Source organism: Phalacrocorax carbo, chromosome Z (assembly GCF_963921805.1).
Source record: "Phalacrocorax carbo chromosome Z, bPhaCar2.1, whole genome shotgun sequence".
NCBI lineage: Eukaryota > Metazoa > Chordata > Aves > Suliformes > Phalacrocoracidae > Phalacrocorax > Phalacrocorax carbo.
Window position 1 is genome coordinate 76,634,042 of NC_087548.1, and position 72,089 is coordinate 76,706,130.

The following is a 72,089-nucleotide window of genomic DNA, read 5'->3' on the forward strand; positions in this document are numbered from 1 at the left end:
TGTCAATACTCCTGTCAGTACTCCATTGTCTTCTATTTCTTCACCTTGACACACGTAAATTTACAAAAGAAGCATTTGAGAGGCAGTGTGGACTACGAGACGAAGCATGGTCCTGAGGATGAAAATCAGTCTTCTATTGTTGATTTTGTTTATGGTGTCTGTATTTTTTTTTTTACCTTAGAAAATTTATGTTATTTCTTTGGCTAGCTGCCCTCATCTCAAAACTGGGAATAACATCTTGTCTTCTGGTGGAGCTCATTGATTTCAGTGGAATAAGCACTAATGCCAACTTGGCGGAGACACATGTTCTAAGGAACTGAACTTCCTTACAGTTACATTTGGCCAATAAGGGTGTTTTATTATGATTGCCCCATCAATATTTTCAGTCCTTGAAATGTTAATATGCTATTAAAATGCCTTTCTAGAAGAGGGAGTCAAAGGCCCCAAGGGGAAACAAAAGCTGCAGTATGCTCTGCTTTCTCCCACCACCACTCTTGAAGATTATCGTCATGGCAAAATTAATATTTTCTGCCCCTCCTTTCAATGCTTTTTTGGCTCCTACAAAGGGGTGGAGGGCAGTAAAACATGGAGGATATAGGAGGCACAGAGATTTCCATATTAGATACCCATATGCAATATCTAACTACAACACTATCACTACACATAAGCATGCTATTTATAGCAGCTTAGGTTAGTTTCTCAAAATACTACCAGCTTGTCTCTCTCCTGCTCCTTTGTTTCAATAATGCTTCATTTTATGTTATTTTCCTCTCAACAGTTAGACACATGTAAGCTGTTCTGAGAAGCAAAACTGTTCTACTAGATAACTGCAAATGTACATATCAAACTTCCTGAAGCTTCAAAATGCTAGATTCTGTGATGGGCTTTTGTTATAAAGAAGTTCTTCTGAAGTTACCATGGTACAGTTAATCTGTATGAATCAGTTTTTGCCCTTTACTCTTGCTGTTAAAAAAAAATACAACACAAAAAAGGAAAAAAAATAAGGGGGGGAGGGAATAGGGAAGGGAATAGGGAAGGGAAGGGAAGGGAAGGGAAGGGAAGGGAAGGGAAGGGAAGGGAAGGGAAGGGAAGGGAAGGGAAGGGAAGGGAATAGGGAAGGGAAGGGAAGGGAAGGGAATAGGGAAGGGAAGGGAAGGGAAGGGAAGGGAAGGGAAGGGAAGGGAAGGGAAGGGAAGGGAAGGGAAGGGAATAGGGAAGGGAAGGGAAGGGAAGGGAAGGGAAGGGAAGGGAAGGGAAGGGAAGGGAAGGGAAGGGAAGGGAAGGGAAGGGAAGGGAAGGGAAGGGAAGGGAAGGGAAGGGAAGGGAAGGGAAGGGAAGGGAAGGGAAGGGAAGGGAAGGGAAGGGAAGGGAAGGGAAGGGAAGGGAAGGGAAGGGAAGGGAAGGGAAGGGAAGGGAAGGGAAGGGAAGGGAAGGGAAGGGAAGGGAAGGGAAGGGAAGGGAAGGGAAGGGAAGGGAAGGGAAGGGAAGGGAAGGGAAGGGAAGGGAAGGGAAGGGAAGGGAAGGGAAGGGAAGGGAAGGGAAGGGAAGGGAAGGGAAGGGAAGGGAAGGGAAGGGAAGGGAAGGGAATGTCAAAGCCCAGTACAAATCATTAGCATTGTCCAAGAGACCTTATCACAAGTTTCACACCACAATGACTTCTGCTACCTTTTTAGTGAGAAAAAGTTTCTCTGACTTGAATCAGAAGAATGATGTTGAGGTGGGGAGTCATCTGTAGCCAGTGTAGTAAGCTCAGTTCACTGTGTCATCACTTAGTTTGGAGGCAACAGGTGACTTCACCTGGTTAAATGGAGTTCAACATGCAAAGGACTTAAACACTTTGTGTGAGGTTATTGATGACCTCTCCTTCAGAATCAAAGACAGGTTCCTCTCCACAAGTTTCTGAATGGAAAGTCAAAGAGCTGCAGCTACATCTGATGGGGACTGCTGAGCCAACTCAACAGAAAAACAATAGTGTTTTACCCTCTAATCAGAACTGTTCCTTTGGTCAGCAAAAGAAAAAAGAAAGGTAATCTGCTGCCTGTTGTGCTCTCTTGCTTCCCCCTTCCTCTTAAGGAGACTAAATTGGAGCATTGGGCACTGACCACTGCAATGTACCCTTGCAGTGTTGCCTTGTTCAGAGCTCCAGTCACACACATTTTTAGGTAGCCAGTGCCTCCAATAGGTTCCTTCTTTCAGGGTCTGTAAGATGATTTCATAGAATCACAGAATCACAGAATCCCAGGTTGGAAGGGACCTCAGGGATCATCTAGTCCAACCTTTCTAGGAAGAGCAGAGTCTAAACAAGATGGCCCAGCACCCTGTTCTGCGAATCTTGAACGTGTCCAATATGGCCAAGTGAAGCACTTCCCTGGGAAGATTATTCCAATCATTGATTGTTCTCACTGTGAAAAATTTTCCAACAGTGTCCAATCAGAATCTCCCCAAGAGCAACTTGTGTCCATTCCCCCTTGTCCTCTCCATGGGACTCCATGTAAAAAGGGAGTCTCCATCTTCTTTGTAGCTGCCCCTTAAGTACTGGTACATGGTGATGAGATCCCCTCTAAGCCTCCTTTTCTCAAGGCTGAACAAACCCAGTTCTACCAGCCTATCCTCGTATAGCAGCTTCCCAATTCTTTGATTATTCTGGTGGCCCTTCTCTGGACCCCTTCCAGCCTGTCCACATCCTTTTTGTATAGTGGGGACCAGAACTGTACACAGGACTCCAGGTGTGGCTTGACAAGCGCTGAGTAGAGCAGGATAATGACTTCTTTATCTCTGCTGGCGATGCCCTTTCTGATGCAACCCAGCATCCTGTTGGCCTTGGCTGCAGCAGCACACTTTTTGCTCATGTTGACCTTTCTGTCTACGAGCACCCCCAGGTCTCTTTCCACAGAGCTGCTCTCCAGCCAGGTGGATCCCAGTCTGTGCTGCACTCCTGGATTATGTTTTCCCAGGTGCAAGATCTTACACTTGTCCTTGTTGAACTTCATAAGGTTCTTGCTGGCCCACTCTTCCAGCCTATCCAGATCTTCCTGCAAAGCAGCTCTCCTTTCTGGAGTGTCTACTTCCCCACTCAACTTGGTGTCATTAGCAAACTTCATCAGGCTACACTTGATGCCGTTATCCAGATCACTTATAAAGATGTTGAATAACATTGGGCCCAATATCAATCCCTGGGGAACTCCACTTGTGACAGGTTGCCACTTAGAAAAGAAGCTATTTATCACCACCCTTTGGGTGCGGCCTGTCAGCCAGTTCCCCACCCACCGCACAGACCACTTGTGTAGGCCATAACGCATCAATTTCTCCAGCAGGAGGCCGTGGGGGACTGTATCAAAGGCCTTGGAGAAGTCCAGGTAGACAATGTCCAATGCCCACCCCATGTCAACCAGGCAAGTCACTTTGCTGTAGAAGGCCACCAGGTTTGGCAAGCACGATCTGCCTTTAGTGAAGCCATGTTGGCTTTTCCCAATCACATGCTTCATTGGACTTGTGATGGCCCCCAGGAGGATTTGTTCCATAAATTTCCCAGGGATTGAAGTAAGGCTGATGGGCCTATAGTTACCCGGATCCTCCCTCGAGCCCTTCTTGTAGATAGGGGTAACATTTGCCTTCCTCCAGTCCTCTGGGACATCCCCCGTTCACCACGACTTCTCAAAGATTATGGAAAGTGGCCTTGCAATGATGTCAGCCAGCTCTCTCAGCACCCTTGGGTGGATGTCGTCAGGGCCCATTGATCTGTGCGGGTCAAGCTCCTGTAGTAATTCATGTACTAACTCTTCCTTCACTGATGGTAGGTCGGTGTTTGTTTCAATCGGCAATTTTGTTCCGAAAGCCTGGGACCCTACAGTGCTGGTAAAGGCCGAGGTGAAGAAGGTGTTGAGGACTTCTGCCTTTTCAGCATCATTGGTGGTTGATTCTCCTTTTCCGTTTAACAGTGGGCCTATGTTTTCCTTCTTTTCCTCCTTATGGTTGACATGTCTGAAGAAACCTTTCTTGTTATTTTTCACGTCTACAGCCAGTTTCAATTCAAGTTGGGCTTTCTTGTAGCTCTCAGCGGATAATCTTCCACTTCTCCATCTCTGGTATGCTTCCCTTTTGGATTTGAGTAGACCCAGGAGCTCATGGTTAAGCCATGGGGGCCTCTTGCTCCGCTTACTTCCCTTTCCTTTGTAGGGGATAATTTGGCTTTGTGCTTCCAATAGAGAGTTCTTGAAGATAATTTGGCTTTGTGCTTCCAATAGAGAGTTCTTGAAGAATTCCCAGCACTCACTAGCTCCTTTGTCTTCCATGGAAGCTTCCCATCGAATCCTTCCCAAGTGAATTCTGAGTGAACTGAAGTTTGCTATTCTAAAATCAAGAACCCTTGTCTTAGAGCTGACCTTCAGCACACATTTGCCTGACATTAGTGTATCTCAGATGTTTGCTCTTCCCTCACAACTTGAAGGTAAGCGACAGATCCCAGCAAGGTGCCTGTCAGCTCCATTTCAGACATTTGGTGGGACTTTTTTGGGGAGATGTGGGGGAAGAGGGAAGAAAGATGGAGAAGGAGGAAGACTGGTTTCCTGGGCACATAACTTCACTTCCATCCAGACTATCTGGAAACAGTTTCTCTAGAAGTACTTTTTGTTGTAAACCAAATCAAAGATATTTAATATGATGTGTGAACATGCTCTGCGAAATGTTTTGAGGTATACGCAACTTCAGTCAGAGCAGACCAGAAGTTTATTTCTGCAATACTGTCACAAAAGAATAGCAAATAGAGCCAATCTCTTAAATGGCAAAATAAAGCAACCCTCCAGCCAGAAATTATCAAAGTCAGTGCAGAAGCCAGGAGCATCTTTAGCTTCTCTCACTGACCTAAAATTAAATGAAGGTTTCTGGAACACAAGCTGGAGTGCATTTGAATATGTAGCTTTCACAATGTTTGTCTTCCGGTTTCCCCATAAGATTCCTGCTGAAGAAGGGGTTTTCTGGCAGAGATAATGCCAACAGAAAACCTTCTACAGAGAGTAAGCAGACCATGAAGTGCTTCTTAAGATGGAGTTTATTTGAATATATTCAGTTGAGAATCTTCTCCATAAAGCTGAATCTGTGCTAGTTATTCTCCACCTGCTGCCAAGGGGAATGCAACTGACTATCCACAAGGGAAATTTAAGCTTGCAGAGCACAGGGGAGAGGGACAGCATTGCCATCTTCTTTCACACATAAGCAAAACCCATGGGTAAAATGCCAGGGGCTGGACTCTCCACTAGTAGATGCAGTATGTATTGAAGGCAAGATGATCTTTGCTGCTTTAAGCCACATCAACATCACATGCATTCCCTTCTGCAAACATCACCAGTACAAAAAGAACTACGGAGCTGTTTGTGTGATTAGCAGCTCAGACTAAAGAGGATGTCAATGTTTTGGAGAAAACTTAGCAACACCAATTTCCAAGCATTTAGTAGAAACTTATTTTATTAAAACCTTTTTTTAAAAAAAAACAATGGGTGCAAGGAAGAATCAGAATAGACATCAGTCAGCAGTCTTGGGCATCCACTTTATGAGACGCAGGTTCATACACATAATCTAAGTATGCTGTGAAAAGCCTAGCAACTGGGCTAGCAGCCATATCAAAGGCCATACTTCGATTTTCACAAGATGTTAGCAGATTTTTGCTGCAGCCCATTGCTGGGTGAGAATATTTTTTTTCTCCTATTTCCAACAGATTTTTTTTTATGATTAAAAAAATAGTTTGCTCTCTAAGCCTCAGATTATTATGTTTTTATTCTGGCATCTTGTGTCTCTTCCTCTATGGCAAGCCATTTAAGAAGTGAAATTTCTTTCAAGGGGATGACCAGCTAGAGGAGTTCCAGACAGATGACAAGCAAAACAGAGGAAGAGCAAGAATTCCCCAGGTTAGAAAAAGGAGGAATACAACACCACCAAATCACAGAGCAAACACAGTAGTTTCTACGCCAAACTACCTGCTATCCCTCCTTCCCCCCAGAATGTCTGTAGGAGTCCATAGACAGTCCTGAACAGTGATCAAGGCTTCTTTCCACTACTCCCTGGACAAGCAAATCCACCTAACAAAAATACCAATTGAGTTATAATCTTTCCACCAGTGTTTTCCTTTCCATACCCAACACACACTTTGCTGTGGCATGGCAAGCCTGTGTAAGGACCCAGCAGTTTGTCAGTACTTCCCAAGCTGAGACAGAGTTTATATTTGTGAAACTATTGAGTATTAGACAGATACTGGGCCTTGTTTTAGCTAGAGGAATGAATGCTCTGCCGTCCTGCTTCTTTGCTGAAAAGAAAAATCCTGTATTTCGTTTAGTACAGAATGTATATCAGGTTATATATGAGATCCAAGTAGGCTGCTTATATGTGCATTTCTGCCTTTTAACAGCTGACTGCCAGCTCAGTGGGAATACACTGCAGAAGGTGTAAACCATCACCCGCTTGTTATTCTGCTCTAAGGGCAGAAACCCAGCAAGACTTGTGAGATGACAAAACCATTAGAACTGGGATCAAAGAACCGCAAATAATCTAGACATCAGAGTGGCAGAAACCTGCCTCCCACTTCCTAAGAAGAAGAAAAGTGCCAAACCCTTTGTGTTCACAGACCCAGAGAAACAGAGTATCTGCAAAACTACGTCTAGTGCTGTGATATGTATCATTCTATTTCAAAGGCAGAACTTCTCATTTTTAAAGGGCATTTATGTGTACTTGTAATGGAAATTACTGGATCTATAGTTATTTATAATTTGCACTTTGGTGAATTAAGAAAATTCTGATCTCTCTTCATGGCTGAACTTCATCTACTATCTTAGGACTCAAAAACCTGATTTCATACTTTTTTTGCTAAAACAAGTTCCAAGTCCATGTTGAACACAGAGTCAAGTTAGAATTCGACCTATATCAGCTGACTGGCAGACACTGTCCGTGTTTGATCTCTCACAGACTAACACATGTCTAAACTTGAACGAGATTTTTCTTCACCTTTGTGAGATCTGGCATCTGCAATCTGCACGTCCACCCCATCTTTATGAAGAAGTTCAGCAGGAATTTGATTGAAATAAAAATTAAAGTTGTTAAGACACTTTCCATTCATTTTTCATGTTTTTTTTACAAGTGAGAGTTTATACTGAAAGGGGGGGGGGGGGGGGGGGGGGGGGCGGGGAAGATGTCCTTGGAAAATTAAAGAAAAATGTTCCTCTCTATCATGGGAGCACATCAGAACACCAGGTGGGCATAAATGCTCATTCAACCATCTCTCAGGGTCTGGGGATGGATCATTAAAAAGCCATTGATGGCTCATAGAAAATGTGGAAACAATCTTATTTAGAAATAATTCTATATATTCATTACACATGCCTTGCATTTCTTTCCCCTTGTACTTTATTACTAAGGTCATATGAACAAAAACAGTTTTTCAGCAGCTCATCTGTGCTTCTACTTGTTTGCATCCCCAAGTCTTCTATTTAAGTTGGTGTTACTGGCTGTAGTAGAAAATAATGTTGCAGAAAAGAAAGACAGTTTAACTTCTAATGGGAAAAGGAATCATCAGAATGTCAAAAAAATTAAGAGATTCCATAATAAAGAGATGCAGAAAACGTATTTTTCTTATACTGGAAATACATATAACAGTGACATTCAAAACTCAGCCAGAACCTTTGCTGAGAAAAGCATTTAAGCAAATGCTCAACTTCCAAATGATTGCTTATGTCCATCAAACTCAGCAGGGTATGAATAGGTATCTGAAGCTCTTCAGCTAGTTAAATCACTGCTTAACAGGGTAAACCACTGAATCAGGGACTAAGAGAATTCTTCTTAAGCTACGTACATCTGATTTCAGATACTAGTACATTATATAAGTGTTCAGTGGCGGTATTAGTCTAAAATCTGATTACATAATATAAGCCTCAGATTTTTTTATATATATAAATTAATTAGGAGTCCTTTACAAAATAATTTTCTGAATTACAGCATAAATATTACCCAGGTGCCCCAGGTTTGAAATGTGTAACAGGAGGAAGAAAACCTGTTCCCACAAAGATTCACCACTCCTCTATGTTAGCTTCAGTAAGAATCAATAAGAATAAGGAAGATATTCTGGAAAGCAATGTCCAAGAATGTACCAAGTCTCTTGTATCTCCTGGAAAACAAGCATCAGTAATTCTTACCCTTCAATGCTCTTAAAATATTTTTCATCAATGTCTCCTTTCACCTAATCATGGCAACTGAAAGTTTCGTTTTACTACAAGGTAGTCTTTGCAGCTGTATTAGTATCATTTTGTGCAATAGATGGTGTCTTTCTTTTATGATGTAGCATATCTATCTTTTCAAAGATCCAAACATAGAAAATCAAGCCTGACCCTGTATCATATTATTGTGGTCATTATTTCTGCAGAAAAATATTGATTAGTAAAATAGTCTATTCAATATTTCTTCCATAGGACGGATCCCAGCTTGAACCCTAAACCTGGACCTGCTGGAAATTATTCAAAAAGAAAAAGTCTTAAGAGACCTATACCTGAATGTCATAAAGCTTGTCTCCAGCTGTAGGATCTCATTATCATAATCTTTCTAACACAGGCTCACAGAATATTCAGATGAGAAGTGATTCTGAAATTATTGTTTTACTTTACTTATTTAGATGCCATTCCTGTGTAAACATTCAACTAGTTTATTTAGAAACTGCCATCACCACCATCATGATGCTGAAAGACATCTCTCAATGCAAATTCCATAACAGTGAGAAACTAATTCTGTTCCATAAAACCCTATTAGAAAATCAGCCAACTGAACTGTGTTGCTTCTAATAGCTATTTAAAAGACAAATGATCAGTTTTAAATGGGAAATCTAATTTTGGTTTAGATTAAACACTGCATTTCAAAAAGAAAACTTCATCTAAATATAATTGTGTGAAATTACTTTGAAATGGTGCCAAAATCTACCAGTTGAATGCAGCTTATTATGGCTTTGCTTTTCAGCTGGAATAACCATTAAAGCTCAGATTTCATGTTTGGTAGATTCTAAAAGGATTTTTAGTCACTTTCAGATGGGTCATACAATCCTAATCCCTACACACATTATCTACTGTTGTCTATGCTGTTTATTCTATCATGAGAGAACATATATCACCGTATCACAGAATCACAGAATGGTCAAGGTTAGAAGGGACCACTGGATCCCATTTGCTCCAACCTGCCTGCTCAAGAAGGAGCACCCAGAGCCAGTTGCCCAGGTCCATGTCCAGGCAGCTTTTGATTATCTCTTAGGTGGAGACTACACAACCTTCCTCGTATACATGTATATATTTGGGTGTCTGTGTATGTTTATGTATTTATAGACAAATGTGTTGGTGCTCCAGAACTTTTAGCCCCTAGTTTCTCTCACTAACCAGACTTTGACAGTGAAAGATTTCTCAGGGGATACTGCAACCAGAAATGGCTTAGAGGCAATGTATCAGGAAAAGTGTTTCATTGTTGGGAGTATCAGGTACATTTCTCCACAATCATTTCCCATTTTTATAAACTAAGCAAAATTGGTTGCAGTGTTGGTAACGCTCAGAGAGCGCGTTAGCTATCTGAAAGAATGTGGAAGACAGGAGAGTTCATATTGCAGACAAAAGTTTTGCAGGGAGAAGTAAAATGTGTTGTCTAGACACAGTTCTGATCAAAACCTCCCAGAAATTGATCAAAATCCTGAACTATATCTACTAAAGCCAAGAACAAACTATCCCAGAAGAGATAAAAATGTTGAATTACATCTCATTCAGTGTTTCTGTGAAGTATAACAGTGTTCCAAAGCTTTCAAAGCAAGCTTCAGTAGTCCTTCATTCTTAAGTTTTCATTATACCCTTTTGTACAGACTTCCCCCTCTGGAAAGAAAAGGGATCTGGTACCAACTGCTTGACAGGAGTGATACCAGATCACCATCTCATTCAGACAGGATATTTATAGAATCATAGACTTATAGCATGGTTTGGGTTGGAATGGACCTTTAAAGGTCATCTAGTCCAAAACCTGTGCAGTAAGCATGGACATCTTCAACTAGATCAGGTTGCTCTGAGCCCTGTCCAACCTGACCGTGAGTGTTTCCAAAGGTGGAACATCTCCAAGCTTTCTGAGCAACTTGTTCCAGTGTTTCACCACCTTCACTGTAAAAAATTACTTCCTTCTAACTAGTCTAAATCTACCCTCGTTTAGTTTAAAACCATTACCCATTGTCCTACCACAACAGGCCCTGCTAAAAAGTTTGTCTGAATCTTTCTTATAGGCCCCCTTTATGTTCTGAAAGGCCACAACAGGATTTCCCTGAAGCCTTCTCTTCTCCATGCTGAACAACCCCAACTCTCTCAGCTTTTCTTCGTAACAGAGGTGCTCCAGCCCTTGGATCATTTTTGTGGCCCTCCTCTGGACCTGCTCCAACAGGTCCATATCTTTCCTGTGCTGAGGGCTCCAGAGCTGGATGCAGCACTGCAGGTGGGGTCTCACTAGAGTGGAGCAGAGGGGAGAACCACCTCCCTCAACCTGCTGGCCACGCTTCTTTTGATGCAGCCCAGGATATGATTGGCCTTCTGAGCTGCGAGCCCACATTGCTGGCTCATGTCCAACTTTTCGTCCACCAGTACCCCCAAATCCTTCTCCGCAGGGCTGTTCTTAATCCCTTCATCCCCCAGCCTATATTGATTCCAGGGGTTTCCCTGACCCAGGTACAGGACCTTGCACTTGGCCTTCTTGAACCCCACCAGGTTCTCATGGGCCCAATTCCTGAGCTTGTCCAGGTCCCTCTGAATGGCATCCTGTCCCTCAGGTATGTCAGCTGCACCACTGAGCATGTTGTTGTCTGCAAACTTGCTGAGGGTACACTGGATCCCACTGCCTATGTCATTGAGGAAGACATTAGAATGATAGAATCATAAATCATTAAGGTTGGAAAAGACCTCTAGGATCATCAGGTCCAACCATCCACGCAACACTGCCATGTGTCCTAAACAATGCCCTTTTAAATACCTCCAGGGATGGGGACCATGTCACCTCTCTGGGCAGCCTCTTCCAATGCCTGACCACTCTTTCAGTAAAGATATATTTTTTAATATCTAAGCTAAACCTCCCCTGATGCAGCTTGAAGCCATTTCTGCTCGTTCTATCGCTAGTAACTTGGGAGATAAGACCAACACCCACCTCACTACAACCTCCTTTCAGGTAGTTGTAGAGAGCAATAAGGTCTCCCCCTCAGCCTCCTCTTCTCCAAACTAAACAATCCCAGCTCCCTCAGCCGCTCCTCATAAGACCTGTTCTCCTGACCCTTCACCAGCTTCATTGCCCTTCTCTGGACACGCTCCAGCAACTCAGTGTCCTTCTTATAATGAGGTGCCCAAAAGTGAACACAGGATTTGAGGTGTTCTCGGCTTCACCAGTGCCAAGCACAGGGGCACAATCACTGACCCGCTCATGCTGGCCACACTATTCCTGATCCAAGCAAGGGTGCTGCTGGCCTTCTTGGTCACCTGGGCACACTACTGGGTCTCGTTCAGCTGGCTGTTAAGCTGCATCCCCAGGCCCTTCTCTGCCAGGCAGCTTTCCTATTGTTCTTCCCCAAGACTGTATCGTTTGCATGGGGTTGTTGTGACCACTGTGCAGGACCCAGCACTTGGCCTTGTTCAACCTCATAAAAGTGGCCTCAGCCCATTGATCCAGCCCGTTCAGGTCCCTCTGCAGAGTCTTCCTACCCTCGAGCAGATCAACACTCCCACCCAACTTGGTGTTGTCTGCAGATTTACTGAGGGTGCACTCAATCCCCTCATCCAGATCATTGACAAGGTATTAAACATGACTGGCCCCAAAACCGAGCCCTGGATATTAAAGATATTAAATTGTACAGGTCCCAGTACAGACCCTTGAGGGACACCAATTGTTACTGATCTCCATGAGCACATTGAACCTTTGACCACTACCTTTTGGATGTGATAATCCAGACAATCCTTATCCACCAAACAGTCCATAAATCCATATCTCTCCAATTAGAGAGAAGGATGTTGTGAGGGACTATGTCAGAGACCTTACAGAAGTCCAGATAGATGACATCTGTATGTCTTCCCTTGTCCACTGATGTAGTCATCCATCATAGAAGGCCAGTAGTTTGGTCAGGCAAGACTTGCCCTTGGTGAAGCCATCTAAGACATAAGAGTCTGGCCCAGACTCAGGGATTACCCTCAAGGGGACTCTGGCCTCTATATCTCATATTTGTATTGAGAAGAAACACAGGAAGGGATCAGCTAACTGGCATTTTGTTAGCATGCACACAATATCATCAGGTATCTTGCGGGACTAATCCAGCAGACAGTTACTCCTCATGCTCCAAACCACTCAATACTGTCTGTGACTTTGATGTTGTGTTCTTGCATCACATAGCACATAATTTTTTACTTACAATCCTACAAGAACATTAACAAAAAGAGTCTCATTAGTAATTTGTCTTGTTTCCCCTACCCTGGGACGTGGGAGAGAGGACAGAACATAACAAGAATAAAAACAAAACCAAATGATTTCACATCTGAATATTCCTCTCCCTCTCCTCCTGGAATAAGGTTAGTTTCAGTGTGTGATTGACTCTCTAGCTCTAATTGGAATCTGTTGCCAGGCTAAGCTGTCTTCAAGTTTAGTTTGAAAATCTGCCTGGCATTTTCAACTGAAAAATTTACCTTAAATCTAAAGTCTCAGTATGCATCTATCTCCTCTTTAATAAGTTTCTGTATTATACTTCCAGGAAAAAAAAAGCTAAGAAAAAAATTTTTTTTACAGGCAAAGCAGAAGGTATATGCTTACAACTGAACTTGGCACTGAATTATTTCAAACATCTATTGGCTCTAAAAACTGTTTTTATTAAAAATTTATTATTCTGTTTTTATTAAAAAGTTATGCAACAGATGCTTAACTCAAGGGTCCCTGTACTACTATCACATAATATGTGGGGATAGAAATGATTCATCTCTGTTTGTTGAGGTGCATTATTGCACTATGGCAACGCTACAGGGTTCCAGAAGCAGTATATAAACAATTATGCTAAGACCTTTAAAAATCAGTTTTACACTGAAACTGAAGTGATGGCACTAGTTTTCTGTAGAAAGCAAAATATAATTGAGAGAAATATCAGCATATAGTTTAAGATGTATTTAACTATCTACCTGCAGTTACCTATCTTAGCTCACCTTCTTTGACTTGCCACAGAGTCAACTGAAAAGGATATACCTCCTCAGTGGACAATCCCAAGCAGCTAATGAGTATCCTGCCTGGAGTCATCTTCTAGAGAAATAGTTTCTTGTTCATTCCAGAGGTGCTTCTCTCATTTTGACTACTGCTCTCCAGGCAGGTTCCAATGCTTCTTCCCTCCCATGGAGCCTGAAGGTGGGAGTAATCTAGACCCAAAGTACCCATATCCAAGCTAGTCAGATTCAATAGAGATCTGGACAATAAAGTTTGGAAAGGGATTTTTCTGCGTATGCAGACTCTTACTTCAGCATGAAATAAATTGCACCCAATCTTCAACTGATTCTGACAGCTAGCTCTCCCCTGCCTGTAAAGAGAACGTGTGTAACCATCTCAGCCTATCTGCCCTTTTTGTAGGCAATCAGATTAGGCAAATTAATTTCTTCCTATGTCTTTCATTATACACTAAGTGTTATGACTAATATCTGCTAGTCACAATTCATGTTTCAATTTCATCCTCTCTGGTGAAAGATATAGAAAAGGAGGAGAGAAAGGAAGAGACATTTTATCAGCACAAAGTATTATTAAGAAACATAGTATACATCACTTTCCAGATTCATGACAGAGTAAAGCTGACAGCAGTAGTAGTGGAAAAAGAACAGCTGAGGTGTTTGGAAAGTCAGGTTCTTTATGTTAATTCCTGAGTTTGTCAACTACAAAGGCCCTTTCCCTGTGTTTATATTCCTCCATTAAAAAAGACCAGCTCATTACCTCACCTAAATTAATAGCAAACTTCAGAAAGAAGTATGAGTGTTAATATGGATATATGTAGTACCTAAGGGGTAAAAATGCTATATTTCCAGATAAGGGAATAACAAACATGATAATCCTAGAAAGAAACAGGGTATGTAGAACAGTGTTGCATAATAACCAGTGAGCCCAAAGACATGAGTTATAACGTCTCTCTTTATATCTGGAGGAAATGGTCATTCTCAAAGTGACATTTATGCCTTGTCTTAAATGTATTTAGCTAGAGTTTCTGGCTTCATCCTTGCCCCAAGAATATAAATTAGTGTCCCCATGAAACGAAAGCTGTAATGTTGCAATGAGATGGAGACTGACACAACAGCTACAGAGGCCTTTCTAGAGCAGTATAGTTTATACCATCATATAGTTCCTTTCCAGATCTGATCCTTTATATTGAGTGCAGATTTCTGTCCTGATAATTGAAGCACAACTTCTCTCCTGAATCACACCAGTCAAGTTCTGTCAGTGACAGACTTCTGGGTTGACTGCTTAAAATGTAATTTTCATTTTAGCTGCTCTCAGAAACAAATATACTCTGGAGCAGTATCTAATCCATTGAAGTACCTGATCTTTCATTCTAGTAGTGTGCAGAAAAGCTCATTGTATCGTGAAATAAAAAACATCCTAGTAAACTCTAAACTAAAAGAAAGGATGAGCTTGTTATTTAACTGTCACTTTTTATGCTATTGGTTAAATCCAATTTTGTTACACTTTAAGCAATACTAAACTGTTTTATCTCTGTAAATATTCGAGAGTTTCAGCCTCAGTTTTTACCTCTATTGAAATATGTCAGAGTCCAACCAGCCATATTAACAAAGACGACCCAGGCATCAGAGGAGAATTAATAACAGGAAAATAGAAAGACCGATCCTCAGCTGCTGTTAATAAGCATTGCATGGTTAACATTAACAGAACTGAGATAATTCCTGGAAATTGAGTTTAAGAAATACAAAAATGTAATCTGGCCCTATTGGTATCAGCAAAAAATTTACTGTTCTGTTCAGGCTGTAAAAGCAGGGAACACAGAAAGACGTGTAACAGGTTTGGTTTTATTTCAAAAAGAAAATGGATCCTAATGCTGACGAAAAGCCTCCCTGACTCTAACCACAGTTGCCAAGTAGCTACCAGTACAGTGTTGAAATATGTCTTTTAATTTGTTTTGAACCTGCTATGTGTTCATTTTACCTGATATCTCCTATTTTATTATTATAGTAAACAATCATTCCCACCCACCTTCTCTGTGATCCCTTCTCTCATATCCCATCTAAGCTCATCCTCGTCCAGGCTGAAGAGATTAATCTACTGTTTCTTTGAACACATATCACACCTGACATTCTTTACTACTGTTTTTAATAAATTTTCTAGTTTTTCTAAAAGAGAAGACTAGAAGTGGACACAGATTCAATATGTGATTGTACAATAAGAACCAACAACACTTTTCTGTTTTATTCTCATTTTTCCCCCCACTAATTCACTGAGATCTTTCTTTTCACAGGACTGTGCATTTTGCCTCTCTGTTTAAACTCATCCTATTTGCTGCATTAAGGAGGGCTAGTCTTGCACATTTCACCAACCTGGGTCTGAAGTCACCAATACAACGCTAAAACTTTGGCTGAGATTCTGCCTGTGAAGCTGAGGTTATGTCACCATGAAGCAGGGAATAACTTCCCAAATTGTCCATTCAAAGGTGAACAAACTCTGTGGCCACTGTCTGGGATTGTAAAGATGATTATAGTGATTTTTCAAAAATAATATTTCCATCTGAGATATTCAGATAAAGACATGATCCTGTTGCCACTGCGAATACTGAGCTTTGGCATTGATCATCAGTTCCTTCTCCTAATACAGTGAATGATAGTGTTATTTGAAAGACCAGGATATTACAGTAATCAGAAATCTTAGTGTCTGATTACAAACATAAGACAGCTAAAGACAACCAGCTGAACCCTCCAGGAACAATGACCTACTAGCTTAAAAGGAAGCCAACACAAAGAGTTTTAGTTCAGCTCTGTTGAAAAAACTGCCAGACAGATAAGGAAAGAGCCTCAAGCTAGATCATCCAGCTGCTTAAACTGTAGGTCGCTGTAAGTCCACATCTGTGCCAGGGAGGCTTTGTTATTTCATAGTGACTCCCAGATCCAGACTGAGAAAGAAATTTGTTTACATATGTCCTAAACTTCCTTCCAATGCTCTTTGAGAATTAATTTATCATCATTAAAAGACCTTTATGAAGTACTTTTCTGTCTACAGGCCATGGATCCCAAGGATTTAAGCAGCTTATGTGTTTAACTCTTACCTTTCAATGTTTGTCCATTTTGTCACACAAGACTCCTAAGGGACAGCTTGTGCCCCAACTCGCTAATCCTTTGTCTCCATCACCACATTACTCCTCTCCCCTTTCAGCACAGAAATCTTCAATGAGAGGTAAGAAAGGGCTGAAACAAGCTACAAGGAGGGGGAGGAGAGGGAGTCCGACATGAAGGGACACCAGATCAGGACAATTTCTCCAGTGCAGCTTTCTTCTGGGGAAACTGTTATCACTGCTACATTCCTTTCTACCAAGGGGCTGTACCAGCAGACTAGAATCTAGTCCCTGTGAAACTGTTTTTTTTCTGAAGCAGTCACTCTGACAGCCTATTGCTCAGGGTACTACATGTTATTGGTTTGCAGGAAATGCACAGGGATCATGATTGGTACTAACAGAATTTTCACAAGAAAGTCTCAGAAGCTTAATGTGTGCCCTCCTTCTCCCTCCAGTTCGTTGTTCATCTCTCCTGACAACTTATTGCTTCTCTCTAGGGTGTAGTTCTGTCCCAGACTAAATCAACTCAGAGCCATTTCGGTTAAAAGACGATATTAAAATATACAATTCAGTTGACATCAGGTCTGATTCCAAGGCAAAACCACAAACCACATCTCCAAAATCGTCCTGTGTGGAAGATACAGCACAGCAATATAAAAAGGATAGCAATTTCCCCCAGCAAACTAACCTGGAGCTGATTCTGGCAAGAAGTATATTCTCTCAAAAAGGCTTTTTTGTTGTCTGGAGTACTTACTTCTCAATAAGTAAGAAACCTCCTGTAGCTCATCAAGTGATCTGTTAAGTCACGTTTCTTCCAAGCTTTTCCTTACTTTTGAGTAGCACCAACTACTTGCAGCCTCCTAGGGTGAGTAGTGCTCTCACTTCTCCTCCCCCATCTGATCCTTGTTTCAAGAAACAATGAGCCAGAGCTCTGAGGTGGCTCTCCTGGACCTTCCCACATAACCAGATCTTCAAAAAAGATTGCAAGACAGCACTGAGAAGCAGACTCAACTGAAAGGCTGTTGTTTGTTTTAAAGAGAGAAAAGGAAAACCAAATACAGAAAGCAGAATAGAAGGAAACAAGCCTAGACCTAACCTTTCTCTTAGCATTATGTTCTTGCAGCTCAGTTCCCTCTCCCATGTCTCAGTTTACAAAACTGAGTGATTTTGTAAGTTGTAGCCTACCCTGTTCAGTTTCCTCCAGCCTCTAGTCTCAGTCTCTATGTCTGGCTCTACTTAAGTTTCCCACCACCCTCAGGAAATGTGTCCCTTAAGCAGCCTCAAGACTTGCTCAAAAAAAGTGACCTGAGCCCTGTTTAAAGAAACATAACATACATCAAGCGTAACCATGCTGCCCACTCTAGCAATATACCTTCACTGAAATTTATCAGTTTGAATAAAAGAGTCAGACTCCTAGTTGTGCCCAGGTTTAAGTGCAGGCAGATATTTTCACCTTCCAGTATTTCTGGGAAGCAACATGTTTGTCTGCAGTAGCAGTACTGGGTCTCTGCGATAACTAATTCTCAAATAGTGCAAGAACATAATCTTATCTGAAGAACTCTCCCCTCTTTTATTTTTCCTCTGGAGAATGAAAACTAACTGGTTCCACTGTATATTACACAACTGTTTAAGTTGGCACACTGAGTGGGGTGATGTGAGGAAAAGAATGATGGGGAGATGGGGACAGGGGAGGAAAGCTGCAAAACCCCTACTTCTAGAGGCATTGTCTCAGGAAAAAACCTCTAAGTACCTAGCGAAAACATAAATCACCTCTCCAAAATCCTCTTATGTGGAAAACTACATGCTATTGAATTGTAGCAAAATGAAATGAACTGAAGGGAACAAAAGCAGTTTTACTGTCTCAGTGCAGCCACACCAACCCAAGCAATTTTGTCCTTTTTATATTCATATTGTGTATTCCTTAGTGCAACTATACTCAACTGACAGCTAAGTGCTGTCAGCTTGACAGATGAAAATGCAAGGTGAGCTTTGGACAAACTGCCCCTCCATCAAAATTAGTTGCTACATCAGTATTGCATTTCTGCTAATACTGTATTAATTTCTGCAGCTTTGCACAGAAGATACTTCAAGACCAGCAGCATTCTTTTCTGAAATGTTTGTCCTTCCTATCCACAATTTGTAGAGAATACATGCTGCTGGTACTAAGTCTTCTACTATTATATAACTAGAGGTTTCTTTGCCAAGAAATGTAAGCCCCGCAAAGATAATTTGGTAAAAAAAACATAAAAAAATGTTTTTTACAGTGGCACTGATGTAAAAAGGGTATAGGTTGAAACAGCAGCTAATGGAAAAGATCCAGTGCACAAAAAATAATGTGGTATTTACACTTCCTTAGCAAAAAAACTTAAATATTTTATTTCTGTTAAAACAAGAGGGTCTCCCTCACTATCTGGTAGGAGCAGAGGAATATTGTCTCTGCTTTCAGAGAACAAAAAAGGACATAAGGACCTGCACACCTTATTTTAACAGGAAACACACTTATATTGCAGTCTCAAGTCCACCAGTGAATGTAAAGAATGACACTGATAAAGCAAATACATTATTACTTTTCAACATTGAATGTGAAGTGCTAATGAAAGATTAATAGATGTTACAAGCATAGTTAAGAAATTAATAAATATTATGGTTGATTTCCCTACCATCTGCAAAAGGAATTCAAAGCAGTGATGAGTCAGAATTACAAGCAGTCTGCTAGTCTACTGAGCTTTATGAAAACATATAATTTACAAAATTTCATATTAGTTTCTTATTAAAGTACTTTAAGAAGCTTGACTTTAATTCAAAGGGCCTAACCAGAAAGACATTCCAATTGAGGTATTTTAAACTTTAAATCCAATTTATTTGTCTGAGAATTAGACATATGTATCTTTTTGGCAGTTTTGAAAATCTTAGTGTAAGAACTTGGAACCACTAGAAGATAGGTATTTTTTTCTTTTTGATGATAAAAAAGGTCCTTTCAAATCAGATATCAAAACCACCCCTCCACCCCCCAAATCATTTGAGAGTGCTAGACTGCACATAGTTGCACATTAAGAGAGAGCTGTTTAATATGATCAGTGAGTGCATTTCTAATCCCACATATTTCAGGTGTAAAATGATGTTTCTTTGGAGATATAAATTAATGGTTTTGTCCTTTAAAAAAGAAGAATAAAATTGTACAAGAAGTGAATTACTGAACTGAGTTGAAGTTTAAAATACTGTAAGAAATTAATCTTAAGTGACAGAAAATCCTTATCTGGTTGGTGTATTAATATTTTTTTATCAGTCCTTTTAGCAGATATGAGATATTTTGTAATTGTTTCTCAAATTACATCTTTGCATTTGTCCCCACAGCTGAATGTAGCAATGTTTTTCTCTCCATTTAACATTACCTGTAAGAAAAACTGCTTCTACTCTCTGTTTACAAGGTATTTTTCTAGGTCCCTCACATATTGTTCTTTTCTATTACCCATGGTGTATGGAAAATATCTCAGCAAAATTACATTTCCCTTCCCAGAAGATATTGCAAAAGTCTTCTTATTTTTTCATCTTGTTTAATACATACACAAATATCTTTTAAAGACCGTCTTTGAGGGAAGCCAAGAATTTTAAGGCTTGTAAATGGTTTAGGGTACTAAAGGAACTATTATCAAGTTTTATTTAGCCAAGAACCAAAAGTACGCATAATTTGCCAAAACCAGTGTAATGCTGGTATGTTTTTATGGTGTATTTTAATGAGTCTGGATCCTGCACTGGTCATAAACTCCAGTGTTTAATACTGAGAGCCCAAGTCACATGTTCAAAGGAAGCAAACTATTTCTATTCTCATAGATATCTAGTTCCTGCAATTTTATTGCTAACATCCTTAAATGCTCACTCCTGACAATTATGTTTTCCCTTACTCCTCTTTCTTACATGCAATATATGTATTTCCCATCTTCAGATTTATTTGTGAAAGTATTTTCTTACGGCCAAGGTAATGAAACCTAAACAACTTTAAACCATTCAGAATTCCAAAGGTTGGAAATTAGGTATTTTCTTCTTTTTTCTTGTATGTGTATTTAAGAGAGACACTCATTTCTGGAACAGTAAACTGAATTTTGTCATTATACCTCAGCCACACTGATCATAGTTCTGAGTGGGAGTTCAGATAAAACTCACTACACAGGTGTCACTAAACTTGCAATTTACAGCAGCAATGGAGACCTGTGGATGTTTTATCATTACTGAGGACCAGAATTTGAAATCATAGTTTTCCCCTGAGATTTTGGGATTTGCTGACCAGCCCTGCTTGAAGTGAAATTCAGTGAGACAGCAGCTATAGTTCTATGCTGTTGTTTTGTAATAGTCTTTTGAAATGATTATTGTAGAGTATTCAGAAAACCCCTCTAATAATTTTGTGTGTTTCACTCTTTTGGAGTTCAATACAAGGTAACATTGAGATAACTGCAATGTGAAAATGTTTAATTTTTTCCCCAAATCTTCTGATTGCCTTTCCTTGAAAAGATGATGTAGAGTGATTCCTTTGACTTTAGGACAGCTGAAGTCAACTTCTGGTAGATTAGGGCAGGGAAAACATGTTATTTTGTAACTCTGGAGATTAGTGTAAACAATAACTTGGAGCCAGACTTAAACAGCACAGCTACATGGATGTGTTATGTGAGATGGATACATAAATGCACACCTGTAGGTTGAAGGTCTTTCTCTCAAGCCTATCAGGAAATTAAGGACAACTTTATATCGAAAAGACCACTTGGGAGCATGGTGTTCATTTTAATTTATGACACGTCTATCTACTGAAGATTTGTATTTGGTAGACAGGATCTTTTTTCCTGGGAAGGAGAGGATTATAAATATTGTAATGGTCTCTCCCTGACAAGTTGCCTACCTTATTGGTCAAAGCCATGGTGAGATCAATATTATTTCAAATCTTAAGTAGTACTGAGGCGAAGTAAACACTCAACTAATTTTCTAAGCACTGAAGCATATTATCAAGATCAGCTGTCTAACCTCTATCGCAACAGAGTTTCAAAGCCCTGGTGGACAGAGCCCTAAGCAGCTTGATCTAACCTTGAAATTATGCCACCTTCAGGAAGGAGGTTGGATGAGATGATCTCCAGATCTCTTAAACCAATTTTTTTCTGTGATACTATATTTTTACCAGGGAGACATTTCTCAAGTATGAGCAGCTACACATTTAGTCTGGAAATCTAAATGTAGGGAGAAAGGAAGGGGAGGGGGGAAGGGGGGAAGTTTATTGGAATATATTTTTCCTTTATTTATTGTTCTCTGACTAATCTTCTTTCTCAGTCTGTTACGATAGAGCTGATTTAAAAAAAAAAAAAAAAAGAGAGAGAAAATAAAATTACCTGGGCCACTTCATTCAATACTTCTTAGCAAGAAACTAAATGTAATGCAATTAGTCTTTCACCCTAAACTACACAGGAGAGTGCCTGTTTCTTACTCCTGTGCAAAATATTCAGAAAACTGAGGATAAGAGTCTTCCACTCTGCAGCTGCATAGTTACTAGATAAAAAGAGTTAAAATTGACTTTTTTGTTTCTGATGCTGAACTTCCCCAAGGTAGACCTGAGATTATTGGCTATAAATTGCAGTAGCAGGATGATTTCTTCTTGGATGCCCGTAACAGATACAAATCAGGAACAGGCAATAAATGGAAAAATTCTGGGGACAAAAGGAGGTGAATGTGAGAGAAACAACAGTGGAGTGCAAGACTGTATCTCTGCTATACTTACACATAATCTGTGTTTTAAATTAGTGAGCTAGACTAAGGGGTATCTAAGCCAAGGTGTGAAATGTATATATGAGGAGCCTACTCAAGACGTACACGTGGCAAATTCAATAGTGAGATTCTACTTCTCCAAAATAAAGATACTAGGATTTCCACAAGCATAGACGTTCAGAGAGAAGAAGAGAAACCAATTGGGAGACAGGTCATGGTTTTGTAGACAGGTAAGTGAGGAAGGTTTTAGTGACTCATCCATGACCTCTTTACTATGATGTGGTTTTAGTATCAGTGGGTGTTTGAATAGCTACTAGTAGCCAGCTAACAAAATAGAAGCAGGAGAGTGACAGAGAGGGTCTTTTTACTTGGCTTTTTTCTCCTTTTTCTTTTTTAGGGATAATCATAACTACCATGGCTAGAGATCAACAGCTGGTCCAGAAGAGTGGAATTCCATTCAGATAAATTTAAAATATTTTAGTTGTAACAGCCAAGAATATTTCTTCCTCTTATTTCGGGAAATTGCAGATAGTTGTTCCTCCTGAGTTTAAAAATGTCTAGAGTTTGGAGACAATTAGTTCTTCCAAACAGTGTGATGTGTAACTTTTAGTCGCCAAGTCTTTGTCAGTCAGGAAACCTACCTATCCTGAAAGTGTTTTTGTAATGGGTGAATATCCTTGATGTTATGTTAGTCTTAATGTTAATTAAATGGCTGTATTAGAAAAACCTAGGCATTCCTAGTCCCCTTCAGATGAGATTCTCTGATGGCATTAAAGAGGGCTATCTTATTACTCCCCATATTTTAATCTTTCCATTGCAGACACTCACAAAATATATAGTATAGCATTTTACTCTGAGGTAACGTGCACTCTTGATTTTGCCTATAGTCTGTCTGCAGTTTCCTTCCTGAGGTGCATAGCTCTTTTCTACACTACATATAACCCTTAACTTTTTGTTATTTTTTTAAAAAAATCCTCTCTAATAATTTTTCTACACATATATACACAGAATATATAAATAGTTCACCCAAGGTTTGGATTTACTTTTAAACCTGTGGTTAACACCTGCTAGATAAAGGTCGTCTTAAAACAACACAGAAATACTCACAGAAAATAGGATGTAAAAGAAACCCCAACATAGTACTTCAGCACTTAGGTGTTTTCAGTTTGTCAGCATTATTTCTGCATCTTCTCATTTTATGTCTTCAGTATTCCTTACTTTCAAAGTAATGATACACAGTGCTGCGAACATCTCCCAACACGCTTCAGAGGGAAGCAGCCAGAAAAGACTGCTGACATTAATGGCACAACTCCATAACCCATATATGCAAGATACTCTAACTCTTACATAATAGTAATATAAGCCAAGGGGAACAGAAAGCTTGGTAAGTATCTGTAAACAACAGAAATCAGGCCTTTTACAAACAGCAAGAGGCATTTTACAGCTGAATTTCCTGCTCAGAGCACCTGAGGTGCTAGCATTGCAGTCAAGGTGAGATAAGAGTATTGATTGCAGGAAAGGAAAAGCTAAAATGTAGAGCCGCTATCCAAAGATCTGGTACACAGTTTGATTTGCTTGCAAGAAAATCAGGCTTTTATTTTCCTTCTTTTGTTGATGTGGCACTATCAATATTGTAGGCGTCATCACAAGAGGATAGATTTCTAAACAAACAAAAAGAGGGAAAACCTGCAGTACACTGCTGTAGCTCGGGCTGTCAGATAGTATCTTTGTCATTGCAGTCATGTGAACGGAGGCGTAACGCTGTCACCCAAGTCTTGCAGAAACCAATGTCTTCCTTTGGACAGCAGTATGAATAGGCAATTTTTTTCCACAATTTGTTTTTCACTTTCATGGTTTTATAATTTCCCTATGACTTCTTAAAGTAGTACTTCCAGAAGTGTTACTCTGATTTAGCAGAGCTCCCTCTTGCAGTGGGAGCAGACTTCTGAAGAGACACCCAGGACTCTTATTTTCTAGGCTTAGACTGTTCTAGATCCTCTACATCAGAGGACAAAGCTTTTATTTGCCCTCTTTCTATATTACCGTACTCTGCATTATAAATAAATCTGTCAATGCGTCATTGAGGGAAGGCTAATAAAAATGTCACCTGAAATCCAAGGAATTTTAAAATACCTTCTAGGGATGAAGAAGTTAAAAACAAAATAAAGCTTTGGTTCCAAATCTCTAGTTCATATTCTGAGCATTACATTCATAGTATAATGGAACATAGCTAGTAATTTAAAGATTCATCACTGTATTTGGAAGACTGCTGTCTTGGTAAAGCTTGCCTTGCAAATGAAATCCACTAACATTCAATCCTCTACAATACAAAAATCAAAAAAATGTATGATGTGAGTATGCATTGGGTCAGAACACATACACATCCATGCTCATTATCATTCAGCTGTCAGGGGCCAACACTTAGGAAAAGACTAGAAGCAAAAGAACAAACATAGAATAAACTCTTCTCCAGCAAAATCCTGCTGGCTCTGGCAGTTAAGGTATTTCTAAACTGGGCATTGCATCTGAACTGTTGACTCACCAATCCATGACGCAACTGCCTTCTGTGAATTTGTCTTAACCTTTCTGAATTCACTGAGCCTTTTTTCCTCCCCAATATCCTGTAGCAATGACTTCTACTCTTAAATGTTGAGGTGTGTGAAAAGGCAATTATCCATTCTTTTAATGCCATATAGTAGTGCTAGCTCAAGAAAATGCAGCCTGTCCTGACTTTTTCAAAAATAGGTTGAATCCTAAAATGTCCTCACATGGAGTTACTTGGTAGTATACCCAGGTTGATACTTCTTTTCTATGAACTTCTTTTCAGAACATCTCCAGCAATGAAGGAAACTCTTAGTCACATGTTAAACACAAAGCTTCACCAACAGTATTTATACTGAAAACTGTATATTTAATTCATATCAAAATCTACTCTTTCTGTGTATTTTAACTCTAGTCGTTGACTATTTTTCCACAAATTTAGTTTCATATTCATTTTCACTCCCATGAGTTGTACCATGCAAATGTTAATGATATATTCCATTCAAGGCAGCAAGAAGATTCCTTTATATTTTTGCAAAAAAAAAAAAAAAATAATCTACTAAATCTCACAGACTCTATACTTGAGGTCAGAACATTTCATTCAGGAAAAAACTTTTTAAAAGTTATGCAAGTTATCAATATAAGAAATTACAATTTTATTATTGACACTTCATAAGAATAGTTTTGTCTTTGTTAATGAAACCTTTCATGTACATTGGAGTAAATATTTGCAAAAATAATTGTTGAAAATTAACACTATAATGGCTATCATTATGAATTTTTGTTACTACTATGTTTTTGATCTAGGGATTTTTTTATTTTGGGAGGTTATTTCTGTTGTATCATAAGCCTGGCAACAGAAGTTCACAAATACATTGAAAGTTATGAACACCTGGAAGAACAGAAAAGTCTATGCATTAGACCTGCATTTATAACTAGCCAGGAAAACAAACAATGACAAGACACAACAAAGATCTCACCAATTGACTTAAAGATTGAAAAGCAGTATCCCCATCAGTTTATACTAGTCACCCAGGAGTGAAATCTCATAAACCACAGCAAAACTACATAAAGACACTTCTATTAAAAGGTATCACTAACAATCCTATCCCAACCAAAGTAGGCTTTCCATCACTCTAGCATGCACACAGAGATGTACAATAACGGGTGATGGTGTGCAGTATAGCATTGCTTATAGAGTCCACAGTATCCTCAGCCTTATCACTGGTAATACACTGCTCTGCTCCACCAGTAAGACCACCCCTGACTCACACTAAGTGATAAATGCAAGCAGGTTAACTTCAAACTGATTGTCCTTAGGTTTTGTTTGACTTTGAGATGATCTGAATCTATTTCCAACCCAAAAAATTCTGCATTCATGAAAATGTATCTATTTTTGCAGATGTATCAGACAGTCAAAAAAAGACATGTCATTTGCCTCCAAACCTTGATAGTACTGGTACTCATTTGATTGCAACAGCTGTAATTAAAAATAATGGTTGTGAAAGTAAAAAGTATTTGATTTTACCTCCATGAAGTATCATAACAATTTTTCTCATGATCACATGGAAACTCACAAGAGAATCTGCTCCTGAACCCAGATATCTCAAACCCACAAAGAAATTTTTAATCATCTTATATCTCCTAATAAATAAGAAATTACATACTTTTAAGCACTTGGTGTTATTTTACGTCCTATCTACAAGTTGCAGAGTACTGCCTGTCAAAATACAGAGAAACATGGTCTATATTAATGAGAAGAATCACAGCAGTCAGAAGCTAAGAAAGATGTGTAGTCTACTGCTAAGAAGAAATCTTCACAAAATTGGGCTCAAACATTTATAGGTTTACAGGAAGAACCTGAGGTAGTACAACAGCTTATTTCCATGTGAAAGACAAAACTAGAGAAAGGTTAATTCTAATGCTTTGTTGGATGCTGCTGAAAATCTGAAGAAACTTGTCACACAAGACTTCAGATTTGGCATGGTAGCTGGTGAATTAATCTGATGTGCAGCAAAAATTCTTTAGTCTGTCTTGTGACTGCAGTGCTAACAACTTCAGCACTTTTAGATCAGCATCTGAACATTAAGGCCATTCTTATGTTGAGTATCTCAAACAGTTCTAAATTTTAAATGAATCTGAAAACATCTGGTTTCACAGAATCACAGAATGGTAGGGGTTGGAATGGACCTCTGGAGAGCATCTTGTCCTTGAGCACACCTAGAGCAGGGGGCACAGCACTGCGTCCAGGCAGGTTTAGAATGCCTCCCGGGAAGGGGACGCCACAACCTCTCTGTACAGCCTGTTCTACTGCTCTGTCACCCTCACAGGAAAGAAGTTGTTTACCTGGAACTTCCTGTGTTCCAGCCTGGGCCCATTGCCACTTCTGTCACTGGACACCACTGAAAAGAGCCTAGTCCCATCATCCCGACACCCATCCTTTAGATATTTATGGTATTGATGAAATCCCTCCTTAGTCTTCTCTTCTCCAGGCTAAACAATGTGATACGGACAGCATTTCACATAGAAACTGTTTTGTTGAAAAAATATTCATACTATAATTTTATTTCAGGCAGTGATTTTATTCGTGCTATGTGCAATGCAGGGCATGTCAGACAGGGCTCCTGTCTTGCCCATCACTTTTAAGTATTAGAGCTAATTTTTCTATGAACTGAAGAAAGGAGAAAGAAATAATTCTACAGCAAACCAAGAGCATCCTAAAATGGAAGCTGGCAAATGACAATGTGCTGTACCAGTGATAGAGAAAATGCATTCCTTGGGGTCCCTATGTAGCCAGCTGCCACTGATTCTTTAATCTGTTTCTGCTCCTTTCCCTGCTATCTTTTCTTGCCTGTTCTGTCCCACTGGCCTCATCTCTTTGTCGAACATACGTATTTCTGTACTTTGTCCTCACTGGTCTCAAAAGTGAAATGTAAAAATGAAAACTCTGGCTGAAATATAAGATTAGTATTGTGTGGGTCATATTTTCTAACCATGTTATTTCTTAGTTCTTAGTTTTGAGGTTAAATGGTCACCTTGGGCTTTCAACCTTTGCAATGCTCTGGAAGACTGGCTATGCAGTATTTGAAGGCTCCGATAATGGAGTATTTCTGTCATCAGTAAGTGCAAGGGAGGATGAAGAGGGACTTAAAGCCCACTATGATGAGTAAAGTTCAATGTAATCCAATTTCCAAATGAGAAAAATGAGGTTATGTGGTATTGCCAAACATACTGTATCTGTGAAACTGGTAAACTGGATCACAAACAGAAATGATTCCTGCTAATAATTCCCTCATAATAAAGAAGCAGAAAGGAGAAACACCCTTTACATGCTAAACTATTAACTCACTCATCTTGAATTAATCAAATCAAATCAATTTGATTGCTGTTGCTCTACAGCCCTGCAACAGTGTAAGGTAATGTGGCTTTAGAGTGTGTGTAAAGCTAATGCAAACATGGAAAATTGGCCCGTTGGCCCTTAAACAACCCCCGCCCCCCCTTAAACAGAGGAAAAAAAGGAAGAAGGCTGAGAAAGAAAGTAAAGGCCTCCTGAAGATTCCCTAGTTCCTCTATTATTTTATCCCCTCTCTCTGGGTAGGGAAAATACATAAACACACGTATATAAATAACACAAGACAATAACACATCTCCTTCCTATGAAAAACAAAAGGACAAAGAAGCAGAGAAGGGAACAACATATACCACAGAAAATTCAAAAGCAACAGAGCTTAAAAGGTTGGCCAGCCATATATTTATGTGTGTAATGCAGACACAACACACATGTAGCATCACTGATCCCCTAACCATGTCCAGCCAGGGTGGACAGGCTCATGGATTCGTAGCCCCCAGCTGTGGGTCAAACTCTGTGTGGGTGCAGGAGGAAGAAGAGGAGTCACTAGCAAGCTGAGTGTAGGTGGTGAGGATCTGAGAGGAAAAATTGGTGAGAGCTGCAAGTGGGACTTAACTGGAAATGGTGAACTATAGCTTGTCCAGAAGCTTAGCGTGATTCCTAGGAACATAGCTTTGCATGGCAAAACCTGTTCAAAAATATATCTGTGATGCGTGTATGTTCACAGAATCACAAAATCACAGAATGGTAAGGGTTGGAAGGGAACCTCTGAAGGTCATCTTGCCCAACAAGCCGGCTTGAGCAGGTGCACTTAGAGCAGCAGTCACAGGACTGTGTCCAGGTGGATTTTGAATATATCCAAAGAAGGAGAATCCACAATCTCTTCAGGCAGCCTGTTCCACTGCTCTGTCACCCTCACAGGAAAGTTTTTCCTCATATTCAAAAAGAACTGTCTGTGTTCCCATTTGTGCCCATTGCCTCTTGTCCTGTCACTGGGCACCACTACAAGGAGTCTGACCCCAGCCTCTTGGCATGCACCCTTTAGATATTTATAAGCATTGATAAGATCCCCCCTCAGCCTTCTCTTCTCCAGGCTAAACAAACCCAAGTCTCTCAGCCTTTCTTCATAAGGGAGATGCTCCAGTCCCCTGATCATCTTCGTAGCTCTCTGCTGGCTTCTCTCCAGTAGTTCCCTATCTTTCTTGTACTGAAGAGCACAGAACTGGACACAGTACTCCAGGTGTGGTCTCACTAGGGCAGAGCAGAGGGGGAGGATAACTTCTCTCAGTCTGCTGGCCACGCTCCTTTTAATGCAGCCCAGAACATCATTGGCCGCCTTGACCACAAGCGCCCAGTGCTGGCTCATGGTCAGCATGCAGTCCACCAGCACGCCCAGGTCCTTCTCAACAGAGCAGCCTTCCAGCAGGTCAGCCCCCAGCCTGTACTGGTGCCTGGGGTTGTTCCTCCTCTCGTGCAGGACCTTGCACTTGCTCTTGTTGAATTTCATGAGGTTTGCCTCGGCCCAGCTCTCCAGCCTGTCCACGTCTCACTGGATGGCAGCACAGCCTTCTGGTGTTATCAGCCACTCCTCCATGCCTGGCATCATCAGCAAACTTGCTGAGGTTACACTCGATCCCATCATCCAGGTCACTGATGAATATCTTGAACAGGACTGGACCCAGCACAGACCCCTGGGGAACACCACTAGTGACAGACCTCCAGCCAGGCTCTGCCCCATTGATCACGACCCTCTGAGTTCTGTTGTTGAGCCAGTTCTCTGTCCACCTCACTGTCCACTCATCCAACCCACACTTCCTTAGCATGCCTGTGAGGATGCTGTGGGAGACAGTGTCAAATGCCTTACAGAAGTCAAGATAGACAACATCCACTCCTCTCCCTTCTTCGACCCAGCCAGTCATGGCCACCATAGAAGGCTGTCAGGTTGGTGAAGCATGATCTTCCCTTGGTGAATCCATGTTGACTGTTTCTGATAACCTTCTTGTCCTCTACATGCCTGGAGCTGACCTCCAGGATGAACTGCTCCATCACCTCTCCAGGGACAGAGGTGAGGCTGACTGGCCTATAGTTCACAAGGTCCTACTTCTTGCCCTTTTTGATGATTAGATTGACATTTGATGTCCTCCCGTCCTCAGGCACCTCTCCTGTCTTCCACAGCCTTTCAAAGATGATGGAGAGTGGCTCAGCAAGAACATCCACCAGCACCCTCAGCACTTGTGGGTGCATCTCGTTGGGGCACATGGATTTTGTGGGGATCCAGTTTGCCTAGGTGATCTCTGAGCCAGTCCTTCTCAACCGATGCCAAGTCTTCCTTTCTCCTTATTTGTCCTCTCTTCTCTGGGGGCTGGGATGCCTGAGGGCCAGCCTTAGCAGTAAGGACTGAAGCAAAGAAGGCATTCAGTCACTCAGCCTTCTCTGCATCCTGTGTCACCAGGGCCCCTTCCTTCTTCAGTGGTGTGCCCACTGTGTCCCCAGTCTTCCTTGTACTGCTGATACATTTAAAGAAGCTCTTCTTGTTATCTTTGACATGCATTGCCAGATTTAATTCCAAGTGGGCCTTGGCCTCCCTTGTCGTGTCTTTGCATACCCTGACAACATTCCTCTATTCGTCCCAAATAAGTAGTCCCGTTTTCCACATACTGTAAATATCCCTCTTCCATTTGAATTTTTCTGGAAGCTCTTCGCTCATCCATGCAGGTCTCCTGGCTTCTCTGATTAATGATTTCTACACAGGGGTGCATCAATCTTGAGCTCGGAGGAAGTGGTCTTTGAATATTGACCAGCTGTCTTGGACGGCCCTACCTTCTAAAGCCCTAACTCATGGGGTCCCTCCTAGCAGGTCTTTGAAGAGGCCAAAATTGGGTCTCTATAGTCCAAGGTTGTAACCCGACTCGTAGCCCTGCTTCTACCTCACAGTATCCTAAACTCAACCATCTCATGGTCACTGCAGCTAAGGCTATCACCCACCTTCACATCCTCAACCAGACCTTCTTTGTTTGTTAGTATGAGGTCCAACAACACATTTCACCTCGCTGTCTCCTGTCTAATTTTATCCTGGATGCTCTACAGGAACTTCCTGGATTCTGTGGGCCTCACTGTGTTGTTTTTCCAGCAAACATCAGGGAGGTTGAAGTCCCCCATGAGAAACATGGCCTGTGACTGTGAGGCTACTTCCAGATGCCTGTAGGAGACATCTTCGACTTCCTCTTCTTCATCAGATGGCCAGTAGCAAATGCCGACAACATCACCCATTTTTGCCTGCCCCTTGATTTTTACCCACAAGCTCTCAACTTGACCTTCCTCCACTCCAAGGCAGAGCTTGATGCATTGCAGTTGCTCCCTCACATAAAGAACAACTCCCCCACCTCACCTTGCTGGCCTGTCATTCCCAAGAATTACATAGCCATCCATGACAGCATCCCAGTCACGTGAGCTATCCCACCAGTTCTCTATAACTTCAATTAGATTGTGGCTCTGTGACCGCACACAGACCTCTAGTGCCTCCTATTTATTCCCCATGCTGTGTGCTTTGAGGTACAGGCATTGCAGAGAGGTAATGGAGCACACAGGTTTCCCTGGAGGGGTGCACGAGGATCCACTATAGCCATGCAAATCCTTGAGGTGGTGGTCTTCTGTCTGCTATCTCATGAGGCAGCTAAGGCACCTTTGTCACTTCTCTGGTTGGCCTGGCTTATCCCCATTGGATATGACAGCATTAACATTGCCACTTTGGCTCCTGCCCCCCAAATCCTTCAGTTTAAAGCCCCGCTCACCAAGTTTGCCAGCCTGCTGCCAAAGAGTCCCTTGTCCCTTTTAGGCAGGTGGAGTCCATCCCTCCCTAAGGCTATGATTGCTGGGGAAAGTCCCATTGTCGTAAAAACCATGCTTGTTAACCTTCATTGCTACTCTAGTATCCCTCATCTCTCCTGGAAACAGGGTTCTGTTAGAAGATAATGTCTTTCAAAGAAGTCACCTGGCAGACAGGAACTAGCCTTCTTATATATCACTTGTTTGTGTTTAAGTAACTGAATCACTGTGTCTGCATGGAAGTTGATATGCAAGGGGTTTGCCTTTGTATGCCACATTGAACACCAAGCAGTGCAGACTTCTACCCATGTTGACTATTCATTGAATCAATGCATAATTTTGGCAGTTGTGTCTGTCTTAATACAGGTTTATTTTTCCAGAAGAGTTCCCACTGTTATGGGAAAGGATGCCATAGGTGCTCCATTGTAGGTGTCAAATGAGGCTGCTGAATCATGCCCTCAGGATGGTCCTGTTTTAAGAACTTGAATCAAAATCAGGCAGGGTTAGTGCTCTGCCCAAGCCAGGAAGCTGCTCTATGACTTTTACAAAGGTTGCTCTGAGTCTGCCAAAATTAACCCCAAAACAAAAAGAAAGGGAATGGGGCATGGGGCAGTGTGAGTGGAGGAAGGTACCTCTGTGAGGAGGTGTCAGGTTGAGTTTTGTATGTCTGTAGTATTAAGTAGTACAGTGGGTTACATTTGCCCTTATGTGAGCAAAATCTAACTATTTATCTAAATATGTCAGATGATTATACTCATCGCTGCTTTCAGATCCAGTTATGTGAGGGCTTTTGCTAAACTCAGGTATGACATCTTCATAAGTGCTATGGCACTGCAGTACCAAGCGATGTTAAATGCATTATAATACTTAGAAAATTCTGATATCTGCAGCAAACGATACAAGTAATAAAATTATAACTGTGTCACTTATACTTTCACAAGTACATTTTCAAGAAATAAAATTGAATCATAATTGATATTTGGTTTTAACAGACATTTAGTCCATGTTACAGGACATTTATGTCAAAGAATATAGACCCTAATACTCTCCCTGTATCAAAGTACTGGAGGCAAAAAAAAAAAAGAAAAATTCTGATATTGAACAGCTTTAGTCAAAATGACCTTGATTCAGTCTGAATTATTTTAAATCCATCAACCAGTCATGAAATAAATGAATATAGAAATAGGTATAGCCATTTTCCAATCCCGCTACAAAGATAAATGAATGAATGATGAACCTCATGAGAATATTAGATTGTGACTAGTAAAAAATGGTCAAAAGTCTTGAAACATCCATAAAATAGAAGGAAATGTGTCATTAGGAGGAAGGAGAATTGAACATCTACAAAATCTATATAATATTCTTGGTCTGTAGCAGTCTTAATGTCTTAATTAATTTATATATTACCTTGTCACATCATACTTTAGGAATAGGTTCTAAAAATATTGGGCTACAATTTCCTTCTTAAATTATTTTAACACAGGTTATCATTATGAAAGTTACAATTGCCCTGTTCACTTGTTTGGTGTCATGGAATGTGTAATTTAAAAACACAGCCGCATTTTCGCTCATTCTGTTTATACTGAACTTACTGGAATGGTGTCATTGCTACACCACTAAAATAAAAGAAATTACTTGGATAAAGATCCTTGTCTTTCACTTCTTTAGAGGGAATAATATAGTCCCCAATAAGCAAATTAAGTTGATAAGCACTACACAACTATTTGACAAATGTAATTATTATCAAAAGATAACAAATAACCTTTTTTACTGGGTTAGGTAATTGGAGAAAGTAATTATATTTCCAACTTTCCTACTCTTCATTATATTAATGGAAAATAATTTTCAGATTTTTTTTGCATAAGGTTTTCATAAAGGGTGTATCTGTAATTGTACATTTGCCAGAGTTTCAAACCGTAACACAGTTTTCAGGTGGACAGAAGGCTAGGCTTGATTCTCATAACTCTTCTGAGTGATAGTTTGTGGTAGGTTGACTCTGGCTGGACACAGGATGCCCACCAAGCCACTCTATCACCCCTCTCCTAAGCTGGTCAGGGGAGAGAAAATGCAATGAAAGTCTTATGGGACTGCACAGGACGCAGTCCTCCATGAACTTCTCCAGTGTGGGTCCTTCCCATGGGCTGCAGTTCTTCATGAACTGCTCCACCATGGGTCCCTTACATGGGGTGCAGTCGTTCAGGTCCCTTCATGTCCCTTCCATGGGTGCAGACTGCTCCAGCATGGGTCCCCCACGGGGTCACAAGTCCTGCCAGGAGCCTGCTCCAGTGTAGGCTTCCCACAGGGTCACAGCCCCCTTCAGACATCCATGTGCTCTGGTGTAGGGTCCTCTATGGGCTGCAGGTGGATATCTGCTCCACCGTTAACCTCCATGGACTGCAGGGGGACAGCCTGCCCTGCTATGGTCTTCACCAGGGGCTGCAGGGGAATCTCTGCTCTGGAGACTGCAGCACCTCCTCCTCCTCCTTCTGCACTGGCCTTGGTGTCTGCAGGGCTGTTCCTCTCACATATCCTCACTCCCCTCTCTAGCTGAAGTTGCGCAGGTTTTTTTCCCACTTTTTATCTGTGTTATGCCAGAGGTGCCACCACTGTCACTGAGGGGCTCAGCTTGGCTGGTGGTGGGTCCATCTTGGATCCCTGTAGCCTCCCTGCTACCAAAACCTTGCCATGTAAACTCAACACAGTTTTTCCCCCAAGCTATCCATTCATTTATTGCTGGGACCCAGGCACATACTAATTCTTCCCTCTCCCTTTGAAAGCATTCTGTAATATCTGATCCAGCAGAAACTTTCTTGGAGGAATAAATATTATCAAGGACAAATCCCATACAAAGAAGAAAAATTTGTAATATATATCCATACACAAATAAACAATATGTCTACTTAGCTACACAAGTAAGGAAGCTCTTTTTTTTTTTTCATCCTGGAGAAATTTCAATTCTACCACTGACCTGTCCATCAGCATAAATGTCTTATTTTCCTAAGGTAGTCATGCACCTAGTGAGCTCACAATAACAAGGCCAGCTTGCCTCTAAAACCCAATAAGTATTAATTTAAATCAACAAGGAACAACAGTACACACAAAGCTTTGCAAGCTGTTCTGCTGAAAGGAGCATATTAAAAGTTAGAAGCAGAAGTAAACAGAAACGATTAACTAGAGTAAACAACAGCCCTTGAGCCTCCCCATTTAAAGAGGTTTTGTAAAGGAGAGTCCAGAATCACTTGGGATGCTTCCTTACCATTATCTAACTTTCTAATGAGTCAGAGTTATAGGCAATACAGAATAATATAACTATGGTAGGCTATAGTTAGTGAAGGCACTGCAACTGATGAAAAAACTAAAGCATCATGCTGGTAACTCAGTTAAAGACCCAAGCCAAAGCATGCACTGTAACTTTAACTGTGGACGTACTTACATGAGTTAAGATGCTAAAGCTGGATGTGCATTTAGGACACAAGTCGGATATTGCTTCATCATACAACTGAGTGTACCTCAGGGGAAAGGGAGTGGGAATGGATCAGTTTATTCTTGGAGTTCAGGGAAGCAAAACCAATGTTTTCACTTTCCAGCTGTCCCAAAACCTTGGTAGAAGGTTTGGGAAATAGAGTCAAGGAAACCTCTCCCTGTAGCAAAGGATGAACACTACCAAATGTGTGAGGCTTTGAGTATCAGGGAAAATATTTACACAACTAAGGCAGAGGTGTAAGTTAGGAGTCTGGTCTGTCTCATGCCTGCTCTTCCAATTTAGTCAGCAGAATGAGCAGAATGTCAATTTAGGATGTCGTCTTCCAAGACTATTGCAGCCAGATGGGCTTTGTGAGTTTATGTATGAAATGGAAATGAGTCCCAACACCTCATTTCTGTGTTAGTGCCCCTTAGTAGAGCTACAAAAATCTTGACTATTTTCTGTGATGAAAACCATTCTTTTACTTTGTGGACTATGGTTTAAGATTTCCAAAGGGGAGGAATAACTCTATTTGACTGCAGCAAAATGCATTTAAGTGATTGGAGTATGTCACTTAGGAGACTGGTGGGAGAAAAATGAAGTTTTCAAAATCAAGTTTACTGAATATGTATTTCTTTTTGCCAATGTGTGTATTTAACAGCTCTGACAAGAGAAAGTGAGACTGCATATCAAAGAGGAGAAAATGTGTTTTAAACACTAATCCTAGAGAAACAGACATCAGTGAGAAACACTTTTTGCTAACCCATAATAAATCCTCCATATCAGTCCACAGACTAAAGGACAGTATTTTAAGTAATAAAACAAGCAAACAAAAAAAACCCTAGGTCTGTGTTCAGAAAAAGCCTAGAAGTCCTCTAGAACACTGTTACAATTGCTGCCAAAAGACACACAGCCTGTTCAGGGCTGCCCATGATCTGGGGCTGTTGATAAAGGTACTGTCCAAGCGCTGCAATTGGAGGCTGATGCACTTTTGGAGCTGCTGTCGGAGCTTAAATAGGGACATAAATCAGATACTGGCCTTTCCAGCAAAAGACTTCAGAAAAATGTTTCATGTACCCATTTTTTGAAAAGAACCATAATTTCACAAATTTTGCTTCACATCAACAATCATAGTTGCAGTCAGGGTGGCTCTTGAAAGGAAACAAAAAAGTAAAAGGAGTAAGAAGGAGAGAGAGAAGGAAAGAAAGAAGGAGATAAAAACTGTGTTTGAATACTTACTGAACCCTAGGTACTGTTTCTACTCAACAGCTTTTTCCCCCCATGTGCTCCATTGGCTTTTGTAAGCCATGTTCCCATTAGTTTTGTCTTTCCTGAATGTGATTGCTCTGTGTTCATAATAAAAGAAATTTTTAAAAAAATCTAAGCTTTGTCAAGTGTCTTGAGAACAGTGGGTGACACATAGGACTTGTCCTCAAATATGAATGGAAGTTCAGCAGAGCAGGTTTTACTAAATTAGATATGAGAGGTTCAAACAGCTGTCAGGAACTGAATAGTTGAATACTTTTTTACACCTTGAACTAGGTGAAGTACATTTGTTTATCCATATGTGAAATATTGAATTATTTTCCAGCCAGTGTGATCAGAATTTTTGTCTGGACTATACTATAGGCAGTCATGATTATTCTTCATTTTATCTAGTCCTCATCAGGCCTCCCGGTGTGTGATTTATCCATAACAGATTCAGGTTTTCAAACATTTTTTTCTGGTCTCCCAGGGACTTGCAACAAATACAGAAATTGCATCTTGCTGAGGAAATTTCTGACTACACCCCTCTCTCCTAAATGCACAAAGATACAGCTTCCCAGAAGACAATATAAATGGAGTAGCCCTGCAGTATGCCTTTTGAAGAAGCAGTTGACGCTCTCCTCCCTCACCTTCTGAAGCAATACCAACAAAAGCTTTCCACCCTCTAAGGCAGGAGATGACTAGGTTACATTCTGATCTACTCTTTCCATATGGTCATGGTAACCAATATCACTTGTGCAGTAAAAATTAACAATTTCAAAACTTTTGAAGTCCTCATCATAAATGAATCAATGATCCACAACCTAATAGCCTAAACCAAAAAAGTTCTGTGGCCTACAAGTATGGTTTTCAAAGCTTGGTAAGTCAAAAGATATTTTTATTTTTTGGCTGGTGCCATTTGTCTTTCAATGAAGCTAACCCATTCTCTAACATGCTCTGTTACATTACTGCACTGAATGAAGGAGAAGGAACTTTTCAGCTGATGCAAATGCTCCTAATTTCACTGGAGTCAGCTGCTAAACGACTGTAATTACCTGTATTAGCCAGGGCTTTCAGTGTAGCTTCATATTGATGGCAATAATGATTTATAATATCTAACGGAAAATGTTTGAAGTGAAAGGAATTTGAATAATTAAAAAGATGAGCTGACATTGGTTTTCATTAAAAAAAATAGTCCTCCAGAGTACTTCACTTAAAAATTCCCTAAAAGGAACTGTTCACTACTTCATGATTTAAACTCAGATTGTTACAAACCCCTTACTCATCATTAAGTGTGAAAATATCCCTAAGCAGCAAAACAATCAGGCAGAATAAAGAAAAGAAAACAGCATGTAGATCATATTGATTAAGTAAAGATCATCACGTATGAGTTACTGTTAGCACCTGCAGTCCTTTCCTTTCATGAAAGAAAAAGGAAGCTTTTGAACCAGAGGACTGCTAACTAGAAGAAGGAATTTATGGTGGGAGAGAACAAGATGTAAAACTGGGGTACAGCTAATAATGTGATTGTATAAAATTACAAACCTATGAAGAAAGTCCTAGCTTTGTGTCATGAACAACTTCCATATAAGCTCACTTTGACAGTTTAAGCTCATTTAAAAATGCCCACTGTAGTGATACGGCCTTTATGCTAAGCCAGGTGTTCTCCCTTTTTCCTTAGACAAAATGAAATTAAAAACCCCCAGTTTTAATGGTTCTTCTCCTAATAAGGGAGTAATTCAATTGTGTTTACACAACTGACTGAGGTCAGTCAAGCACCCTAGGAGATCAAGTGCAATGTACAAGGTAGATATTAAAGATAGAAACCACATGCCTTGAATTACATGAAGACTTAAAGAGCTTTTATTCCGTGGCACTGAGAAATTCACTGACCATTAAATTTTTTTTTTCAGAATTCATTTTCAATATGATTTTAGCAAAAAAGTTGTGCATCAGCAGTAACAAAATAATAAAAAATATTTGTTCATATAAATTTAAGTACAGGAACAACTCATTATCCAATTTAAAAATAGTAACTGTCAACAGCCAGCAATCAGGTTTGTAGTTTGTAAGCACGATACAATTTTTGTGCAAGGTTTAAGCCCCTAAAAATTAGTCATCAGCCTGTTCTTGAGGTATTTTTTTATTTGACACATGAAATGATTTAAAGAAAAGATTCCTGATCCCAGGAGGTTTGTATGGGTACTTTTTCAATTACTATTAAATCTCTCATTTCATCTATTCAACTTTTTTTTTTATCCCACCACATAACCTGAACAATCCTCTTACACACTCTACTAGTTTTTGCATGTCCAGTTTTTCATAATTAATATGCATCCATTATGTCATGACCTTGTTCTTTATCTAAGCAAAATGCTGGGAAGAGATTATTGCCAAAGACAAGGCGGCTCTCTAATTGAGAAGAATCCAGATTTTACAGTCCAATGGATCCCTTTAATTAAGGGAAGTGAAAAAAGTATACATTATTCTCTAATGTAGCTGATTTAGAATGGTTTAACAGACCACCATTTAAATTTGAAGTCTTTTATCTATTGATTAATACGTACCAATCCTCTTTATTCTCTTCAGCTGGCCTAGAGCATTTGTTGGTTAATCACTGCAAGAGTCATGCCTCATAATCCAGTGACTTTTCTTGAACAACAAGTCAGTGATCTAGAGTTTTCAATTTTATTTATTTCCTAAATTATACAGTCTCTACAGTCAAACATAACTGAGTGTGAAAAGATGCATGATTGCTTTCTATTTGGGAAACCAGAGATTTGGGAGGACAAAGGACAAGCCTTATCTGAGGACCGGTAAACTAGCCCAGAGCACTCGAGGGCAAGGAGCAGGAAATTAAAAGAAGGAAGGTGGTCTGCTGGTAAATTGTTGAACTGGGCTGCAAGACAGCAGGATGGAGTTATTTCTTTGATCTGTGATAAATCTCAGCCTGTTTAACAGCTTCTGAGTTTTTTTGGGTTGGAATACTACTTCCACAGGAACTTGTGGAATTTGGCATGTGGAAAAGGAAGTTGTGAATTTGGATTAGACTGTCAAGTAAAGGACTGATTCAGAGGACCTGTCTAACAAGACCAATATATTTTATAAACAATGTCCACTTTCTATAAACAATCGCTGTATGCTTTTGTTTCTTATTCTTCTAGTACAGGTTCCTAAAAAAAGAGAAATAAGTAGGCATACTCTTTTTGAGTCTTACTTCATTACAACTTATTTGCTTCTGCCCTGAGTGCACCTGGGGAGTCTAGATGAAACACTGAACGTACCTTTGAAACCTCTCTAATTTTTAAAAATGGGCCTTGATATGCAAACTACAGTCACAGGATCTAACAGTAACCATTCCCTTCAAAAACAGATTTTGCCATTTACAGTGCTTTTTAAGTAGGTGAGTAAATGATGTTATTTCATTGAATTCTTCTGCATGTAGTTTGTAACTGTTCTTTGGCAGTATTAGATTAGGGAGGGCACAGGCTAAAACAAGTGATATGGCAAATATGTTATGTAATACTAGCCCAACATCCTTATAGTAATGAAAAGTTCCTAGCTAGATTTCTTAGCCTAATACAGGGCAAAAAGAGGAACTGGGGCACCTGGGACAAGGTTTTAGCCTGTAAGTTAACTTCTAGTATCTGATGCCAAGAGTCAGTCTGGAAGTATGCATAGACTAAGAATTTCAAACTTCAGGCTAAGACATGAAAACTAAAAATAACCAATATCTACATGCAATGCTGTTTTGAAATGAGCACACTAGTAAAATCCAAACATAACAACTTGATATTTTCAAACTGTCTTCATTTTCTTTTTTACTCTAAATATGAGATGAAGCCAAATTAGGTAGTGTGGGAAATTGTGGACTAAAGACTGGAATAAAACCATTGGCTGATCCTGCTTTGAGGTATCAGCTAGCTGACTTACAAGGATGTCTGCAACTATGTGGTGGTAGAAACAATATATCTTCCTACAATTCAGCATTTTCCAGCAAAAGCATGTATTTTTGCATAACATGACTATCAGAGTCACTTTCATCCAGGTTATTCGAGTGAACTGCTGTGAGGGAAGGGAGCGTCGAAGCCACCAACTTATTTTCAGAGTGGTATGCGAGATAATCTTACAAAGTTATTTAAAAAGATGATTTTTATTTTGATTTGTCCTTAAAACCAGTGGAAATGAAACAGAAGAATACATTGTTGACTATGGATTGGGAAACTAAATGAAACTGTGAACACATACTGTGAACCTCAAATGGAAGAGGGAGGTTCTCAGTATGTGGAAAACGGGACTACTTATTTGGGACGAATAGAGGAATGTTGTCAGGGTATGCAAAGACACGACAAGGGAGGCCAAGGCCCACTTGGAATTAAATCTGGCAATGCATGTCAAAGATAACAAGAAGAGCTTCTTTAAATGTATCAGCAGTACAAGGAAGACTGGGGACACAGTGGGCACACCACTGAAGAAGGAAGGGGCCCTGGTGACACAGGATGCAGAGAAGGCTGAGTTACTGAATGCCTTCTTTGCTTCAGTCTTTACTGCTAAGGCTGGCCCTCAGGCATCCCAGCCCCCAGAGAAGAGAGGACAAATAAGGAGAAAGGAAGACTTGGCATCGGTTGAGAAGGACTGGCTCAGAGATCACCTAGGCAAACTGGATCCCCACAAAATCCATGTGCCCCAACGAGATGCACCCACAAGTGCTGAGGGTGCTGGTGGATGTTCTTGCTGAGCCACTCTCCATCATCTTTGAAAGGCTGTGGAAGACAGGAGAGGTGCCTGAGGACGGGAGGACATCAAATGTCAATCTAATCATCAAAAAGGGCAAGAAGTAGGACCTTGTGAACTATAGGCCAGTCAGCCTCACCTCTGTCCCTGGAGAGGTGATGGAGCAGTTCATCCTGGAGGTCAGCTCCAGGCATGTAGAGGACAAGAAGGTTATCAGAAACAGTCAACATGGATTCACCAAGGGAAGATCATGCTTCACCAACCTGACAGCCTTCTATGGTGGCCATGACTGGCTGGGTCGAAGAAGGGAGAGGAGTGGATGTTGTCTATCTTGACTTCTGTAAGGCATTTGACACTGTCTCCCACAGCATCCTCACAGGCATGCTAAGGAAGTGTGGGTTGGATGAGTGGACAGTGAGGTGGACAGAGAACTGGCTCAACAACAGAACTCAGAGGGTCGTGATCAATGGGGCAGAGCCTGGCTGGAGGTCTGTCACTAGTGGTGTTCCCCAGGGGTCTGTGCTGGGTCCAGTCCTGTTCAAGATATTCATCAGTGACCTGGATGATGGGATCGAGTGTAACCTCAGCAAGTTTGCTGATGATGCCAGGCATGGAGGAGTGGCTGATAACACCAGAAGGCTGTGCTGCCATCCAGTGAGACGTGGACAGGCTGGAGAGCTGGGCTGAGGCAAACCTCATGAAATTCAACAAGAGCAAGTGCAAGGTCCTGCACGGGAGGAGGAACAAACAACCCCAGGCACCAGTACAGGCTGGGGGCTGACCTGCTGGAAGGCTGCTCTGTTGAGAAGGACCTGGGCGTGCTGGTGGACTGCATGCTGACCATGAGCCAGCACTGGGCGCTTGTGGTCAAGGCGGCCAATGATGTTCTGGGCTGCATTAAAAGGAGCGTGGCCAGCAGACTGAGAGAAGTTATCCTCCCCCTCTGCTCTGCCCTAGTGAGACCACACCTGGAGTACTGTGTCCAGTTCTGTGCTCTTCAGTACAAGAAAGATAGGGAACTACTGGAGAGAAGCCAGCAGAGAGCTACGAAGATGATCAGGGGACTGGAGCATCTCCCTTATGAAGAAAGGCTGAGAGACTTGGGTTTGTTTAGCCTGGAGAAGAGAAGGCTGAGGGGGGATCTTATCAATGCTTATAAATATCTAAAGGGTGCATGCCAAGAGGCTGGGGTCAGACTCCTTGTAGTGGTGCCCAGTGACAGGACAAGAGGCAATGGGCACAAATGGGAACACAGACAGTTCTGTTTGAATATGAGGAAAAACTTTCCTGTGAGGGTGACAGAGCAGTGGAACAGGCTGCCTGAAGAGATTGTGGATTCTCCTTCTTTGGATATATTCAAAATCCACCTGGACACAGTCCTGTGACTGCTGCTCTAAGTGCACCTGCTCAAGCCGGCTTGTTGGGCAAGATGACCTTCAGAGGTTCCCTTCCAACCCTTACCATTCTGTGATTTTGTGATTCTGTGAACATACACGCATCACAGATATATTTTTGAACAGGTTTTGCCATGCAAAGCTATGTTCCTAGGAATCACGCTAAGCTTCTGGACAAGCTATAGTTCACCATTTCCAGTTAAGTCCCACTTGCAGCTCTCACCAATTTTTCCTCTCAGATCCTCACCACCTACACTCAGCTTGCTAGTGACTCCTCTTCTTCCTCCTGCACCCACACAGAGTTTGACCCACAGCTGGGGGCTACAAATCCATGAGCCTGTCCACCCTGGCTGGACATGGTTAGGGGATCAGTGATGCTACATGTGTGTTGTGTCTGCATTACACACATAAATATATGGCTGGCCAACCTTTTAAGCTCTGTTGCTTTTGAATTTTCTGTGGTATATGTTGTTCCCTTCTCTGCTTCTTTGTCCTTTTGTTTTTCATAGGAAGGAGATGTGTTATTGTCTTGTGTTATTTATATACGTGTGTTTATGTATTTTCCCTACCCAGAGAGAGGGGATAAAATAATAAAGGAACTAGGGAATCTTCAGGAGGCCTTTACTTTCTTTCTCAGCCTTCTTCCTTTTTTTCCTCTGTTTAAGGGGGGGCGGGGGTTGTTTAAGGGCCAACGGGCCAATTTTCCATGTTTGCATTAGCTTTACGCACACTCTAAAGCCACATTACCTTACACTGTTGCAGGGCTGTAGAGCAACAGCAATCAAATTGATTTGATTTGATTAATTCAAGATGAATGAGTTAATAGTTTAGCATGTAAAGGGTGTTTCTCCTTTCTGCTTCTTTATTATGAGGGAATTATTAGCAGGAATCATTTCTGTTTGTGATCCAGTTTACCAGTTTCACAGATACAGTATGTTTGGCAATACCACATAACCTCATTTTTCTCATTTGGAAATTGGATTACATTGAACTTTACTCATCATAGTGGGCTTTAAGTCCCTCTTCATCCTCCCTTGCACTTACTGATGATAGAAATACTCCATTATCAGAGCCTTCAAATACTGCATAGCCAGTCTTCCAGAGCATTGCAAAGGTTGAAAGCCCAAGGTGACCATTTAACCTCAAAACTAAGAACTAAGAAATAACATGGTTAGAAAATATGACCCACACAATACTAATCTTATATTTCAGCCAGAGTTTTCATTTTTACATTTCACTTTTGAGACCAGTGAGGACAAAGTACAGAAATACGTATGTTCGACAAAGAGATGAGGCCAGTGGGACAGAACAGGCAAGAAAAGATAGCAGGGAAAGGAGCAGAAACAGATTAAAGAATCAGTGGCAGCTGGCTACATAGGGACCCCAAGGAATGCATTTTCTCTATCACTGGTACAGCACATTGTCATTTGCCAGCTTCCATTTTAGGATGCTCTTGGTTTGCTGTAGAATTATTTCTTTCTCCTTTCTTCAGTTCATAGAAAAATTAGCTCTAATACTTAAAAGTGATGGGCAAGACAGGAGCCCTGTCTGACATGCCCTGCATTGCACATAGCACGAATAAAATCACTGCCTGAAATAAAATTATAGTATGAATATTTTTTCAACAAAACAGTTTCTATGTGAAATGCTGTCCGTGTCACAGAGAGATGTGTACTGAAATGTCAATGTCAGATGATCCCTATTTTCAAAAATAATGGAAAGGGTGTAGACATAAGGGAAAGAGTACTGTGAACTTGATCAAGTTCACAAATGACTGTATTAATAGATTCCAGATTTCCAAATACTGAATTGTGTCAGTCTTATCCATCTCTGAATCATTACACTGCAAATCAATTTGTTTCTGAAGGCTTTACACTGTTGGTTTAATGCTTGACATAGTTCGGTGGCAGATCTGAGAGCTATTAGCAGCTCTGAGTTTAATTTCTACCTTTCATTCTTGTTAAAAGGCAGCTGCAATGACTACAGTTAAAAAAAAATCAACACACAAACAAATATAAAAACACACACAAAAAAAACCCCACAGCCAAACAAACCAAAACAACAACCAACCACCTAAAAAAAAAACCCAACAGCAACAACATGGGCAATTGGCAGTTACACACATCAAAATCTACAGTGACACCAAGTGGTGAAATGCTAGCTTTCATGCTGCAAGTACAAGGCTGAGTCTTCGTTTTGAGACTTCTCATGTCTTTCTTGTTTTCCCTTTCCTTCCTCCACCATGTGACTCAATGTTAGTGTCAGCGTTCAAATATATTTTCCACAGCAGCACATAGCTTTTTCTACATAAACCATTAAACTCTAGGTCTCCTGCAAAAAAATGTTCCAATTTTGTTCCAGTGAAAGAGGAAAAAATTCCCCAGTAGGTGCTTTTGCTCTTTCTTGTACCACATGTCAGACAATGGTGAGACAATTCACTAAGAGGATGTCTCTAAATGAAACTGCTGAGGACTTTTTAAAGAAAAAAAAAATTGGAGAAGTGTCTCTTCTCCGTCAAACAATTTAAAGGCATGCATCCTTCTATGACAGAAAGGACTGCAAAGACTATTGGTAAATTGCCTTAAGGTCTTAGCTACATTGATTTTATTAAGAGTTTTTCTCCTCTGAGACTTTTGTTTGGACAGACACCCAAAAATCATAAATGACAATGCATGCACACACAACATGGCTTCCCACCCATGTAATAATGCTCCTGTACTCTTAGGTCTACTTTAGTTCCATCATCCAGAGCATTTTTTCCTCCATATTTAGAACTGGTACCAATTAGACATCAATACACGGAGGGGAAAAAAAAATGGATTTGCTTATTACTTTTATTATGTACATAGTATTCGATTACACGATACTGCTATTTTTGTTGGCTTTATTCATAGAATCACAGAATCATTAAGGTTGGAAAAGACCTCTAGGATCATCAAGTTCCACCATCAATGCAACACTACCACGTTTGTTAAACCATGCTGTGAAGTGCCACGTCTACACGTCTTTTAAATACCTCCAGGGATGGTGACTCCACCACCCCTCTCTGGGCAGCCTCTTCCAATGCCTGACCACTCTTTCAGTGAAGAATTTTTTCCAATATCCAATCTAAACTTCTGCTGACACAGTTTGAAGCCATTTCCTCTCATTCTATCACTAGTAACTTGGGAGAAGAGACCAACACCCACCTCACTACAACCTCTTTTCAGGTAGTTGTAGCGAGCGATAAGGTCTCCCCTCAGCCTGTCTCCTCCAGGCTAAACACCCCCAGCTCCCTCAACCTCCCCTCATAAGATTTTCTTGCTACACCCTTCACCAGCTTCGTTTCCTTCTTTGGACATGCTTCAGTATTATTGGACCTTAACAGCTCTTTACCTACATACATCTCAGTCTCCTGTGATATATATCTTTCTCAGCTACCATTACAGTATTTGAGTCCTGCATGATATAGCCTAATAAAAAAATTATTCTGATTTCCAGGACTTATATTGAACTGATCCAGGAATCTATTTCCAATTAAGAACAAGACTCTGCCACGCATTTTAACTCTGTAAATGCACTTAAAGTACAAACTTTGTATTACTCAGGTGCTAATTCAGAAAAGTAATTAGGAGTCATTGATTTGAAATTGAGCAGATTTAAGCAAATACTTTAGAAGTCAAGCTGTTACTGTGAAAAAAAAAAGATGTGGTATTACTAATTATAAACACATTGACATATTAATCCACTTAAATATCCACAGAACACTGGAAGAAATTCCTGTTTTATTGCACAGGAACTGTAAGTCCCCTGGCATGGAATTAACCAGCCCAAAGGTTTTAATATGTTAAATTATGTTCTAGGAGATGTTGATATATAAGTGCATAAATTGAGAAGCCTTGATTTCCTTTATTGATATGGAAAATTATTTGGGATGAAAATGGAGAACCTCATGTTTTTGCTGTCAGATAAATTTTCTTCTGGGAAATAGTCATCCATTCTACACAGACTGAGGAAAAAAAAATGCACAAGTCCTGTCTTTGCTTTCTATATTTAATGGGAAAAATGAATCGTAGTTTTGTCAAGTTCCTATTGCTTTTGCCATATGAATGAAGTAGAATTTGAATGACAAAAAGACAACACCTTCAACAAAAAAATGTGGCTAACTACTAATCTTCACTTCCCTTGCCTGGGGAGCAAGGGTCAGAGCAGGGGCTTGTGAGATTGACCTAGGAGATATTGCAGGTCCAGAAAGAGTCCTTTTAACATTCTGAATAATGGATAATTTCTATTGTGGCCAAAAGATTAAAGGTATTAGAGTACAGTCTCAGCAGTCTTTTGCTTTCGTTTTTTTTTTTTAATACATAACCAGAGATGATAATTTAAATACTTGTTTTTCCCAAGGTTCTGGTGTCTGGCTGTAGCAGATTACGTGACCCAGTTAAACAAGAGATGATGAGATGGAAGAAAAATATGAAACAGTATCCAATAATTGGATTTTTCTGTCAGAGGAACACTGTGCAGAGCTTTTCTGCATCAACTGGATGAATTTAGATGAACAAGTAAGATTTCACAGACGAGCAAGTTCCCTGTTCTTCATGGTAACAGCTTCCATGTTGCTGTGAACATACAGCGAGTGTGATGCAGTTAGATTTACCTCAGTTTGGAAAGATTCAGCAATAAGACCTTCTTATCATACTTTTCTGTTGGCTAAAAGCAGACCTAAAGAAAAAAAGTGTAAACAAACCATTACTCTCATGCTATTGTAAGCTACAAGTTGACAAAGTTTCTAATTCCCTAAACATTTCTTAAATGTTATATGGATCTACCTTTACCTCATTGCTCTTCCAACACAACTTTCATCTGGTAAAAAATCTCCTTTCCATGTTGGCAACCATCACTTTTGCATCTTGACTGAATGTGGGTATATCTGCTTTTTATTGAACAGAAGGTTGACTTGCATGAGTTTTTAAGCAAACATGAAAAAAAGTTAATAATTCATTATGGCTGCAAGACCAACTTCTGCACCTGGGCTTGAGTCACACTGTAATAAATGTCAATAGCAGACATATAGTGATTTTCAAACACTGAACTCTTTCTTCTCACTAGAAAGGAATTAATTTCCTATCCAGTAGATCTGAATTCCATAAACTGGAATCCAGGTGAGAAACATCTATAGCAGATATTAAAAGGTTTCTTAACAAAACTTGCAAATATATATGTATGCATACATACATACATATATGTCTATGCACACAGGTCCTTAAGTACCAAGCATATTTCTGATTGTGAAACGGCTACAAAACATAATAGCTTGAAACCATGGCAAAACTGCAGCTTACAGGTGGAGTGACTTCCTGAACAATCTCCAAACACTGGCAAGAATGAGCCCAACTACCCTCTCAGAGGTTCACGGCTATAGGACACTCCTCAACCCAGCATCAGAAATGCAGAGCTGCAATGGAAAGCTCATGAGCTCTGGGCTGGAACTGTTGCTCCTCAGGTTACAAGTGCCTTAACTCAGCTGTGGTGTGCTGTACTGCGTACCGCCCATGCTGGATAGTGACAAGGTGGTGGTAATGAAATCTAAGGAATTACAGAAGCTTCCCCAGCCTGAAAGTTGTCCTTAGCCTCACAAACCCACAGAAACTTGGCATTGAAAAAATCGTCCATTTTCTGACTTGAAAATTAATAATATTTCAGTGCAAGCTCCTGAGTAGGTCTGTCTTACTGAAGTTTCACTGTAGTCAAAGAAGTTTGATTAGACACAGTCTTAAAATTATCAGAGATTATCAGAAAATACGTTAGTGTTTACTCCCCCAAGTGCACAGGCAAACTGCTATTCTGTGAGTAAGGAACTTCTCAAAGTTGCTTTGGATACTGCCATGTTGAATTTTAAATCTGTTTCCTAATATTTTTCTTGGAAAATATTAAATGTGTTTTAATAAGTTTCTAAAATTCCTATTTTTTTAAGATAAAATTTGGAGTTCATTATCTTATATGTTATCATGAAATGAGGGCATTTTGCTTTAAAATCCTAGTACAGAAGATAAAGTAATAGAAGACACTGCAGATGCTAATTTTTACTTCAGATGTCCTTTTCTAACTTAGGAAAAACTATTTCACAGTCGACTGCAACAAATGCTTTTTCTGCTTTCCTCAAGGTCTAAGACCTTACCACAGGACATACATGCCGTGAGGTGACCATAAACCTACTATAGAGCCTTTCAATTTTATTAACAATCACCAGCTAGACTACATAAAACTTTAACACCTTTATAAATACAAAATGTGTTCTGAGAGAGGGGAGATGTTGTATTTCGTGAACCCTCTGTGGAGACACCTAATTATTCCTGAAATACCTGTGCTTGTACTGTTAGCAATTTCACACCAGCACAACTCAGGAGCACGGTTCCTGAGGTAAAACAAAACAAAACAGCAAAATCCCTACATCTGTCATAGAGCAACAGTAGACTGCTGAAAGCAAGCATATTGGAATGAGAGGTAGGAGGGTGATAGCACTGAATAAACAAGAAAACTTTATAGAAAATATAAAGGAGAGACTGTACCTTTGCACTTATTATTATTATTGCTCTATATTATTACATTCTAGTCTTTGCAGAGGTAATTGCCAAAGCTATGGAGTTAAGCTGTGAAGATCCCATAGTCTTTCTCTGAAATGGGTAAAGAAAACAGACACAGTGCATGCAACTTTGGAATACCCAAGTACTAAGGTAATGTCATGTCAGGTGATACACTAAAGTGACGAGGACAAAAGGAAAATGTAGAATGAGAGACTGATTATCCAGACAGAATAGAAAATAATGTATACCACAGCCAGTTTTTAGTAATTTGAAATAATCTCTTTTTGTCTGGAGGTGACAACCATGACTGAACTTACAGCAGGACTACCTGCATACCTACCTACCATGCAGGACAACCTGCATGGAGTCACATGGACTTAACAAGTAGAAGATTTGTACAAGAAGCATAACCATCAAAATCTGGAGGTGGAATGTGGAGGAATGTAATTTGTCATTCTCTCAACAAAGGAAACTTGGATATTTGTTACCAGATTGTCTGGGTAAGATAGTGGTCATTCTAGTGGTGAAGAAAGATCTTAGAGCAACCATTCTGAAAGTAGCAGGTGTCCAGGCAGATTTGGATGTGTACAGAAATCAGAAGGCATAAAATGTGAATGAGTCAGAGCTTTACCAGCTCTCAGAAGCAAGTACAGGTCCACTAAATGCACCTACCTTGACAGAATATAGACTTTCTTTTATCAGTCCATACAGAACTAAAGGTTCTTCTGCAAAGGCCTAGTCTACTCAGTCAGGTGGAGGAGTTATCTACAAAATCATGTTCCGGTTAATATTTCTAGGCAGTCCCTATGGGTCAAGTATGGAGGAGCTTATGCCCATGTCAAGACACACAATTATTCTGTGCAGTGATTGAAGAAGATCACCTTTGCCTCTACAAATTGCGATCAAACCCAGAGCAAGCTGCTACACAGACAGTCTGGCAAAGTCACAACTGCAAAGGGCTAAGGTATTTGTCATCATATATACATTATTTTGTCTTGAACAGTACATCTGGAAGAGACAGTAAGTGGAGATGAACAGCACTCTAAACAGAACTGCTGCCTTAAAGTTATTCAGTAGATCAAATATACTGAAAAACTACCTGTTAGCCTTATCGTTCTAATGTAAAGGAAAGGATGAGACCTTTGGCATAACAGACAATGTCACAACCAAGAGGGAAAAAAAAAAGTCTGTTATGACTGTCTTCACAGTAATAAACTAAAACAGGTTCTGCAATGCAGATGTTAATAAAGGCACTCCATAATGAAAATTTATGCTACAGAAAAGGGTCTGTTGTTATGAAGTTATACAATGATCACCGAATGACATGCGGGTTCCAGTAGCAAAACGTGTGTCTGTTTGAGCTCTTTTTGGCAGAAAACAGAAGGAAATGCGTAGAAGAAATTTGGAGTTTTCCAAAATATTCTCAGACAATACCACATGCATCTTCTGTTTAAAATTTGGAACAACTTAAATATTTAGATTCATGAGACATATGTATCACATCTGACATCATAGCTTAAAAACTTATCCAAGTATTTAGAGAATATTGCAACCATGTAGTTTGGCTGTAAAACATAATATAAGAATGATTTCTGAGCAGCATGAAAACAGTCTTTTTCTGATGGAGAATAGTTTATGCTGCTTATGCTGTCTCTAGGGGAAGAATTTAAATGGAATCTCCAGTACTTACATCTAGGTTCTGTATGATGCAGCTCTACATAATTAATCAGTTTTCACAAATAATTAACGTTTTTGTAATATACCTCAGTCACCTGTCAAGCATCCACTACGAAATATCAATAAAGCTTCTTAGAGGTGCAATGGGTCAAAATCAAGATAAAATGTAAGGAGTAATGTTTAAGTCCCTTCGATCCAATAACAGAGATACCATAGATGTGTAGATATTTCAATAAACCAGATTTTTGTTAAAAAGGAGAAGAATACATATCACATAAAGAACCTGCTATCAATACATATGTTAGTCCTTCTGTTTCAAGACAATTAAAAAAAATACCTATTGTGTGAAAATGCAAGGTCTCAGATGTCCTTGTAAGAAGTAGATAGAAGAGTACAAGGCTCTCTCTTGTCTTGTTTCAAGTGATGGGCACTGCTGAAGACACAGATACCCTTTGTCCAGTTTTGGATCCAGCAGCAATTTATCTCGCTGAATAGATACAAAAATTAGAATACAAACATGGACCTTAGCAAGCTTTTTCATTCTTTGACTTTTTTTTCATTATTATTTTTATGCTTTTTGTTTTCAGGGCACAACCTGCAAGGAAAAGATATCAGGTGGCCTGGAATCTTGTGCAAACTTTTTCTCATCCTGGACCATGGTAGATGCTCTTATCAAATCTTACAACAACTGTAGAGTGCATGTGCCATGCCTATACCGCTAAAAAAAACAATGAGACCCAAGAATCAGCCAGGAAATAAATAGAAAATCATTGTCACAGAAATTAGGTTGACTCCACCTAGCTCCTTTCTGTGCAAATACTGCCTCTCCAGGCACATGGTTAACGCAAATGATCAAGAATAAATTTGAAAATGGTGTTGAAAGACTTAATCTAGTAGGGTAGCAGATTTAAGAAGTTATTTCCAGAACACTGGTGCCAAAAGCAACTGAACAATCAGAAGATGACTAAATGATTAGCATCAACAATATTTCATAGCAGTAACAGGCTGAAGTTCACAGAGATGATTCATGGAATAGTGGAAGGAAAATTGAGGAGATGTAAAGGAAAATGATGCAACATATAATCCCAGTAGAATTACAGTTATTGCCAAAATATATGACTGTTAACCTTACCTATGTGTGGCAATACATTTCTGAAACAGAATATTTTATTTATAGCATGGCAACAAGCTGCCTTTCTTAACTGTACAAATGTTTTTTATTTATCTAACAAATCCAATATCCAGTAAATATATGATGAAAAAATATACTTCTTATAGGCTGGGAAGACACTGTCATTCAAAATACTGCTGTCAGTACTGAGACATCACTCAGCTAAGGCCATAGTGGAACGTTTTCTAGTAAGCGCACCTTTTTCTGCCTTGAGGCCAGTTTAGGAACATAACTTCTTACCTAGTTCTCACTTCCATGAATTACTTCTCAATATGAACATTTTCACAGGGTAAAACATATGCAGTAAAATTCTGGGAAAAAAATGCTACTTGTTTCAAAAGATGTATTGTCCCTCAGAAAAACAATATTCTTCAAAAACAAATCAAACCACAATAAAACCTATCCTTAAAGCTTCAGTGAAATATGGAAAAAGGCTAAAACAGCAACAATTGAAAGAATCTTAAAAAAAATAATATTTGTTTTTATTGAGGATACAGCTGAATAGGGGGTCTACAGAAAAATCAGCAGAGACAGATGTCTCATTGCTTGCATACTCCTTCAAAAGCAATGCCTGCACACAGTCTCCTTCACATCAGCAGAACAACAAAGTCATCATAGCAGCTGATGCTTTGGTGGGGCTGGGGGTGTGCCAGTAAAGCCTCTCAAAGTGTAGCATTCTGGCCTTGCTTGGTAAGCAACCTTCTATTCTCTTGGGCAATGAGTTTTGTTGGTAATTTATTACACTAAAAGCAACTGGTGACTTCCAGCTAGAAACAGGATAGTACAGGTAGCATAAAACACGTCAATTAACAGAGGCTTCGGACGAAATGGTTATTATACCTTTTCTTTATATGTTCTTGTCATGGTTTTAGCTGAGATAGAGTTAATTTTCTTCACCGTAGCTGGCACAGTGCTGTGCTTTGGACTTAGTGTGAAAACAACATTGATAACACACCGATGTTTTCGTTGTTGCTGGGTAGTGCTTGTACTAGTCAAGGAATTTTCCAGCCTCCCACGCTCTGCCAGGTGCACAAGAAGCCGGGAGGGGAGGGGGCACAGCTGAGAGAGCAGATTCAAACTGGCCAAAGGGATATTCCATATCATGTAATGTCATGCCCAATGAGTTAACTGGGAGGGGCTGGCTGGGGGAGGGGGGAAGCAACCGCGGCTTGGGGACGGGCACCGTCAGTTGGTAGGTGGTAAGCGGTTGTATCATTTGTGTTTCTGGTTTTTTCCCTTTTTCCCTTTTCCTTTTCATTCTATTATGATTAATGTTATTACTATAATAATCATCGTTATTATAATGATTATTTTATGTTAATTATTAAACTGTTCTTATCTCAACCCACATTTTTTTTTTTTTCTTTTGCCCTTCCAATTCTCTCCCCCATTGCACAGGGGTGGGGGAGTGAGTGAGCAGCTGCGTGGTGTTTAGTTGTCGACTGAGGCTGAACCACGACAGTTCTCACACGACACTTTTCCATGAAGACAAACTATGGCTGAAAAGTGCTAGTTAATGTATCATAGGTGTCTGGTTTTAGATCAGACACTGTGGTGCTGAGAAAAATCTCAATAACTCTTTTGAGCATTTAGGCCAGAGCTCTTATTAGCATGAACACATGAAACATGCTAATATGGAGTATGCTAATATGGACTTCCTTTCAGGTACCAGAACTGTGCATGAGACCTGAGCCTCCAGCGGGACTTAGGCAGACAGAGAAATGGGTGAATCTTGTTTCGTTCAGCTAATCTGCACCTGGAAGGGAAACAAATACCTTTTGATGTGCACTCAGCTGCCTCTGTTTTCCTTTTCATCATGTAATATGCTGCTGGGATATCTCTGAAGGTCAAGTTCCTCATAAAAATCCAGTCTGTTTTGCCTGGAAGTGTTTTACAAACCAGAGCTGTTTATTGATGACAGTTTCATCTGTTGAGCAGTGAGCAGAATCACTGCTAACTTCTAAGACTAATGACCTGCCTCTCACAGCAGATGCTCCTTTTTCTTTATTTATACTCCACTGCAGGAAGAGTGATGGGGCTTATGATGTAAGTGAGTTGCAAGTAATAATTTCATTATAATAATTTTATTGCCAAGTATCAGGGATACACCTGTGTGCACACCTGGCGAGCTTTAGATATTAATTCCCTGAGTGGTCCAGAACCTTCACTTCTAGTTTTCATAGATGAAAGAAGGAGCTGGTGTGAAACATTGACCAACACAAAACTGGGTAGCTGAGTGAGCTTCTGTCCACTTTCATAACAGAGAGGTGCAAGAGCTCAGGGAGACTCATTAGCTATAGATGAAGACATCATTGCTAGGACCCTTGAAACAGAGACTTCTTTCACCACCTATCAGTGACCGATCCCTGCTTGAGACACTTGTTTTCCCATGTAGGTATTACCTTATGGCAAGATCCAAATAAATTAGCTTTGGTTTTTTTCTTCTAAACAGTCTATCTTTCCATAAGTGTCTGTGCAGCAGTGGTCTGCCTGCGTAGCCTGACAGTTACCCAGGTATTGCTCTGAACTGAGTTCTGAAAGCCTCCCTATAGCTGAGAGGGAAGAAAAAAAAAACAAACCCAAAACATTTAGTTTTCATCCCTTCTTTAGATCTGAGCTTGGGACCCTATCAGGAGAGTGGTTACTTTGTATAAACAGATTAGTCATTATGTAAATAAAAGCAAGGACAATTAGCATCAATTACATTTTCATTGCCTTAGAACTGCTGCTCCCCATATTACGACATTTCCAAATTAATAAGTTACAGAGTCTTTTCTATTTAATGATTGGGAGAGCAATTGTGCAGTAGCAAACTCACAAGGGTAAGTTCTGCAGTAAGATTTTCGCACAAAGAATGTAGAACGAGCATGAAGATGAGGAAATACCTACCAAATGCAGTAATCTTCCAGTTTGTGATGATCCACTGCTTGAATTCTCTCCATATATTCCCTACCCCTGTTCAAAAGGGTGGTACATCTGAAAATTTATTTTATTTGTGGAAGTTTTAGGTCTATTGGACAGCTACGGTTGTAGTTCCCAGGTTTTATTTTTCCCTTTTGTTTTGGATAGCAACCACATAATGTCTAGGACTTTTATGTTTATAGAATCATAAATTCATAGAAACATTAAGGATGGAAAAGACCTCTGGGACATCAAGTCCAACCGTCAACCCAACACTACCCAACAACCCAACCCAACACTACCATATCTCCTAAACCATGCCCTGAAGTGCCACGTCTACACGTCTTTTTAATACCTCCAGGGATGGTGACTCCACCACCCCTCTCTGGGCAGCCTCTTCCAATGCCTGACCACTCTTTCAGTGAAGAATTTTTTCCAGTATCCAATCTAAACTTCTGCTGACACAGTTTGAAGCCATTTCCTCTCATTCTATCACTAGTAACTTGGGAGAAGAGACCAACACCCACCTCACTACAACCTCCTTTCAGGTAGTTGTAGAGAGCGATAAGGTCTCCCCTTAGCCTCCTCTTCTCCAGGCTAAACAACCTCCCTCAACCTCCCCTCATAAGACCTGCTCTCTAGACCCTTCACCAGCTCTGTTGCCCTTCTCTGGACACGCTCCAGCACCTCAATGTCCTTCTTGTAGTGAGGGGCCCAAAACTGAACACGGTATTCAAGGTGTGGCCTTACCAGTGCTGAGTACAGGGGCGTGATCACTTCCCTACCTCTGCTGGACACACTACTCCTGATCCAAGCAAGGATGCTGCTGGCCTTCTTGGTCACCTGGGCACACTGCTGGCTCATATCCAGCCAACTGTCGACCACACCCCCAGGCCCTTCTCTGCCAGGCAGCTTTCCAGCTACCCTTCCCCAAGCCTGCAGCATTTGCCAGTGGTTGGTTGTGACCACGGTGCAGGACCCAGCATCTGGCCTTGTTCAACCTCATACAATTGGCCTCCGACCATCAATCCAGCCTGTTCAGATCCCTCTGCAGTGCCTTCCTACCCTCAAGCAGATCAACACTCCCACCCAAGTTGTGTTGCCTGCAAACATACTGAGGGTGCACTCAATCCCCTCATCCAGATCACCAATAAAGTTATTAAACAAGGCTGGCCCCAACACTGAGCCCTGGGCAACCCCGCTCATGACTGGTTGCCAACTGGACCTAGTTCCCTTCACCACAACACTCTGGGCTCAGCCGCCCAGCCAGGTATTTAATCAGCAACGGGTACATCCATCCAAGCCATGAGCCATCAGCTTCTCTAGGAGGATACTGTGGGAGACAGTGGCAAAGGCTTTGCTACAGTCCCAGTAGACAACATCCACAGCCTTTCCCTCATCCACTAGGTGGGTCACCTGGTCATAGAAGGAGATCAGGTTGGTCAGGCAGGACCTGCCTTTCATGAACCCATGCTGGCTGGACCTGCTGCCTTGGTTGTCCTGCACTTTCCCAGAGAGATCACTCAAGATGTATTGCTCCATAATCTTCCCCAGTACTGAGGTCAGGCTGACAGGCCTGTAGTTCCCCAGATCCGCCTTCCAGCCCTTCTCATATGTGGGCGTCACATCAGCATGCCTCCAGTCATCTGGGACCTCCCCTGTTAACCAGGGCTGCTGGTAAATGATGGCTTGGCAAGTTCCTCTGCCAGCTCCCTCACTACTCTCAGGTGGATCTCATCTGGCCCCAGAGACTTGTGAGTGTCCAGGTGGAGCTGCAGTTCGTAAACTGCTCCCTACTGGATTATGGGGTGTTTATTCTGTGATCCATCCCTGTCTTCCAGCTCAGGGTGCTGAATACCCTGGGGGTAACTAGTCTGGCAGTTAAAGACTGAGGCAAAGAAGGCATTTAGTACCTTAGCCTTCTGCTCATTGTTGGTAGCAATGTTCACCCTGCATCCAATAGAGGATGGAGATTCTCCCTGGTTCTCTTTTTGTTGTTAATGTATTTGTAAAAACATTTTTTATTATCCCTTACAGCAGTGCCAGGTTGAGTTCTAGCTGGGCTTTTGCCTTTCTAATTTTCTCTCTGCATGACCTAATAAGGTCTCTGTACTCTTCTTGAGTTGCCTGCCCCGTCTTCCAAAAGCGGGTCTCGTTTTACTTGGAAAAAAAAAAAAAAAATTGAAAAAAGCAAGTATTCTGCCCTTGCTGCATATATATGTATATTCAGGTAGTGGTTTTAAACTGTAGATTGCAAAGAAATCTTTCAAGTGAAAAGCAAAAGGTGATCATGAGGAGTCAGAGAAGTTACTCTTCCATTCATAAGACTACGCAGAGTAAAAATCTTGTACATGAAAAACAATTGCTTATCCTTAAACTGATATGAAAATCACAGCATCTCATTCCAGTTGTATTTGGAAACCCCATATCTCTTTTCTACTGCAGGTGTCTGCTTAACTTTTGGAAGAATTCTAAACATGGAGGGTTAAACTAAGGAGATTACTTGCATCACTGCAAACCACGTTTGTGAAATAGTCTAGCTTTAAAAAAAAGTCCTTAAAAATACCACTGAGTGGGATTCCTTTTCTTTCAGCTTTACAGTGGAAAATTTTTAATGTGGAACCACAGTCAAAGAACAAGGACCAATGTTTTCTTCTTTGGCAGGAGAAACAGATGAAAACACTACTTCCTCCAGTTGCTACTTTTGCAGTGTGCTGAAAGTCGCTAACCTCTCTCCTGTGTCAGTATAACCTTTTGTAAGCCTCCGCTGAAGTGACCCCAGTGAAAGAAATGTATATTGTTTTAGCCCTGCACTCCATTTTACACCTCAGCCCCACTGGGACCTGCACCACCAGGACTTGGAGAGGGGATGGTGGAAGGGCAACTTGTGCCTGGTGAAAGCAATTGTTTTGTAAGTGGCTCAGGCCATGATTGCATAAACCTGATATGTGTGCAGCCATGGACTTCCCACTGCCAATGCAAGAACAGGCTCACAAACTGATCAGGGCTGACCCCTCAGCAGCCGAAGGACTGCAAACAACACCCCAGCCTGGGGATGGTCTAGACCACGTCCTCCATGCTGTCATATCATGCTGCTTAGCAATCACCCCAGCAGCAAACTCCACAGCACACCTTAGACAGAGACGTTCCAGGGATGTTCTAAAACAATCCAGTACAGTCATTGCTGCGAACTTTCTTTCTTACATCTTTCTACCTTTTCCCCCTGCAATTCTGACCATCACTTAGAAACTTGGGATGGAGCCATGTAAGCCAAGAATCTTCAAAACCTTACAGAAAAAATTTGCTCCTTCACTGTTGTCTCTTATGGCAGCATTAGCTAAGAATAAGCCCACATTCAGGTGCTTCTACCTGTACAAGAAGTATAATTACTTGCACCTTGATAGCCACCTGATGGCTGCTAGCAAACTTAACAAATGCAGCACTGCTACAAACAACTAGCATTGATGTCTCCCTACTTATTTGGCTTCACAGTTACTATGAGGAGACAAGTAGCCCTAATATGGTCTAATTTATCTTTTCCACATTGCCCACAATTCAGTAATGTTAAACCTCCCACTCATGGCATACTGTGCTGGTTTTGGCCAGGAAAGAGTTAATTCTCTTCAGGGTAGCACCTGTAGTAGTCAGGGACCTTTCCAGCTTCCCATGATCTGCCACCACGGGGGCAGGAGGCCGGGAGGGGCGGGGCCACGGCCAAGACACCTGACCCCGACTGGCCAATGGGATGCTCACTCCATGCCACGTGACGCCACGACCAGCACAGTAACCGGGGCAGTTGGTGCACGGGGGGCAGTTGCAGCTCGGGGACTGGCAGCATCTCATGGAGTTTGTTTTGATGGTTCATTCCCCCTTCCCCCCTGGCCTGGTTTTTGCACCTCTCATTGTTTTCCTCCCCATTGCATTTTTGTTGTTCTCTTATGTTAATTATTAAACTGTTCTTATCTCAACCCGCAAGTGTTACCCTCCTGATGCAAAAATATTGGAAGCATGTTTCAAGTGAAATACCTGTCTCTTTTATACCTCAAATGCAGAGACTGTACACTTCTAGCACTTGGGTAAACACAGCAGAGTTGATGCTGAACAGTTAACAGTAACTGAGGATCAACACATTTTGCGCTTTTTTTTGTGTAATATGCAATATTTGACAATGAAGTTGTCCATTATCCATCCTGCTGGTAGGATTTTCTTTGCTGAACTAAAATGGCTGCTCTTCTTTACCTTTTACTTTTAAATATTTTTAAAAGAACACTATTTTTAAAATAACTTTTTTCCTCCTTGCTGAAAAGGTGGTTTTCTTAGCTCTTGTTAAAAGGCAATATAACTCAAAAATTTACTCACTTATAAACTGAACAATGAAATAGAGGCCTTTGCTGCTGAACTAACGCCCCATTAATCTCTGTCACGTACACCCTTGCCAGATATTTGATTCTCATTCAGCATGATTGTATTAAGGTTTAGTTGCAACAAGTCATCTTTATTTTACTCTCCTGGGATATTGTGGCTACTTCACAAATAATTTCAGTAAATTCCCTCAAATTGGTCAACTCCAGTGTTTGTATCAATAGGAAATGAAGAGTATTGCTTTTCCAAGATTTAATCACGGCTGCAGCCAGAGCTATTACTGGCTCTTTCAATAATATTGTTCAATAACAATAAATCCATGCTGAAACAATTTTATTTGTTTGGAATAAAGAGATATACTCATGATTCAGGACCAAGTTCCCTCTGGATCTAGTTTATTTGCTAGAACACTTAGTGTCTGCTCAGAAGAACAGAATAAAATTTGGCAGTGATTCATGTTTTGTAGGCCTTATTTCTCTGTGTATTCTCACGTATTTCTCACAGTATTTCTCTGTGCTGCAGGGTGCAGAGATCTCTCTTTAAACCTACACAAATAGAGGATGTCCATTACCGTACACTGCTGTTTAACAATCTCTGTGTAGACAAAGACGGAACTTCGTTCATGCGGACTTCTTTGTGTTGTTATTGGGTAGAGTATTTCTCTTTGTTTGAGCAAGGACCTGTTGAAGTATGACATTTGTATTAGTTTTCATTTGGATTTGAAATTTGGTTTGCTCTTAAGAGTTGTAAAGGTCTAAAGATGGAGAGAGTATCTGGAATTCCAGCATACTTAGATGTTCCCTAACTTCTGTGGGAGCTAAGTCCACAGATACTTCAGGAGATGCATTTCATGCTTTAAAAGGACTCTGCCCCGAGGTGTTGTGATAATCTTGAGTTCTTTACACATACGTACCCCAGAAAATACTCCCATTAGCTCACTGTCATGGTTGCATTTTCTCTGCTTTTCTCTCCTGTCCCATCTGCCCTGAAATCATAAAAGGACAGAGAGGTTGGGGTTGGAGGGACCTTTAAAGTTCATCCAGTCCAACGCCCTTGCCATGGAGAGGGGCATCTTTCACTAGATCGGGTTGCTCAAAGCTCAGTTCAACCTGACCTTGAACACTGCCAGTTATGGGGCATCCACAACATCTCTGGGAAACCTGCTCCAACGACTCACTGCAGTAGAGGGAGAATCCCCTCCCTCGACCCTCTGGCCATCCTTCTCTTGATGCAGCCCAGGTTACAGCTTTCTGGCCTGCAAATGCACATTGCCCGCTTGTGGCCAAATTTTCACCGGCCAGTATCCTCCAGTCCTTCTCTGCAGGGCTGCTCTCAATGCATTCATCACCCATATCATTTTGTTATGCTCAGGAAGAAACCTTGATAAGGAAGGAGGCCTTTCACAAAGTGGGGAGAAACTTGAGCTGCAAGGGGTCTTGCCACATAACTGGAGAAAAGGGCTGTGAAAACTTTGTATCCTAGGGACTGTATGTTTTGCTCTCTGCCATGCTGGGGGGTTGTTTCCCCTGCAGATTGATTGGCTTGACAAACAACGTTTTATTGCTATTTCTAAGTGGGGAAGAAAGGTCCAGGAAATACCACAGAGTTTATTCTATTTTGATTTTCACATGTTCCTGGATAGACATTCAGAACAGTGACTTAGTAGTGATCCAGCACCCGTAGGCCGACTCCTGGCAGAAAGTAACACAAGTAAAGAATAATGTGTATAAGGGGGAGGGAAGGAAACTTCCTGAAACTACCTGGAAAGAGGGTACTTCTCAAAGCAAAGGCTTCTTAAAGCAAATAAATAACAGGAAAGCTATCCTACAACCTGCTGAAGACTTGCAGCAGGCCAACGCAAACAACAGACAGGTTGAGGACTGTTAGGTAAAGGGTGCCCAGAGCCTGATCCCGGGTGATGTTTGCAAAGCATGACAGAAACTCTAAAGCAGATGTGACTTACCTTCCTGTTGAGAAGAGTTGGAGGAAGATTAAAAAGTTTTAAGAATTTGTTGCTTGCCAAAAAGCAACCAAACAAAGCACTTTCAAGAGGACAGACCAAAATCTGAAGACTCAGTTTGGAGCTCAGGGAATAGTGTCAGAGAGGGAAGAACAGACCGGTGTGCTTCAGGACCCACTCTTTATTTTGATTCCAGTGCATAAGAAAATAAAGGTTTGTCTTCATTTCTAAACATACTCCTGAAAGGTTAATCCAAAAGAAGCATATCCTGAAAAATTTCTCTCTCTCCTTATCTGTGTAAAATTTCTTTATTTCTTCCACCTCATTCAACCTCTAAACTGGAAGGCAGAGGGCAGGGGAGACTTGTTCATTCATGTCACCTGACAACGGACAGTCTGACAGTGGAAAACGAATCAGTAAATCAAATGGAATCTTAATTTTGAGTCAAATGCTCAGTTCCAAAAAAAACCCTGCACAAATCTGTGTTTTTCTGAGTTGCAACAGAACTGTCTGTCTGGGACTAAGACAACTGACTGTTAAAATTGTATCATTTCTACAAATGGAAAAATAACCTAGCTGCTGCGATTGGTGCCTTCATGGTGTCATTTGCGTTGGCAAGTGAAATTAGCAGGAGGTGGTGCCAAGGTGAGATGGTAGCTCAAATGCTGTCCAGTGTTGCCTGGGCTTGAACAACTCCTTCTTCCTTTGCTTATAAAAGCTTTATGAAAACTGCTTAACGTAGGTTACTGTACAGTGGTTCATCGCGGTTCAACATGTTCACCCAGCCAAGATGGCAGTACTGCTTCCAAGGCAAGAATGGGGCTGATTTCAGGGAGCTTTGCATGGGGGTTCTGCTCTGGTTCTGCTTCACCTGAAATGTTTTATTTCCCGTGGTGTTCCTGGAAATGCTGCAGGGCCACTGTTTACAGAGTGCTGGTCCACTGGCACTTCTGCACTCCTTGGACCACGGAGCTCTGCTGTGTGTAATTGCACACGTAAGCTTTGATATCAGTAATCCTTACTCAGGTCTTTGCCATTTATTTTTTTTCAGACAGCCTGATGTTATCGAGTTGCATTGAGGCTTCAGGACTGTGTCTGCCTCATTATTGTAGTTTTGACTCACCTTGTGGAAACCAAGGGTTATCTCTCCAATGGCAAATTACTATGGGATGGAAAGAGAGAGAAATACTTGGCTGGAAAGCTGATAAGTCTCCCACGTGTTTTTCAGTTACGATTTATGAGGGTGCCTTCAGTCCCGGTCTAATTCTATTTACCTGCTGGCCAGGTGCCTCTGTTATTTATCAGGGAGAGCTGCCGTTCTCACCGTCTGCACCTTATTAAATCTTTCTTTGCAAGAATGAAGAGTCCTCAAGCCTCAGATGTTTCCTCCTCTTTATGTGAACTGAGAATATGTTTCCTTTTGAAATGGCGATTAAATAAATTGCCGCACATTCCCCTCTAAAACAATCTTTGCGAGGTTTTGTGTTCTTCTCCCACCTGAGATCTCGTATTAGGAAGAAAGATACTCCCTGCCCCAAGTTATCTTGCAGAGATTTTTTGTGTCATTTCTGGTTACTTGTCATTGTTGAATATATGTTTGAATCTTATTGGGATAACGAAAAAAACTATGAATATGGATAAATGCAAATTGGCCATGTAGCACATTTTACTATTTGGTCTAATGGCAGGGCAGATAAAATAGGTTTGTTTCTATAAAATATTTTCCGATTCTTGGTGTTTTGTTTGTTTCAAAAGCTTTTTTCCCCCTTTCTCTTCCCTTCCCTTTCTGAAAATGGCTCTGTAGAGGTAGAGGCTGTGTTTACACATGCATTTACATATTACACATGCATTTACATTTGCATGAAGTGGAACTCTTCACTCTTCCCAGAAGGCACAAGTAGTTTATGCTCCTAGGTCAACTCAGGCAAAAGAGACACAGTTAACTCTGCTCTAGCTGAAATTAATGGTATTGTCTTCAGTTCAAGCATAAAAGATCTAAGCTAAGAAATCACACATGATCTTAGCTGTGTAGCATCACTGACAGAAAGGAAGAATCCATAGGTGCACCTCCTTGGGGAATAACTTTGACAGCTACTCTTCCTGGCTTGCATTAACCCCGGGGGTAGGACGCTTTAAATGATTCTAAAAGAAGATACTGTCTCCTGATTCTCCCCTTTTCCTTCCTTCATGCTTTAGAATCTGACTTTTCTGCTTCTTGGGAACTAGGAGATTGTTGTTCACAATTTATTTCCCCGCCACAGGGTCGTAAGCCTAATTAGACGCGATTTCTTTGGTGGTCAGTAAAAACCAGACTGTATGTTCAAACACATCTATCAGCCAAACAATGGCTAAATGGAATTTGAGACTAGAGGTATTTAAATGCGTAGGGAAATTTAGCACGTCTGACATTGGCCCATGTAAATGGACTGAAGATTCCTGAACAAAACTACAACTTTTCATTTTTTGGGCATACACAGAGGAAGAAAGATGGTTGAGCATTAAGTATATAGGCCATTAGAGAGTTTCAGGATAGCCATTTCAGCTCTTTGCCTACTTAGACAGCCCATTAAAGCATTCCCTTTGTTTCCTCAATAGCAAAATGAGTGAGTGGGAAGAACAAGCTTCATTTGCTGGTACTTGTCCCTTGAAATGAAAAGTAGACTGATGGTAAGGGGATGAAGGTGGACACACTTCCTAGTTGTCAGAGCAAAAAGACTTTTGATACCTGTGGATACCTGTGGTTCATAAAGGTCCTAACATGGAGATTTCCACAGCCATAAATCCTGAAAGAAAGGCAATCCTGAGATAAATTAGTCTATCTGGGAAATGAGCATGGGTAAGGACACACTGTGTAGTTCTAAGAAACACAAACCCTTTTGCTTGCTCCTCTTTATTTTAACTTTTGTCTTCTCAGCTCACTAGCAAGGGTGCAAATGGGGAACATATGAACTACTACTGTGACTTCAGGAATGCTGCATGGCCCTGACACCTGAACCTTGCTGAGAAATCTCCTTCTGCAAGCCTGATTCTCTGCATGCAAGCAGCTTTACTCATGTGGGTAACTAGATTTGAGTCCAAAAGGTGGTCTGTGGGAGTGAAGCTGGCTTCTGTTAGCCCAGATTTAGCAGAGTCTACCACTTTGGTAGGAACGCTCAAACTGAAGTTGTGCACCTGGAATCACAAAGTCAGGTGAGAAGGGGCCTCAGGAGGTCTCTAGTCCAACCTCCTGCTCAGCACAGCATCAGCCATGATGCGACACCAGGCTGCTCAGGGCTTCGTCTGCTGAATTCACTGAAAACTCCAAGGGTGGAGAGTGCACAGCCCCTGTGGGGCGGATGCACAGTAACTTCAGGTTAGAATCTGATTAGTTGCATAAAGGGTCTGACCAGCTGGGTGTAAGCCACCTGTCTAACCGCGGTGGAATGTGAATGCTGATTGATGAATGATGGACTAGGAAAACTGCTGCTGTCAGACTGAGATTTCAGACTGATTTCAAGGTCAGAGTAGTCAGCTTCTTTCTAAAACTCTGTGTTTAACTGCTCACAATTGAGTGTTTGACAGATGCCAATCCAGATTTGCCTGTAACGTGTTTTATGTCAAATAGCATCCTTGGAGTTGGTACTGAAAAATAACTGGTACTAGTGGTTTTGCTTTCCAAGGTTCAGTGACAGACCAGGTTACGTGTGTCTAACAAATCTGGACATTTTGCTTAGGTAAAGTGCCAATCATTTAAGGAGAGAGCACAGCCTTTTCCTCCTGTCTAGAGCTCTTCATTGGCATTGGGTAAAAGGAGAGCTGGCTGTGCTTGTCATTCTAGCCTTCAGGGAGTGGGAAGGGGTGCTTTACACTTGTTCTATGTAAAGAACATTTATATGAGTCAGATTATGCATCTGTGAAGAGAACTGTGCCATCCATGTCAGGAACAATTGAGAAGCCTCTGTGCTGTGACATGGTGAAAGAAAGTGCTCGTGGGTTGGAATAGCCCCCAAATCATGTCTAGTCCAGTAACTGTTGAGAAGTTGCTTAGTTCCTTCTTGAAAGCATCAGAACTGTACCAGATATACATTCCTAATATCCACTCTGCAAATTCCAGTCAGGCAGGGAACAAGTAGATCTCTGGTCATTGTAAAGCTTTGTTCTCAGTGTTCAGCATGGGTCAAGTGTTTTCCTCTTCTGACAACCAACGAAGTTAATAACAGAGGAAAGAACACCTTTAAAACTAATATTTTTGACATTGCTTGACTTTTAAAAACTGTAAAATATTTTCTAAATTGGATTATCTGGACATGCTACTTTAGTTCAGAATTTCTGTTTTTGGCAGGGGTTGATTTGGTTTGGGTTTTTGTGGGTTTTGTTTGCTTCTTTGTTTTTCACTCCAATCATTGATATTGTTATTTTAGCTGTAAGGTCTAATAATGTGAAACTGGCAAGCTTTGCAGTTAGAGGTAAAATCTTCTATTAAACCAGCTGATAGAGTAGGGAAAACAAAACAAACATGAGCAGATTAGCTTTAAGATTCAATCTTCATATGAGGTCTAACACCAAGCTGAAAAATTCAGACTAAATACATGAGGGTTAGGTTTTGTTTTGGTTTGTCTCACTTCTCCCAAATGACTTCTGTTGAGTTGAGTCAATGCAATCATACGGAGAACAATATATTTACTGAGCTGCTACAGTATTCAGAAGCATCATTGCCATTCTGCAATGCAAAGAGGCAATACCTCTAAGGGTCTAATTAATGTCCTCCTCCAGTTGCTGAAGGTTAATATTTCCAAGGGGGGAGACTTTCTGGACTTACCAATCCTTGAACAGCTGAACCTTGGAGCCACTTTCCCAGAGGGATGTTCAGAACAGAGCCTAGGACTGGAAGGTTAAATGCTTCATATCACTAAAAAACACCCCAGTGTTTTCCAATGATTTCTCATTGATAATGATCACAGCACTTTGATAGGGATTTTAATGTTCAAAGCATTGAGTAGTCACTACTCAGGGCTGGCCTAACTGCCTGGATGAAAGGTCAGAAAATACCTTCTTGAGGAGGCAATTCTGAAGCAGAGAATGGCCATGTAAAGTACAAAGGGCCATGCAGAAAACCCTGGCTCTGTCAATAGTTGGGCTACAAAACCTCATGATGGTAATTAGGTGGATTTATACAGGTGTGTGTATAAAAATGTAATGAAAATTTCCCAAAAAGGAATGTGGAAGTCTCTCACCCTGAAATGTATCTTTACCTGAAGCTTTGTAAGTGCAAGTCCTGAGGAAAAATGCATTTGGTTAACGTAGAGTCCCATTCTTCACTGAATACAAAGCACATTTTCTCAATGTCTAGATTCATAGAGCCGATACCCAACTTACCTGATGTGCAGTACTCTGCACAAAATTAATTGCCCATGTGAAATTAATTACATGTTTTCTTTATACGTGTGCACCAGTAATTTCAGAACACTCTGTATTTCCTTAGGGAAAAATATTTTGGTTTTGGTTTTGCAAATCATCCGTTACCACAGAAATGTTACCAGGAACGGTAGCCTTGCTAATGCATCTTTAATCTGAGAATTAACGGAGAAACATGGTGTGTGGTGTTCTCCTTTTATTGCAGAAAAGGCAGGTGTTCACTTCCAACATTAGTGCCCACGTTCTGCTTTTTCCAATTACAGACTGAAGCAAATGTTTAAGACCACAAAGGCTAGCTCTCTCTAGCAGGATGCTGTACATCACAGTAATAACCATTTGTACCTTTGTCCCCAGAGCTCTCACAACCAATCCTCTATGTTCTCTTTTGCTGCTGGTATTTTGTTGTTAAATCCAGAGCAGAAGAGATACCAGGAGCTCTAAAGAGCAAACGGGCAAGCCCTGCTGTGCTGTCTCAGAAGTGCAAATTACAGACAGCGTACCAGTTTAGTTCAATTATTATTTTAACTCCTGGTGGTACTAGTGTGGTATGCAGAGATAATTCAGGTATTTAAGCCACCTGAGTTGCATGATTCCTGTGGGTTATCCATGCCATCTTGCCAAAATGAGGCAAACTGAGCAACCAAATACTCTGAACAGGTTTCAAAGGAATTAGAGGCTTGGGGGAGAGAGCAAGGAAATATTGCCAGGGAATGCTTTGTTAATGGTGAATTTGTCTTCTGGAGTATGCAGATAAAGCTTGTGACTTTGCAGCCTAAAATGGCCCAAATTATCTCGAGCAGGAAGCAGAAGAAAGGCAGGGCAGTGCAATGAAGAAAGTATGGGGAACAGTTTCTCCACGCAGTTAGAGGAGTTGTTCTCCTCTTCCCTGTAGCTCTGTACAGTTCAAAACTAAATGCTAAGATGAAGATCTAGTCAAGGGGGAGGGAACCACCTCTCCTATGTGGAATTTCTTATGATTCCTCCATCCCATTAAAAAATTGAATGCATAATGTTTTGAATGCCGTTATTGGTAAGATTAGCCAAGATTACTGTCTGCATGGATTGCTTCTGTTCTCAGGGGACAAGACAAGCACAATACGGTCTTATTCATCCAGTCTCTTTCATGTGCCTTGGAGTAGTACATCCAGAAATGCACACAGCACATATTTAAATGTGATGACTGCTGGAACCCAGTTATTAAGAGAAATCTGTCTCTCAGATGCAGCTCACTCCCTCATGCCAGATCTGGAGCCGTTATCTTCTGAATTCAGCCTTCAAAATCTTTGAATTCCTGGGGGAATAGAACCAGCACTCATCTTTTCTCAGAGGCAAAAGAGGAGGTTACCTAAAAGTCTTGGAATCACAAACTCATCAAGCCCTTCAGAGCTGAGGATTTTAATGAAGCTGGAAACAAACGGGCATTTTTCTCAGCTGCACTTTGCTACAGGCCTGAGAGCTTGGAAGAGGCATCAGGGGCTCTCTGTTTTTCACACTTGTTTTCTACACATCCAAGGCTGGGCAATGGCTGCACCACCATTGCCTCACCTCCCCGATTATTTGTAGGTAAACGTAAGGCTTCAGCCTCAAGAGTTGCCAGTCGGAATGAATGCAAGTGAAACCAGAGCTACAAGTCAGCGATAAATCACTTGTGTAAAAGGACATAATCTTCCACTTTTCTTGATATTTGAAGCATGTTCTTCCTCCTCGTTGTACAAGGATGAGAGGTATCTGGAACAAAAATGTCTGTTATGGTTAAGGACGGAGCAAGTGCCTTCCCTTCCCAGACCAAGCCTTTAATACCTCCACTCGTGGGTATCTCTGCGGAAAGACACAGGTGCCATTTGAAATCCTCAAATTATTCTGAAAGAAAAGCTGTGCCCTTTGACTCATTCAGTTGTTCGCCAATTTTTAAGTGAGGTTTTGAAATATGCAGCCAGAACCCAGGGACCTTGGATCCATCATTTGGCTTCTGAAGACCTTGAGTCCTCTTTATTCTAAGTTTTTGTTTCCTGTTTCTTCTTGAGCTGAAAAATGGCACATGAAAAACGAGAAAGAGAGGAGCTACTTGCAATAATTAACATTTTAGAGGAATTCAATGGTAGTACATTGTGTTTAAAGCCATGAGTAGGGACTGGTTTTGAATTGTTTTGAATGAGTGACAATATTCAACTTTCTTCTCTCAATCACTAGGTGTGTGGTGTTTTTTAATTTAAAATTGCTCTTTGCCCCTATCTTAAATACCATTCTTATGTGTGGCAGGTCAGAAAGGCAGTGTATGCTAAAGTATGCCCCGGCATTTCTGGATCTAAACTCTGCTAGGAAGTTGCTTTTTCATTGCTAGCAGAAGTGTTTTCCATTTCTTCTTTTTAGGGCCAGGTGACACCATGTGCTACACAAAGGAAGGAAAAGAATCCATCCAGAATGGAGAAGGCAGGTGAGATTTCACTTAGCGGGTTTTGCAGGAGATAATTCTGAAAGCTGACTGAGGTACTGATAAATTGCTAACTTGGAAACAAGTTAGAACTTGCTATGGTCTATCCAACGACTGAATCAAATGCTACCAAACTGTGCGTAGATACTTATGGTGACTCATTTCTGTCAAGGAGCAGGACTAAAACTGTCACACTAAATACATTTCCATGTTAGACTATCCAAAATAAAACTATTATGTAAGTCTGAATTTCATAGAACAAGTGATGGTTTCACTTGACATGGGAAATTAAAAACACCTTGGAAGGCCTGATAAGGACCTAGAGTTTAAATCTTACTTTTGACTTCCTGGTTGAAGCCTTTCCTCAGCCTTGGAGTGCTAGCAATTTCAACCTACATTGGCTTTTTGATTTATAAACTTTCATCAGTTTCTTTTTCTCTTTGATATGTTGTACCTGTACACACTTTTCGGCAAAAGCTACTCAAGCACATTTTTTTGTATTATTCACTTTTGCTACATAAGGGAGAAATTAAAAATCTTCTCACCTCTCATAAAATAGGTTGCCCTTCTCCTAAGTAGAAGCGCAGGTAACTCATGTCTTTTGCAAACTACTCAGTATTTTGTCTTTTATAAAAGCCATTCAGTCTACCTTGTTGTGATGAGCATTTTGAGTAAAATGTTCTTTTAAAGTCACTCCAGCTCCAGATGGTTGCATTTAATAAAAAGATATGAAACAAAGTATTTTTGTTAGTCACCTTGGTGTGGCCCCTCCATCCCCCCAACCAAAGTAATCCCAGATAACAGAATTGTCTCTGCACTTGCCTAGGGCATTGCAGTTGCCCTGAAAGCTCACAAATTAATGAAATTTAGAAAAGCCTTGCAAAATTTACCCTGCAGAAATGGGAATTGTTAAAAAAGCCTTGGAAGCGGCTAGCTGCTCCCTGGTCACAGAATCACTGAATGATAGAGGTTGGAAGGGACCTCTAGAAATCGTCTTGTCCAAACCCCCTGCTTGAACAGGCACACCCAGAGCAGAGGGCACAGGAAAGCACCCATGTGTGTTTTGAATGTCTCTAGGGAAGGAGACTACACACCCAGTTTGCACAGCCTGTTCCACTGCTCTGGCACCCTCACAGGGAAGAAGATTTTGCTCATGTTTAGCTGGAACTTTCTGTGTTCCAACTTGTGCCCATTGACCCTTGTCCTGTCGTTGGGCACCACTGAAAATAGCCCAGTCCCATCATCCTGACACCCACCCTTTAGATGAAATTGATGAAATCCTCCCTCAGTCTTCTCTTCTCCAGGCTGAACAAACGCAAGTCTTTCAGCCTTTCACCTTAAGGGAGTTGCTCCAGTCCCGTAATCATCCTCGTAGCTCTCTGCTGGCTTCTCTCCAGTAGTTCCCTGTCTTTCTCATACTGGGGAGCCCAGAACTTGACTCAGTACTCCAAATGTGGTCTTCACTAGGGCAGAGTAGAGGGGAAGGATTACATCTCTCAATCTGCTGGCCACGCTCCTTTTAATGCAGCCCAGGGTACAAGGGCACATTGCTGGCTCATGGTCAGCTTGTTGTCCACCGGCACCCCGAGGTCCTTCTCAACAGAGCCACTTTCCAGCAGGTCAGCCCTCAGCCTGTACTGGTGCCTGGGGTTGTTCCTCCCCACGTGCAGGACCTTGCACTTGCTCTTGTTGAATTTCATGAGGTTCCCCTCGGCCCAGCTCTCCAGCCTGTCCAGGTCTCGCTGGATGGCAGCACAGCCTTCTGGTGTATCAGCCACTCCTCCCAGCTTGGTGTCATCAGCAAACTTGCTGAGGTTACACTCGATCCCATCATCCAGGTCACTGATGAATATCTTGAACAGGACTGGACCCAGCACAGACCCCTGGGGAACACCACTAGTGACAGACCTCCAGCCAGGCTCTGCCCCATTGATCACGACCCTCTGAGTTCTGTTGTTGAGCCAGTTCTCTGTCCACCTCACTGTCCACTCATCCAACCCACACTTCCTTAGCATGCCTGTGAGGATGCTGTGGGAGACAGTGTCAAATGCCTTACAGAAGTCAAGATAGACAACATCCACTCCTCTCCCTTCTTCGACCCAGCCAGTCATGGCCACCATAGAAGGCTGTCAGGTTGGTGAAGCATGATCTTCCCTTGGTGAATCCATGTTGACTGTTTCTGATAACCTTCTTGTCCTCTACATGCCTGGAGCTGACCTCCAGGATGAACTGCTCCATCACCTCTCCAGGGACAGAGGTGAGGCTGACTGGCCTATAGTTCACAAGGTCCTACTTCTTGCCCTTTTTGATGATTAGATTGACATTTGATGTCCTCCCGTCCTCAGGCACCTCTCCTGTCTTCCACAGCCTTTCAAAGATGATGGAGAGTGGCTCAGCAAGAACATCCACCAGCACCCTCAGCACTTGTGGGTGCATCTCGTTGGGGCACATGGATTTTGTGGGGATCCAGTTTGCCTAGGTGATCTCTGAGCCAGTCCTTCTCAACCGATGCCAAGTCTTCCTTTCTCCTTATTTGTCCTCTCTTCTCTGGGGGCTGGGATGCCTGAGGGCCAGCCTTAGCAGTAAAGACTGAAGCAAAGAAGGCATTCAGTCACTCAGTCTTCTCTGCATCCTGTGTCACCAGGGCCCCTTCCTTCTTCAGTGGTGTGCCCACTGTGTCCCCAGTCTTCCTTGTACTGCTGATGTATTCAAAGAAGCTCTTCTTGTTATCTTTGACATGCATTGCCAGATTTAATTCCAAGTGGGCCTTGGCCTTCCTTGTCTTGTCTCTGCATACCTTGATAACATTCCTCTATTCCTCCCAAGTGGCCAGTCCCTTTTCCACATACTGAGAACCTCCTTCTTCCATTTGAGTTTCTCTAGAAGCTTTTTGGTCATCCATGTGGGTCTCCTGGCTCCTCTGCCTGACTTTTTCCTCCAGGGGATGCCCTGATCTTGAACACTCTTTGAAGAAACAGAGCACAGGGACACGGTGACTCCTGGAAATTCTCAGCTTTTTTCC